Genomic DNA, 71016 nt, shown 5'->3' with positions numbered 1-71016 from the left:
ATTATACACAACCACTGCTCAAAGTTATAGCAAGATAAGCTTGGGTTTATCCTTTGTCGCACAAGATGATAACTTAGTATGGCGGGCATCACGTTCGGGTGATTTTGCTGTCGGTTTTCGAAAAATCGGAATGGATGGCTTATTACTATCAATATGGTTCGACAAAATACCTGAAAAAACTGTTGTGTGGTCGGCCAATAGAAACGATCCAGTGGAAAAAGGGTCGATAGTTGAACTGACAACCGATGGTAACTTGGTCGTTAAGGATCAAAAAGGCAGGCAGATTTGGAGTCCTATTTCGGCTGATACTGGCATTTCATATGCAGCCTTGCTTGACACAGGGAACTTGGTGCTAGCGAGTCAAGATAATACGATTTTGTGGCAGAGTTTCGAGAATCCTACCGATACGTTGTTACCAACACAGACTATGAAACTTGACACTCAAGTCATTGCTCACTACACGGAAACGAATTACTCAAGTGGACGGTACAAGTTTATGCTGCAACGTGATGGGAACCTTCTGCTATATACCACGAACTTTCCGTTTAATGATGCTGTGGCACCTTACTGGTTGACCCAAGATTCAATAGGTACCGGCTTTCAAGTGATCTTCAACCAATCTGGCGCTATATACCTTGCAGCAGGGAATGGCACCTTACTTAATACGGTGTTTCCAGCATTAGAATCAACGCCAACACAAGACTTTTACACGAGAGCCACGGTTGATTACGATGGTGTGTTGAGACAATATGCGTATCCGAAGAGTACTGTCGCTACAAGCGGTGGGAGATGGCCGAAGGCATGGACTGCTTTATCCTTCCAACCATCAAATATCTGCAAGAGGATCTGTTGAGTGTATGGCGGCGGAGCTTGTGGATACAACAGTTATTGCAGGTTGAGTGATGCTGAACAAAGACCTATATGCCAATGCATACCAGGTTACACTTTCATAGACCCTAATGATATTAGAAAGGGATGTAGACTGAACTTCAGTTTTTGTGACGACGAGGGCTCGCAGCAAACGAATCTATTCAAAATCGTATGAACAGTTCGAAGGAGTGACAGAGGATTGGTGCAGACAAGCTTGTTTAAGAAAAAGAGAGTTCCATTATCAAATGGGATAATTGATCCTGATGTTGGTGGGAAAGCTCTATTAAAATTACAGAATGACAACTCTGCAGGATCTGAAAAATCCGTAAATGGCAACAAGGATCAATCAACATTAATCCGTGTCGGATCAGTTCTAGTCGGTGGCTCAATGTTACTAAACTTGCTTTTACTGTTATCATCTTTAATGTTGTTTTACCGATCAAAGAAGAAACAAGCAATGGTTCAATCCCAAAAGGTCATGCCATCATTGTATCTTGAAACTTTCACTTATAGCGAGCTAGAGAAAGCTACGGATGGATTCAAGGACGAACTCGGTCATGGAGCATTCGGAACGGTTTATAAAGGAGATTTAGCCACTGAACCGGCTGCGGTGAAGAAATTAGACAAGATGGAGAGACATGGTGAGCAAGAATTCAAAGCCGAAGTAACAGCAATTGGACGAACAAACCATAAAAACTTAGTACATCTACTCGGTTACTGCAACGAAGGACAGAACCGTCTCTTGGTGTATGAATACATGAGAAATTAATGGTTCATTAGCAAAGTTCTTGTTCGAAAATTCAAGGCCAAACTGGTACGAAAGAACAAGAATTGCTGTAGGAATTGCAGAAGGGCTATGTTACTTGCATGAACAATGCAGCTCTCGTATCCTACATTGTGATATCAAGCCGGAAAATATCCTTTTAGATGACACATTCTCAGCACGAATTTCAGATTTCGGGTTATCGAAGCTTTTGAAAAACGATCAAAGTAGAACCACAACTGCAATACGAGGAACTAAAGGATATGTTGCCCCAGAATGGTTCAAAAACATGGCTATTACAATCAAAGTCGATGTTTATAGCTTTGGTATTTTGTTGCTGGAGGTTATTTGTTGTCGAAAAAATTTCGAACAAGATGTAGAGGAAGAAGAAGAGATGATATTGGCTGATTGGGTTTATGATTGTTATAAGAGTAGAACATTGCATTGTTTAGTGGAGAAGGATGAAGAAGCCATGAAAGATATGAAAAAGGTTAAGAAATTTGTGATGATTGCTATATGGTGTATTCAAGAAGATCCATCTTTGAGACCTATGATGAAAAAAGTAATACAAATGATCATCCTTCCTATTTTATATATTAGGATGGAAAATTATCCGTCCTATTTTATTTTATCTCATTTTTTTTTCCAACCAAGCACACTTAAAATTCATCTTAATGCATAAAAATATATCCTTCCAAACGAGAAAGATGTGAATGTTAAAATGATATACACAAACATATCAAAATTGAATATACAATAATATATATTTTAAAAAGAGAAAATAACTATATAACCAATATCCAATATAAACATTACATTTTAATGAGTTACCTTTTCATAAAAATACAAAATTATTTTTAGAAAAATTAAAGTATAATCGATAGAAAATAAATATGTAATAAATATATTTATTAACAATTAATATAAAATTTAAAAATCAATTCATCCACATAATATTTCAAATTTAAGTTTAATTACGACAAAATTTTATTAAATTTTTATATAAAAAATAAAAATACTTTTATAAAAATAAAACTTAATTTACGTATAAAAAATATTTTAATAAATCCTAAAACACTTCAGTATGACGTCAGCATGACGTGCGTAACCCGCTAGCTTTTTTAGCAACTCGCTAGATTTACAAGAATGGGATTTTTTTTAGGTAATAGGTAAATTAGATTATTATTTATTAAATTATGAGTAAACTTTTATTTTAGTCATTTAATTAAAAAATTATAATTGATCACAAAATTATTCAAAAAATTTTATTTAAATCATTGTACTATTGAAATTGATGTTATATGATTTTATCTGTTTACACATTGCCTGCACTAATTAAATTTCAAAGAACTTATATCTCTAATCTTCGACACTAATCATTAAATTAATTTAGATCTAATGTATGTTTTTTTACTCATTAATTGAAATTGATTCAGTATATCAATTATCAAATTGTCGCTTGAAACTCACTGACTAAACTTTAAAAAAACAAAAACTGAATAACAACTTAAATGAAATTTTTTGAATAACACAAAAAAAATTTGAGATGAAAACTGATTCATAATTTCAAAATTACCTCAAAAAGAAAAAAAAAGAGTAGTGACATTCATGGCGGATTGTGATTGCTTTGACGCCAATTTTGTCGGATCCATTAACGGATTTCTCTGTTTTTTCCTGGTATAAAGATGTCATTAAAGAACCTTGCTTCCCCAAAAAAGAGTAAAACAACGAAGGTTTCATACCAGACAATAATATACAAAGAATGAAAGAATTAACAAGTTCTGGGACTAAATTTCAATTGTTCTTTGATTAAGAGCTTTATATCTCCATTTCTCTTTGTCTAAAAAATCAGCATCCAAGAACCTTGAAACAAATACCCAAAGCCTATAAATGTCTTCAAAATTAGTAAGGTACCCAATTGCAGCTGTAACAACATCTATCCCAGGCTGAAACTTATCTTTTTCCTTCATTTCTTCATGTTTATCACTGAACCAGATGTGTTGTAAACACCCAATGCTCAATGAAATATTGTTTCTATCAGCCAGTTTTTGCACTAATGCAGGATGAATCCTTTCCCCTTTCCAATCAAATACATTGAAAGCCACTGCTGGACCTCGGTCAAACATTACTTTTGGACCATAGATTTTGACAGCAGGGATTCCAGTTTCTGAATGTGGATGTTGGAGACTCATCAATGCATTCACCAGCCAGTTAATCAAGCTCCTTGTTCTGCTACTTATTAGTACAAGACCTAATGAATCTGCATGGTCCAAGGCCTTGCATTGTAGGGTGTTGCTGGTTCTTGAATCTATTATTTCCTCAATTTCATGCAATGGTGCCTTTCCTTTGGGTGCTTCTAGCTTCAATGGTGGGACAAGGCTCACGATCCCAACATTAGTGGTTGAACCTTTCAAAACAGATGAACCAATGGATTTCTTGATAAACAAGCAGCAAAACCCGGATGGGTTTTCACCAAAAACTTTGAAAAATGAACAAATAAGGAAATCAGGGTCAAACAATGAAAGCCCTAAAGTCTCCATTTCTTTAGCACCTAATGCAGTTGCATCAAGCAATACATGCCATCCATTTTCTTGAGCTAAACTCAACCATGTATATGAATATCTAGACCCAGTAACCTTTGATTGAAGTGGAATGACAAATAACCCTCTTTTTTTTATTATCTTCTTCCTTAACTTCTCTGTTTGAATTTTCAGATTAGGCCATGAAAAACAAGCTGACATGCAATTTGCTCCTCTCTTTTTTGCTCTCTCAATCATTACATCAATAGCTTCACTTTGATAATCATAAACAGTGAGAAGATTTTGATTAGACCCAAAAGGATAAGATTCAACCAAAAGCTTAAAAGCTGAAGCTTGATTAGCAGTGAAAACCATGGTGTAATCAGTTTCTGAAACATTCATAAAACTCATAATCCTTTTCTTAATCCCAGACTGAAACTCAGTTTCTTCACCATATAAAAGCTGAGAATTCAAGTTTATTGACTTACAACAAATATCAAAAAACGGTGACCCTTGAAGCTGAGAATAAGAGAAAAGACCATGGCCAATGTAATCAAAACAAGCAACACTCGAATCCAAATGAGGGTATTCACTAGCTCGGATCTTATCAGCTTCATCTGTCTGGGAATAGTGAGGGTAAACTTTGTTGAAACAAGCAAAGGATTCATGATATGAAGGGAGAGATTCATGGTTGGTGAAATGGAAATGAGGGTAGAGAGAAGAAGTGGTGCTAACCTCGAATTGGTAACGTGATGCAGCAGCACTTTGGGGTTTTGAAGAAGAAGAAGAAGCTTCAACATAATGGGGAAAACCAAGGAAGGGATTTGGACAACAGCCAGAAGATGAACAACAGGCTTTAGAGGCCTCTCTTATCCAAGGTGATTGCATTTCTTGGTCTATAAATTCATATTTTTTGTTGGTTTATTTAGAACATAAATGCTAAATAAAGTCTTCAATTATTAGCATTGGGACAGGTTTTTCTTTTTTTTTGAAAAACCCCATCATCAACCATTACTCCATTGAATTGACCTCGTCTTCCATGGATTACAATGCTATTTGTCCTCTTGTAAATTTAATATTCTTCATTTACTCGTTGACCCAAAATCCCCAACATGGGTTTTTGTTTACTATTTATAATTGATACAAGGGGTTTTGTACAACTTTTTACATATATAATATGAAATGATTAAAGGCAATCTGTTAAAAGAAATTAAAATTAAAATGATAAAATAAGTTTATCATTATATCTGAAAATTAATCCAGATATATATTCTATTATATAAAATATAAATCTTAAAATTATAGCGATATATACAAAGTCAAGCATTTCCATCATGCTTTCTAAATCAACATGAATGTGATTAACTTTTCTTACTTTGCTTTTTACTTTAATTTCAATAAAATGATCAAAAGTTGCTTTAAAATTCTCATGAAGATTCTTAAGACGAAGAAGCCAACAAGCAGAAAAAGGCAAGGGAAAATTTTGGAAATGGACGGCTTTGTCATGGAGGCCCAAAAAACCTTCATTTTCTTTGTTTTTTTATAAATTTAGAATTTAGTTTTTTTACTTTTTTTAGATTTTAAAATTTAAATTCAACTATTAACACTATAAAAATTATTTTGTTAAATACAGGTTTGTTACATAGCTGCTAAGTGAGTATTCTTTGTTTTTTATTACCAACAAAGTAGAGGGGCTAGAATTTTAAAATATGAAAAATAGAAGGACTAAATTCTTAAAAATAGAATTAAATTTCAAAATTTTGAAAAGTAAGAATGACTTATTGCATATTTTTTCTATTAACATTGGTGGTCTCTTGTTTCCTTTTTACTTTTGGATTATTGTGCAAGTCAAGCTCAATTATGGCCCCTTTGCCCCCACCACTCGATTATAGGCAATTTTTCATTCACTTATATTAAACAAAGACTTCTTCACCCAAGTCTGTCTTAGTAGTTTTTACATTGTTTAAGTTATGGGTTTTTGTTAAATTATTATAGTTAATTTAATAATTTGGTATAATATATTTAGTCATTAATCTTTCAAAATGAGTTAAACTGATTTTTTTAATGAAAATGTTAACTAAACATTAAAATCTTAAAAATGTTGGCATGGTAACCTACATGGAAATTTATGTATATTTTATGCTGACATGCATTATTTGTCTTATATGTCACGTCAATAAATAATTTTAAAATTATAAAAATATTCAAAAATAAAAAATAAAAATATTCATAGAAATTAAAATAAAGTACACGTGAATCGTCGAACAGGCTATCATGTTTAAGGTTTTAACATTTTAGTCAGTATTTTTGCTAAAAAAATAATTCAAGTCTTTCTGAAAAGTTGATAGCTAAATTTGACTTTTCTTAAAAATCATTAAGGGCCAAATTTAGCTAAAAAAATAAAAGTCAAATTATCAGATGTTCAAGACTTAATTTATTTAAAAATATTTTTAGTTTAGTATAATTTGACTCAAATTATGAAGTTGACTTCGGTTTTTTAAACCACAAAGTAGTCAAAATAACTAATTTTTTATGGTTATATCAATAATAATATAAGTATTAAATAAGTACAAAGAATATTCTCTAAATGAAGTCTATAGGAAACTGTGGACGAGGTTTCCTCTACAATCGTACATGATTTTGCTTTAGAAATTTCCAACTTCCTTTTTGGATCCAAGAGGTTTTTACCGACGTAGCTACATTATTGTACTTACCATCTAGGGGCAAATTCATGAAAAATTGTTGGGTTAAACATCAAATTATATATTTTTATGAAATTAAAATATAATTTTATCTTATATTTAATGATTTTCAAAATGGTTAAATCGAAATTTTAATATTTTTGGGTTCAAACTATAATTTTACCACATTAATTTAAGGTTTTATGAATTTGGAGTTTAAAGCAACAAATTTTCATTTTAAGGGGTTAGGGCTCTTATCAGCCCCCTTCTTCATCCATTCAAGTCTTGTGTAATAGGGTACTCGTATTCATAGAAGTTTTTATTTTCATTTTCGTACTTATCCTAATTGTTGGCTCAGTTTATGCATGACAAAAAGGAACATTCGAATGGTTTTAGTTCCTAAATATTCAGATAATAAAAAGAAAGGAAAAAGTAAAAATAATAATAGCATTGAGTATAAATTCCATCGAATTTTCCTTACTTAATCGAACAATCTAAAATCCAGTCATTTCAACTACATTAAATGATCTTTCAAGTTGGTCAAGACTCTCTAATTTACGGCCGCTTGTTTATGGTACCAGTTGTTGCTTTATTGAATTTGCTTTATTAATAGGTTCATGATTCAACTTTAATCGTTATGGGCTGGTACCAAGATCGAGTCCTAGAGAAACAAATCTAATTTTAACGACCGGAACAGTAACAATGAAAATGGTGCATAAAATGCATTTTGAACTTAAGGAGCAGCTAGCGGTTTTGGTCCTCCCAAAATGAATATTTTTTTATTTACTTTGAAGTCCCTTAAAGATTTATAAAATAGAAAAAAAAAATTCTTTTTTAACTTTAAAAAATATATATTTCAATTTAGACCCAGATATTTAAAAAGATTATCAAGAAAATCTTTAAAAAGGTTGTCGAAGTTGAACTCAAAAACTACCCAGACCACAAATTCCACCAAACTACGTACGAAGTCATGTGATTTATGGTGAAGTTTCAAAATTGATCAATTATTACGTGTTTGAAACTTATATTTTATGTATTAATGCCAAAGTTTTTGGTCTTCTCCAATTTGTACAATCTCGAAAAGTTTGGAAAGTAAAAACAACGCAATAAAGATTGAAAAGGACCAAAGCATATACACCATAGACTAATATAAAGTTTTTGTATTTATAAATTTATGTGTGTTTGAGTTGTGTTGCGTATTGGTTCGGGTGATTGCTTTTGCGTAGTTAATTCCTCTAAGGTCCAAGAAAAAGACTTGTGTTGGTCCATGGTTGTATTTCCTCCATTCAACCTTGAATCAAGAATAGTTTCGCACACCTCGTATCGTTGGAATATTTTCAAAATATATAGTGTTTATTATTAAAAGATGTGACTATTCATTTAGATAGTCGTGTTCCTATCAAGAGAGATGAGAATTTTTATAAATAGGAGTCAAATATGTTCTTTCATTATTTTTTATATTTTTAGATTGTTCTATATGCTCCACTCAATGCTTAGTGGATTGTTTTCGTCAGTGCAAAACATCGGGTTCATTGTATCTTCGAGGTTTATTTGTCAATAACTCTTTTACACACCATAATATAAGTGGGGGCGAATAAAACATTAAAAAAGATATAACATTAATTTCTCGTAAATTTATTTTTATCCCCACACACTAATAATCAACATAAAAAAAATATTTATGGGGTTCGAAAATTTCTGTGAAGCTTTTACCTAATGAGTTAATCCTCTAAAACAGTAAAACTAATATTGCTCTCTCCATTCGGCCATATAACCTAAACAAGTAGTCAATGTATACGAGTAAAAAGGCTTGTTGAATCACAATCGATTATGATCACATATTTATTTAAAATAGTCTTCAATATTCAATATAATGGCAAAGATTGTCTGACTGACAAACTCCTTTAACTTGGATTGAATCGGAAGTGTTTATAGATGAGGCAAGGTATAATGTGTTGCCAGCTTTTTCTTAGTGTTTCTTCAAGTTGCAACTGCCATTGAAGCTGGCAGTTATGAAGGGCACTAACAGTTTCGATAGTTAAATTAGTAACGGAAGTAACTAATAAACATAAAGGCAATTCTTAGAGTTATCGTTTTGCATCATCTCAATCAACAAACCCACAATCTGGTTAAAGTTACGTTTATGTGCCAAACACCAGACCAGGCAAGTTAAGAATTGTTGTCTTTGGGTGTAGTTCGTGTATAGTCCAATTATGCCACCTGGTGTTCAATTAGTTTGCTAAGCAATGGTCATTGTGCTAGTTAAGTCATGTAGCTAAACTCTCAACAACTATATAAATATGCATGTAAGTCAGTTTTAGGATTAATCAAGATTCCCACTTCTCTCCTTTCGTTTTCTCTCTTTTTCCTTCCATCCAAACACTCCACATTCATGGATTCAACCTGGTTTTTGAGTCGTGTTTCATTAGTTAGAACACTGTTCTTGAATGTTTAACATTAGGGGCGAAGCTAGAAATTTGTTTCGAGAGCTGGAATTAAGTAGTATATCTTTATAATATTAAAAATGTAATTTCACAATTTTAATTGTTGAAATGGTAAATCTCACGTTTAAAAAATATAAGGTTGTGGAGTGTTTGTACTACTATAAATAAATGTGATTTTTTCATCTTTAAATTATCCCAAAATTTGTCATTTTCTTCTTAACGCAAATTTTCTCTCTTCTTATTTATAAATTTTCACTTGCTATCTTTTGTAGTGAAATATATTTGGTAGTGTTTGAGAACGTAGACGTAATTTGTTGAACATCGTTAAATTTTTGGTGTCTTTTATTGTTTTATGTATATTAAATTACATCATAGGGAGGATTTTCTAGTATAATAATTTACTCTTTTTTACTCTATTTGCACAACATTAATAGCTTATATCTTTATAATGTTTAAATGATTAAATCAAAATTTTATCATTTTGGGAAGATTAAAATACAATTTTATCATTACTACTTTAAAATTTTATAAATTATAAAGAGATTAATTTTTTTTTTTAATTTTAGAGTCCGAGCCCCTACTAGCCTCCTTGGTTAACATGGTTGATTTTGACAGTGGAAATTCATAGTTATTGATTGTTTCATCTAATGCTACCAAGAGCTTCACTAACAAAGAAAGTAAATATTCATCTTGATGAAAGCAACTTCTCATTGTGGAAACAACAACTCTTATTGTGGAAAACTATGGTCTCGAATCCTTCCTTGAAGGAGTTGGTTGTTGATGAAAATGGTTAAAAGATCAAGAATCCCATGTAGCTTTGTTGTGAGCACATACATTTGCCTATTGGGTCTATCAGAATATATAATTTACAATTGAAAATCACAAATGAATATAACAATGACAATCATCCATAGGCATGCATGCATGATCTTTCACTTTTGTTATATATTACTTTCTTTACTTGAAAAAAATCCTTGGATCCTTGGCACAATGAACCCTAGCTAATATGCTAAGAACAAAATCACATTAAAAAAAATCAAATATCATACCTTTTGAAAGATTGTATATAAAGGTAAAATTGTTTAGAGATTTGTTAAGATGAATCAGTTAAAGGGCAACTCTCCTTTGGGGAGTTTCTTTGTGAATATTGTCTTCAAGCTTAAAACCCGCCAGAGGAAAGAAGCCCTGCAACTACTTCACTTAGTGTACACTACACCAAAACAGACCTTTAGCGGCACCTTTTGTGGCGTTTGGATTAAAAACGCCCTAAAAATCGAGAATTAGCGGCGCAAATCATAAAACGCCGCTGAAGATGTATCAATAGCGACGATTCTAATAAAACGCCGGTAAAAGTCAGACATACAGTGTCGTTTTCTGAATAAACGCCGTAAAAGAACATCTTTAGCGACGTTTACTACCAAGCGCCGCAAAAGCTCTTATCCAAAACGCAATGCTTTGGTCTTGATGAATAGTAGCCTTAGTGGCGCTTATATTCAAACGCCGCTAAAGTATAGTATTAGCGGCGAGTACTGAAAAGCGTCGCAATATTTCTTAACCAAAACGCAGAGTTTGGTCTTGAGGTACATTAGGATTAGTGGCGCTTATTTAAAAACGCCGCTAACGCATAGTAGTAGCGGCGCTTATTGTAAAGCGTCGCAAAATATTAACCAAAACGCAGCGCTTTGGTCTTGATGTATACTACCAGTAGTGGCGCTTATATTAAAACGCTACTAAAGAATAGTATTAGCAGCGAGTAGTGAAAAGCGCCACAAGATTTCTTAACCAAAACGCAGAGTTTGGTCTTGCGGTATATTAGGATTAGTGGCGCTTATTGGAAAACGCCGTAAAATATTAACCAAAACGCAGCGCTTTGGTCTTGATGTATACTAGCAGTAGTGGCGCTTATATTAAAACGCTGCTAAAGAATAGTATTAGCGGCGAGTAGTGAAAAGCGCCGCAATATTTCTTAACCAAAACGCAGAGTTTGGTCTTGAGGTACATTACGATTAGTGGCACTTATTTGAAAACGCCGCCAAAGCATAGTATTAGCGGCGCTTATTGTAAAGCGCCGCAAAACATTAACCAAAACGCAGCGCTTTGGTCTTGATGTATACTACCAGTTGTGGCGCTTATGGTAAAACGCCGGTAAAACATATTATTAGCGGCGCGTTGTGGGAAGCGCCGCTAGATTATTATATATGTAGTTTATTATATAATGTAGGTTATTATATAATGTAGGAAATAGGATATTATATAATGTTTATTATTTTTGAATTATAGTTTAGGGTTTAGAGTTTAGGGTTTAGGGTTTACGATGTAGGTTTAGTGTTTTTGGTTTAGGGTTTGAGAGTTTGGTGATTAAGGTTCAGTGATTATTATAAGTTAAAAAGTTTAATATTGTATATAGTTTAGGGTTTTAGGTTTAATCATTATATAATGTTTATTATTTTGTGAATATTAGAGTTTTGAGTTTAGGATTTATGATGTAGGTTTTGGTGTTTAGGGTTTAGGGTTTAGAAGTTTAGAGTTTACGGTTTGGGGTTTAGACTGCTTTAGTCATGTTAAGAGGTTAATTAGTGTTTTAGGGCTTGATGCTTGTGGTTAACGGTTTGCAGTTTATAATTTAAGGTTAAAATATATGTTTTGTACTACACACTAACATTAGCAACACGAATTCTTGAAAATATGGTTTAGGATTAATTATGGTTAATTTAGGGTTTAGGGTTTAATTTAAGTTTTTTATATTTTCTGAATCTAAAAAAATATATATATAAATTATCAATTTAAAAAATATAAATATATACCAAAATGGGTTAAATCCCAAAAGCGTACATGAATAATGATTAAATGTTCAATTGTTTACATGAAGTTTAATTTGATACAGAGGTTTGTAAAATGTTAACACATGTTATTGATACAATTAACATCAATTTTTTTATTTAATATGACATATATACATAAATATTTATGTTTATTAAAAATAAAATAATAAAAATATAAAAAATATTGATATAATTAACTTATTTTTAAAAAAATTTCCATGCTCTTAGTGGCGTTTTACGAAAAAACACCGCAAAATTATCCTAATTACCAGGGAAACGACTGCGTTTCGTTTTTTTTTCGTTGCAAACGACGTCGTTTTGGTGGTTACTTAGTGGCGAAAGGTTATAAACGCCGCAAATAGGTTCATTTAGTCATGAATACGTCGTCGTTTTTCGATGTTCTTAGTGGCGTTTTTGTGGCAAAACGCCAGAAACTTGTCCTACTTTTTTTAAAAATGACATCGTTTGGACGGTTAATTTAGTGGTGCTTTTGTGTAAACGCCGCAACGTTAGTCGTTTAGTCACTGTTAATTGAGTGGCGCTTATGCCTAAACGCCACAAATTTGACTAACTGGCTGAGGAACGACATCGTTTGTAATTTTATTTTGTGGCGCTTTGTAATAAATGCCGCAAATGGGTTAATTTTGTCATAACTGTTTGGGAAACGTCATCGTTTTTGGGTTTGTTTAGTGGCGCTTATTTAGAAACGCCGCAAATTTGTTAGTTTAGTCATTGAAAACGTCGTCGTTTTTTAATGTTGTGAGTGGCGTTTTATGCCAAAACGCCAGAAATTTGACTGTCTGTTCTTGAAACGACTTCGTTTATGTGGACATTTTGTGGCGCTTATTTACAAACGCCGCTATCAGTGGGTTCATTTATCTACCGAAACGACGTCGTTTTCTTTCCAGCCCTTTTAACCAGGCAAAACCCGATTCTTCTTCATCAATTTCCCCCAATTGTTTAGCCGAAATCCCTAGCTTCCTCAGCCCCTAATCTCCCCAAACCCGACCAGCTTCGCCGTGACCGTGACCGTCGCATGCTTCATCACCATCGCCGTCTCATCTACAGCATCACCGTCACCGTCACCGTCGCTCTCTGCTTCCGCAACCACCGATAAGTTATATTTTTAGTGTGGGAAAAAATTATAATTTTTTTCTTTCTGCCTCGTCTGCTTGGTTGTAATACAAAACATTGATGTTGTCTTCTTTTGCGACCGTCCCCAAACAATGCAGAAGTAATTGGGTGTTGTTAGTTTGCAGCATCAGTAACCCTTTCAAACCGGTACATTGCTATTTTCTGGTTTGCTATTCTTTCTATTTTCTTTATTTAGTACACTGCTCTTTTCTATTTTCTTAATTTACTTGAGAATCATTTAGCCAACTAATCCATTATCATATTAGTTTCTCCAAAATAGGGAAATCCTACAAATGCATTATCATCTCATATATTAGTTAATTCTATATTCAGATTTTGATGGTGAGGTATTTTGCCAAATTAGATTGCATTTGTAAAATATGATGAGTTGGATATGTGTAGAATAATTTCCTTACTTTTATCAAGGTATTTTAGCTTCTTTTAGAATCTGATTTGTAATTGTGAAGGCAATGGTTCAGATGTTATTTTATTTCAAGTGGTTTTGGGGTTTTCTCTCTTTCAATTTCCATGATTGGAGATGAGGGGGGATTCCAACTATATTGTCTTTTATCAAGGTAGTTAATTCTATTTTGGTATCATTCCTATTGATCGAAATATTTCCTATTGATAGTAAATTGAAATAATTGTAGATCTCGATCGGTATTAGTTCTACCATTGCGTACTGGCAATATTGATATAATAAGGAAATCAGACATGAATTTACCATTATATAAAGATGCTTCAATAATGTCTTTCAAAAGAAAAATAATAATAACAACAACAATAACAATTTGGTCTCGATAGAAAAAAGTAATGCAATAATAATTGAGCTCGGTCCTCACTCATTATCTTAAAAGAAATATTAATATTTAAAATAAACTTGAATGATTTGATATTATTCTCAATAATAATTTAAATTATTTTTTATTATATATTTTTAAAAATTGGTTGGTAGGGTTAAGTTTGGACAAAAAAATCTTGTCGAATGCCCGTCCCATATAGAAAACGAGCCTTAAATTTTATTAAACTCATTTTTCGGGCATTGAATTTTTTCCAAACCCTTTTATTTTTCAGAAATAGGTATGTTTCGAGATGCAGAAAAAATTTGGAGGGTGATGAAGATAATGTTGTGGATGTTTTGGTCGAGATTGTGACTTGACAAATTCTTATATGACCATTTGCTCTTTTCTATTTTCTTAATTTACTTGAGACTCATTTAGTACACTGCTCTATTTTGGACAAAAAAATATGACAATGAATCATAAGGTAGATATGATTAATGAAGTAATTATATTGTCCATTTGAGCAAATGGTAATCTTTTTAAAGTGTTTCTTTCTTTTCATTAATCATATGTAAAATTTTTTTTCTAAACATTAAATCGACATAACATTACGTGAAAAAATTATATAAAACAAATATAAATTAAAATAAATAAATAAATAACTAAAACATATGATTAATAAAAATAAAGTGAATACTATACTCACATAAGTAAAACCGTTAACATCATCATAAGGTAGATATGATTAATGAAAATAAAGTAAATACTATACTCACATAATAAATTACATAACACATAATAACATAATACATAACTTATATTATAATCTTAAATTTTAACTTACATAGCTTACATAACTCGTTACTTACATAATACATAAAATACAACTTGCATAAAACAACTTATATAATACAGCACTTACAGAAATTAAATAACTTGCATAAAACATAGCCTACATAACTTATATAACTTTCATAAAATACAACTTACATATTTGACTTAAAACTTACATAATAAATAACTTACTTACATAATAAATAACTTATTTACATAATACAACACTTACACTACTTAAATAACTTGCATAATACTTAGCCTACATAACTTACATAAATAACTTACATGACTTACATTATACATAACCTTCTTAACTTACATTATACATTACTTACATAACTTACATTACTTACAGTAGTTACATAATACATAACTTACATAACTTACATAATACATAAAAATATATCATATCACAAATTTCTGTAATTCATTTATGGTTATAACTGGCGTTTTAACTTACCCGTGCAAATTATTGTCAACGTCAGACTTTAAGAATTAAGAAATGGACCGGTCTTGGATGAATTTGTCAAGGGTTAGCAACGGTTATCAAAATGGAATACAATATTTTCTAAATTTTGCATTTCAATATGCAAGCCAGGAGAACATGATTCTTTGCCCGTGTAAGAAGTGTGTCAACATAAACTGGCATTGTCGTGAGGTTGTATACGAGCATCTAATTGTTGATAGGTTTGTTCGGGGTTATAAACAATGGTTATTTCATGGAGAATGCCCGCCTAGTACTTCCTCTTCAACGATGGATGTATCTTACTCTGGTCCTGCTTACTATCAGTCTGATAGAGGGGATGACATGGAAGGTATGTTGCGGGATGCATTTAATATGCACAATCATGGTGTCCAGTCATTCTCAGCGGACTTTGTGGCTTCTGATGATTGTAATATTGGGAGAAATGCTTTTACCGAACCGGGAAGTAGTGTACCTCATGAAGAGCCGAACGAAGAAGCGGTGAAGTTCTACGCGCTACTTAATGACATGAACGAAGAACTGTATGAGGGATCAAAATTTTCAAAAATGTCTTTCTTTGTTCGTCTTTTTCAGTTAAAATGTTTGGGAGGGTGGACCGGAAACTCGTTGACAATGCTGTTAGAGTTTTTAAGAGAAATGTTTTCGTTTGCAAAAATCCCTCAGTCATGCAAAGATATGAAGAAAATGATAAAAGATTTAGGCCTTGGGTACAACAAAATCCATAGTTGCCCAAATGACTGTATGTTGTATTGGGGCGATCGAAATGGCCAACAATGCTATCATGTATGTGGCCAATCCCGTTGGATTAGTAGAAACACAGAAGATGGGAAGGACGATGACAATGGTGCACAGTCGAGAAAGAAGTCAGTCAAGATTTTGCGGTATTTTCCCCAGATACCAAGGCTTCAAAGGCTATTCATGTCGTCCAAGACAGCGGAGTCAATGACGTGACACCATGATGGACGAACCGATGATGGATTACTAAGGCATCCGGCAGATTCTTACTGACATAATTGAGTTAGATTACTATGGCTCGGGGAAAGTTGTGTTATTTCGAGGTGATTGGGCCGATGTTAATACAGCTCGTGGAATTAAGCAAGATCAATTTGGTTTTACAATGGTGAACTTTGACCGATTGATTCACACAGGACAACAACTGATAGATGAGCCTTATGTATTCTCATCTCAAGTCAAACAAGTTTTTTACTCAAAAGATCCAGTCGATGAGGGTTGGTACGTTGTACTCCGTAACATCCCCAAAGACTTGTTTGACATGGGCAGTGGAAGTAGAGATAACATCGACGACAGATATTGTCGAATATGTATAACTTTCTATTAAATAATATTTATACTACTATATTGTAGGAACTGTCGTCCGGTCAAAAAGTTGGACGCCTTCAACTTTTTGAAATTACACATAGGAAGAAAGATGGATCTCTCATGACTCCTGAAGCTGGTGAAATAATGGTACGTTTACTTAATAAGATTTGACTTATTTTAATTATTTATAGTGTTTATTTTCTAATGGTTTAATTCATTGCTTGTAATGCGACTATTGTTATGTTGCATATGTTTTTCAATATATAATATTGCGTTCCTAACTATGTGATATATTTATTAGGAAAAACTAAAGGATAAAAAGGTGGAGTACGAAGCGATTGCTTCTAGTGATAGTTCTGTTCATCTTGAAGACATTGATAGCCGGATTATTACTGAAGTTTTGGGTCCTAAAAGGTATGGTCGGGTTCGATTTCAAGGATTTTTTGTTAGCCCAACCCAATATTTTGGATCCAGCTCCCACCAATACATGGCTTCGGGGAGTTAGGCTCAAGCTGAAGTTCAAAGGTTAAAAGACCAGATGGCTCAGATGCAAGCGACCACAGTTGAGGTTCAAAGGAAATATGAAGAACTCCAGCTACAACTTAAAGCAGAGGCGGAAGCGAGGGAAGCAGCGGCTGCAGTGAGGGAAGCGGAGGCTGCAGCGAGAGAAGCAGAGCAGAGCAAAAAGTACGACGAACTCCAGCAGCAACTTCAGATTATGATGAAGATGTTTAAGTCGCAACTTCCGCCTTCATAGTGTATGACATAAATATTTTTATCATTTAACATTTAACATTTTTTGCAAAAATAATATGAATTCACTTTTATTTATTAATATTAATATTATTTTATTTGTTTAATTTGAAATATTAAATAAATTTATTGCTATTGGCTGGTTTAGTTCTGGTTGCTTTTGATTTGTTGCTACAGGAGGGCCGAAAAAATGAAAATTTTAATATAAAAAAATCCCAAAAATAGTGGCGCTTTTGTATAAAAGCGCCGCTAAAGACTAAAGACCATGTTCTTTAGCGGCGCTTAGAAAAAAGACGCCGCTAAATACCATGTTCTTTAGAGGCGCTTATGAAAAAACGCCGCTAAAGAACATGGTCTTTAGCGGCGTTTTTGTTTATAAGCGCTGCAAACGTTTGCAACGTTTTCGTTAGTGGCCTTTTTTGCGGCGCTTGTGTAAGCGCCGCAAATACCTTTAGTGGCGTCAAAAAGCGCCGCTAAAGGCCGCAAAAAAGCCGCTAAAAACCTATTTTGGTGTAGTGGTAATCAATATTTTTCATGTTGTGCTTAAGCCTAGCTAGCTCTCAATGGTTTTAGCTCAAGCATGATCCAATGGAAATTTATAGGGTCTTGTTTAACACTATATATATATATATAGCAGCATATGCTGAGGATATCCATTAGTGCCTGCTTTAAGTCTTATTCAGCTATATCCATATTCATTTATGGAGAAAAGGAGTCAATGAGAGATGCTTGCTTTTCACTTAATGGTTAAGTGGCACCAAAACTTGGGTCTTTTGAGGGTATATCTTTTGTAATATTCTTTCATTTTTATATTTTTTTTACTTTGCTTTTAAGATTTTTATGGCTTTTAGGTGAATTTGGAAATTGAATCGAATCAAGTTGAATTAAATAAAAATATTTTGAATTTGTTGAGTTGAGAGTCTTACTTTATTATATTTAACTTTATTTGAAATTCTTTTCTAACCGAGTATAGAGAAATAGAATTTGAATCAAATAAATTTATTCGAGTTAAATTAAAAAAAATTAATCAGACATATTGAGATTTTTTTGACAATATACCTAAATTCCAAGTTAAAGAACATATGTACGTATGTACGATAAACTTGATTTGATAATTTAGTATTTATATATGTATTTAAGATTTTAAATCAAATTTAATTCTTTGAATCTATATATATATAAAATTTTGGAAATTTTATTTTATAAATATTTTGAATTTTAGAAGATTATTTTGAATTTTTTTACAGAAGCCATTTGCATATTTTCAAAACTATTAGAGTCTCAAAAGATACGTACATCAAATTGAATTATTTACTTAAATTAATTTTAAATTAAAAAAATTAACTTTTTTTTTCAAATCGAAACGATGTTTTCTAATCCTATCTATAGGTGACCATTTTAATCTTTGTATCTTCGAGAATAAATTTCCCAAGAGAAATGTAAAGTTATTTTGCACTTTCCCTTTGTCTTTCCACATTTGCATCAGAGATCCTACGACGAACCAAATTACAAATTTTCATAATATGCAAAAGATTTCTCAATGTCAACCATTTTCATAAATGCAAAGTATTGACATATGGTTTCAAACCTCACATTTGGACCCACTGGGTCAATATCTTCATACCCATGCAGCTGTATCACTTTTAAGTTAAAGTGTCAATTTGAACTACCAGCAAATTTGATCATTTTGGCTTGCCATTCGATAATTAGTAATGGAATTCAAACTATTTTAATGACACAAAGAAGGCTTTTCTAAAGAAGAGATGCACTAAGATGACAGGTAGGTGTCACCATCCACGAGTGAGTAAGGCCTCATCAAACTCAAAACTGGGCAAACACGAGACAACTGAGTTTTTAAAGTGCCCCAGAAGACTAGAAATCCAAAAAATAAACTGGATCCTTGTAGGACCATGTAGAATATTTCGGAAGCTCTAGAACTATCCATCTATGTATAGCATTTAATAAAGTTAAGTGGGAAGGCTCTAAATGCGCTGTTGATTGTAATCGTTTGTAATTGTTAAATCAAATAGAATTTGCTTATATAAAGAGAGGCACCCCTCTCTCATTTGGTCCTACCTATCCCGATAGGACCTTATACAAAAGGGGGCTGTCAAGAGGTTCCATAGGCAGCACTTTTGTATATGGTCATAATATAACACGTCATCTCGTCTCCACTGCATTGAAGAGTACCTATGCACCATGGCCTGGTTCATTAGTAAGGAAGATAGAGTTGAGGTGGGGGCCTACCATGTGATAATCAAGTATAACACATCCAAGCTAGCTTTTGAGTAATAACACTACCACATTCTCCCAACTCTCTTGCATTCTCTTCCTTGTTTACTTGTCTAAGCAAAGTTTGTCAAGCCTCTCATGAGCAAGGATCTAAAGCTAACTTAAGCTCATTGTCGTGGGAATCGAATTTAAGACCACACATGATCAATGTTAAAATCTCGAGCCTTGACATAAAGCTTTAGTCTTTTAATTACCTTTTAGACCTTTAAAATTTATAAAGTTGTAACGAATAAAATAATAGAATTTGTGTTTTGCCCTCAAAACACTTCAATTTGGGGCCACAACCTACCATGTAAGGAAAGCGCATTGGTAAATATCTAATGAGACTTATGTTAAAAGATGAATGCCAATACCACCTTGAATTGGGAGGGAGAAGACCAAAAGACTTGGCGCAATAGCAAGGGATGACGACAGCATGGTGCTGCTGGGTGGCGGGCCGAGATTTTAACTCCGTCGGTCAATATGCACTGCAGCCTTAAGCTCATAAAAAATGCTAGATTTTGAGCTTAAAACTAGCCCAGCATGAGACTTAGGAATTTAATAATTTGGGGTTGGGGGTAACCCGTTACCTGAGACTTAAGAATTTAGTAATTGAAATGGTAATTTATTGAATGATATTCTTAATGAGATTATCTTTATTGAGTCATCTCTTAATAAGATTACTGAGATATAGCCTGAACTTAGATTTCTCATCCAATATCCATGGAAACAACACAACTGAATACTATAGCCTAGTTTTTTTCCTTTTTTTAAGTAAAAATTTGAATGGATATTAACATGTTTAGAATAAAATATATAACTAAATCAGATACTATCCGAAAAGAAAAAAAAAACTTATTTAAAATCAGATATATAACATTTGAGCAGCTTCAACTTTTATGAAATCTGAAACTTTTGCCAGTAAGCTAGTAATTGATATCCTCAGCTATTAATTTAACCCAAAGAAAAACACCTTAAATTGCATTACATTTACATCCATATTTTGAGACCTCAAACAGGTTTCCAAGACTAGGAGAAAACCAACAGTTTATTACAATCCAATCATATAGGATAATCAATGCCAAAGTTTTTTCATTAATAAACAAATAATTGAACAGGGAAACAAAATGTCACTGAATTGTGAACGGAATAATGATTTTTTTTCCTTTTTTTCATTTGGCTTTGAATTTGATCAATACAAGGAGTTGTAGGTAAAGCATGTAGCAACAATAGAGGCAACGCATATGAGAAATGAAGGAAGAAGAGTGATATTCAAAAGCCGACTCTCACCTAAGTATCCTGCCAACGTTATCGTGGCGTCGGCAATCACTCGAGCGATCGTCCCGGCTTCTGTTGATAATAGTCCGCCATTGTAAGTTCCGCGAGATAGCCTTGATGACATTACTCGAGAAAGCAGTGACAAGTTGACACCTGATGAACAATAACAAAAATGAATTCTATAGGTCCATAGTATAAAACCGGAAAAAGAAATGGAGGGTTGGGTTCTGTAATTCTTTGTAAAACCAAATTAAAATATGTCTACCTTCAAGCACTTCGGCCGAAACAAACATTATGAGCCCGGAACAAACATATTGGGGTATAGTGTATGGTATTATCATATGGAAGCTAAGCAATATGCCTATGCAAACCATAATTTCAGATGCCAATAAAATTTGCCTGCGAGGAACAGATAGAAACAGATGCATTAGACAAACAATTCCAGAGCTCATGGTTGACAAAGATTCGAATAGGAGGTACCTGTCTTCAAACATATTGCTAATGTAGCTGCCAACAACAATATTTACGGGAAGGACTGTTAAGCCAAGACATGCAAGAAAGATAGAAACTGTGCTTGTAGACCAGCTGAAGTAGTAAGTCGTGATGACACTAGATTCTGAGAGTAAAATTTCCATTGCGTATTTGAGCATGAAATATATCAACAACTGAACCTGATGATATTATAAGATTCCAGGTCAGAGAATGTTCAAGTATTAAAGGATCTAGTCTTAAAATTTCTAAACAAATCGATACACAAGTAACACAACAGCCTTTGCTTGTATACCTTTACTGAGGGTGTAAGTAGTCTATAAGCTGACACGATTGATGTAGCAGGCTTACGAGATTCCTCAGGAGCTTCTTCACTTCCGTCACCTTCTGGATCTTCATCATCTTCTTGTTTCTCTTCTGAAGTAATCAGCAACGGTTGTTTACCTTCCTCGAGTGCACCGTTTTCTACTGTTTCTGTATTTACGAACATGCAAATAAATCATTTTAACGGATTGCTTAACATGTCAAGCACAAAAAGATGATTGATAGAAGAACACATACCAGAACTAGATGCAGGAGGTTCTTCTATATCACGGGACGGTTCTTTAAATGAGATCCACAACCAAACCAGATATACAAGCCAAGCTACAGCCATAACCCATCCCGGCAAAGTGTTTGCATTAAATGTCAACTTGTAAATTTTGAAATTTGTTTGAAGTATGCCGGCAAGAGCAGGACCACAAGCCATCCCCAAAGCGCTGGCACTAACAAAACCAGCCGATGCCTGCATCCGGATTTTTAATGGTACGCAATCGCTGATATAACGACGGTTAACAGCTCTAGCCGAACCCAATCTACAATGACAAGATTAAATTCATCAAGCTAAAAGGAAAAAAAGGAAAAAAATAAATATATGAGACGAACACATACCCACAACAAAGCCGACCAAGTATTAGAACTGTTAATGAGCTCATATCATAAGCCAATGCGTACATGGTATTCCCCACGAAAAGGACAATACTGCTAAATACAAGAGGTCTGAAGTATGACCGATTAGACCATGCACTAAAATACACAGAAGAAAACACTTGTGCAACAGCCATTGCCCCGATAACAATACCACAAACCGTTGCAGCAGCTCCAAGGCTCATTGAGTAGTCATCTGCTGTGGGGACGATAATATATGTATTGACCATATAGAGGAATGTGTTTGCTAAGTTCAATAGGAGTGACATAAAATGGTATCTCTCGTCATCAATGCGTTCATCGGTAGGAGCAGGTAGCTCTTCTTGCATAATGAGGGCATGTTGTGCCAGAAAGTTAAGGAAGTTTGTCGAGTGACTTAACCTATCCACAGCTGCATTTATCGAATCAACCACTGGATCCTGGATATGTCCCGAGTAAGTAAAATAGCATAGCCATAGTTCTATTACCAATTAATACAACTAAATATAGGAAAAACCTGGAGAGGAAGGGCTGGAGGATCGTAAATTGATAAGTAGCTTCCTTGACGATCCTGAAGTTCATGAAGATTACGAGATATTGCTCCAACAACAGCCCCTAAACCCTGCAAATTATACAACAGCCCCACTATTAAATGTTCACAATCTCATCCAAAAACCAAGCAAGAGCTGGACGGGAAAACCCTATCAACTAGAAATACAAATGCCTAAAACAAAAGGCAAAGCCTGTCAGAATTTGACACGTTACCACATGCTTGAACACTTGTTGTAGCTGAGAATAAGGATGATTAGCACGAGTTTTGACATAGTAATCGGTGAATCTATAGCGAAAGCGTTTGTCAAATTTTTTCAATATCTTTCGCAAACCAATAGCGTTCATTTCAACAAAACAGAGAAGCTTCAACAGATCTTGTCCGACTGCTCTATAAGCCTCTCTAAGTTCTGTTATTTGGGATATTTCCGGCATCTCCTCGAGTGCATCATGTTGTTCTCTAAGATTTGTTAACCTGCTTGCAAGTTGGCCTTGTTGCTCCAATATAAAAAGGACAGTCTTCTCAATCTAAAAAAAAAGGGAAAGTATGAGAAATACATCGTATTGAAACTCAGGAAAATCTTTTTTCATGCTCTTTTATCGTAATGAGCATGCAAGAAGCTACACTATACCTGATTATCCAACATTCTCGAGAAATCCTTGAGAACATGTCGGCGATCTTGTGTCCCAACTTCCATTTGTTGAGCATACTGTTTGACTCGCTTCTTCATTAATTTGTAGTTTAGGTAAAATCTGCAAAGAATTAAAACTCAACCACAATATAAAATATAATCTCCCTGCTAATAACATGATAAAAAAGCATAGTTTTAACATAGACGAAAACTAAGAACACGTAATACGTAGGAAGCAGTTTAGCAACAACATACACAAGAATAAGAAAAGACCAAACATACCCTTGCCATTCTTGAATTTGTCTTTCCTTCAACTTCTTCCCAAAGGCAACCATCTTTTAACTACACATTAATGAAGTAAAATCAGAATATACCGTAGTATCGTAAGAACTGATAGTGCATGTGGATCCAACGAAGTCGCCAAGAGAGCATACTCGAACTAAATTATAAATTTTCCACCAAATGCCCCCATACATGTAAACATAAGCTAAATACAAAGATGCTGCCACAATTTTATTTGTCCAAAAACAGGTGAAAAACCAGAACAGTATATGTACCATGGACCATAGCTTTTCCAGACAATTCCAAAATCATGTGCAACATAAATACGCCATTGCCTCATTAGAGAAAAAAAGATTGGGACCAATAGCTTAAGCAACAGAATCACGAAACTATCATTTTAATATGAATTAATTTTCTTAAACTTAATGTCTGACTTCTAATATTAGTAATTGATAAATAGAAGGAGCTCGATACCCTTTTAAGTAAAGTCTCGAGTTTAAGTCGGCTCTCGTAGAGTTTGCTTCCTAAATGAAATCCGACCCGACCCGATTCTGGATCTAGTCAGCTAAAGTTGATAAACAGAAGTAACTATATATCATCTAATCAAACTATCACCGTGTCAAAAGCAAATATGGCAAGCCATCCTAATTGACTTAGTCAGCTAAATTACGTGTTGTGATTGTGGTTATTACTCATTAGTGACTAAAAAACGAAAAGCTGAGTGCATCATGTAAATGTAACTTTATCATCACTGAGTTCAAACAGTGAGTTTTCAAAAATTTTAACAGCTGGCAAATCATTCACTGGAAAAGTTACAAAAACTGGCAAATATTACAGAGACTTTTGAATGATGCTCTGTTTGGTTACCGAGAAAATTCGAGAAAAAAACTGAAACTCAGAAAAGTTGAGAACTTTAAAGTAATAAAATGATGGCTAACAGATCGAAATAGAAGAAAAAAAATGGGTATGGATTGTTTTCTCAGCAACTAAAAACAGATCCAACAGCAAAACAAATAAATAAATAATACAAGGAAATGAACTTACCTGATGAAACAAGTACAAGTTACTCTCGTCTTATATAGTTCGAAATGAATTTAGATGACCATCAACGAACAAAAATTATTAAATAAAATACGAAGAAGAAGAAGAAGAAGAAGAAGAAGAACCAATGAAAAGCAAGAGAAGTACAAAAAAAAGGAACTTTTTTTATTTATGGAACTCTTTGAATTGGAATCTGAGTTTGGGTAATTGAAGGAAAATAGATTTGTAGAGAAAGATATGCTTTTTAAAAGAAAAAAATGGGTTTTTCAGTGATTTACTTTTCCTTTGAGATAATTGACGAAAGGTGGAACGAAAAATTGGAAATTCTCAGCCAGCAATTATTATTTATCCAATTATTAGGAGAGCGAGAGAGAGAGAGAGAGAGAGAGAGAGAGACATGGGAAGTTGTGTTCTAGTTTTATTTGCATTCCTATTACCGCTTGATTTTTAAAGGGTAAATTACCCTCAAGGTTACAAAATTATTAGTATATTTATGTTTTGGTCATTCTAACTTAAAAAAGTTACAAAATGATCATTAAACTATTTGAATTTTTTTATTTAAGTCACTAGACTATTAAAATTGTTGTTGTATAGCCTTTGTTGTTTGCAATGCCTTTACTATTCGAAAGCTCTTCTTCCCCTTTTCTTCTACAATTTTTTTTTGAATGAAACATTTTTTAACATCATAAATTTGCAAACCAAAATCCAAACAACTTTATTATTTGATCTTCGACACTAACCATCGGATCGACTTAGATTTAAGGTATGTTCTACTCCTCGATGGGTATCAATCTACTGCAATGATCGTTGAACCGTCACTTAGATCTCACTAGTCTAGTTCTTTTAGAAAAGAAAAAAAGCTTAACAGCTCAATAACTCAAATGAATTTTTTTTGTATAGCTCAATGACTTAAATGAAAACTTTCAATAGTTTAATGACAATTTTGTTACTTTTTGAAGTTAAATAGTCAAAATATAAACTTTTTAATAGTTTAGAGACGTTGGGTGTAATTTACCCATTTTAAAAGAGTCTAATTTTAGATTAACATTTAGTTTTTATAATTTAATTTATATTTTATGATATTATTAGTTGGTTGAAATTTTTAATGATTATCGAGTAGATTGAGTTTTAGTTCAATTCTCATAATTGTTATTGCAATAATTAGCAAAACATACATTCAAAGGCACTTAAGCATGTTTTTCTTCCGATTTAAGGGCTAAAAGTTAAGGGTAGATGTATGCATCATATAAAAATTGATGATTTGAAAATTTTTTAGTCTTCTTCAATCACACAACTAGGGTTGAATGAAAACTCGAGTTAATTATGTTTAAGCAATAATAAATTGGTTAAAATATGTTATAGGTCATGTACTCTTTATAAACTTAGAAATTAGTCTATATATTTTTATTTTCAAGAATTTAGTCCCTCTATTTTATAGATTTCAAAATTCACGTCTAATTGTTAAAACTGATAAATTTTTTTGTTAAACATTTTAGCCTGACATTTTTAAATAAAAAAATGCTTACTCGATAGCAATATAAGTAAAAAAATAACATTGTAATAAACTTGAATTTAACAATATAATTTTAACAGTGTTAATAGTTGAACCTATATTTTGAAATCAGAAAAGTTGAGGGACTAAATTCCTAGAAATAAAAGTACAATGACAATATTCCAAATTTACAAAGAGCACAAGGACTTATGACACATTTTAACCTAATAAATTTACATGTTATCCAAGTAAATAAGTTTTTTTTAGGGGAAAAATCAATGTCGCTACTTTGTAATAGAGAATTAAATTATATTGAATTACAATGGAATAATTGAATTTCAAATATTAACATAATAGAAGGACTAAAACCAAAATTATGCCTTTTAAAATGAATTTACATCGGTCTAATTATGCTCTCACTCCTAATATTCCTTAGAATTTTGGAATTTAATCTCTTCACTTTTTTTATTTTTTAAATATACCTCTTAAAAGTCCCCTTAATTAGCAAATAGCAGCAATGTCGTACAGAAGCGGATTGACCCTACTAACTCCTTTAATTTTAATTCTACTAATTTAGTCCCTATTAATATATTAATTGACTTCTATTAATTTTAAATGTGTTATTAATAAAAATTAAAATTTTAAACTAAATCTTTGAATATCAATATTTTAGATATTCAAATTTATTTTAACTTATAAACCAAACAAGTAGAGAAATTAAATTATTGAAATTAAAACTAGAGTGACTAAATTTAAAAAGTCCAAAAATATAAGATACCAGAAACGTAATTGTATCAGAGATTGAACACCCAAATGACTTTGCTTAGGGTACACAATAGAATGAAAGTGACGCAAATGATTTTCTAATTACATCTTTTAATTTAATATCTTAATTAATACAATAAATATTTTGTTTAGAAGTTAATCAATGCGTTATGTGTTATGTCATATTAAAAGGAACTGATATTAAGAAACAAATTTATTTTAACGATACAATCGTTAAATTGATCGATTTAATAGTACTTATTATAAATGTAAATTTTTAAACAAACTTGAGATATCTATCATATCAATATAAAATAGTACATATGTCAATTTTTATTGAACAGTTACGTCAAATTGACTTACAATACATAATTTATATAAAAAATATGACGGCTGAATTATTAAAATATTAATAATATAAATATATTTCACCTCAAATATATATTTTGTGCTCTAGATTTTTTGTTTACGTCCATTTCCTCTCTTTTTTTTATGGCTTAAATAAAAAGTATAATTTTAAAATAAATAATTATTAAAGCACACATCAAAGAGTAGAATAAAATTATAAATACAAAATAGAATTTCTTATTTTTATTTTTATTTTTATTTTTATTTTATAATATCTTAGTGGGCTATAATCATACATGATTTGAGCCATACATTTAGGAGCACATGCTTTATCTATTTCCTTTGACTCTTTGAGCACCTTATAATATAAAGTTGACTTCTTATTAAAGACTTAAAAGAAGAAAAATACTATATTCAATAAATTTTATTTTATTTTAGTGCTGTTAAAATTATTTTATTAAATCTAAGTTTATTACAACGGAATCTTTTAATTATATTATTTTGGGTTATTTACGATGAACTCCATCTGGTGTGGGATAATAATTGGGCTAATATTATGGTTGAAATAGATTGTGCACAAGCTATGAAAGTCATTTTACACAGGTCTTATGGACAATTGTACATAGACATAATTTCGAGAATTCAGGAGCTTTATAGAAGGCACTCGAGGATAATCATTAAGAAGATTTCAATTGATGTCAATGTAACCGCACACTTGTTGGTTGGGAAGATGAAAGCGTTTCCTTATGCTCTGATAGTTTTCCAGGAACCTCTGGAAGTGATTGCTGATCAATTACGATTTGATAGTAGGTTTATGCATGATGATATTGAAATAATACTATAATTATTTTGAGACTTTATTTACCAAAAAAAAATGTCACACAAACCAATTTAATTGTGCTACCAATTGAACTTGATTCTCAAATATGATAGTACACAGACTAAATTTCAAATTTAAGAAGAATAAGGGATTTATAACATATTTAAGAAAAATAGCTTAAAAATATTTATAACAAAAGAAATACTGAAAACTACTAGCATTAACATTAGCTATTGACACGATCCCATATTATAGATAAAAAAATTTCATGATTGGCTTAGTGGTTAAAGGTTGTTCATCCTATAACCTACTTGGATTCGAATCTTGGGATAAGCCTTTATTCGGACAACTCCCTTTGAACATAATATATGCGTGTGTGATATGAATATGTTCTTACCATTAATATGTGTATACTAACCCTTTAATTCTACATCATAAAACGTTGAAATTCTATAATAACAAGTAACTATATTCTATTATTTATACATGTTGTGAATTTATACTCACTTTTTATAATTTTATTTTTGCTTATGGAGTAACTTTTTACAATTTTTTTATTTCTTCTATAATTCTGAACTTTAGAATTTTTTTGGAACTTATTATTATTTTTAGAAGTTTTTATTTACTTGTTATTGTCATATCATTACTTTTAACATAAATCTAGTAATGAGTGGATTAAGATTTACAAACCTATAAAAATGAAGTGATTAAATTCACTAAGGATTGGATTAAGATATACAAAGCTATAAAAATACATTGACTAAATTTACTAAAGAAAAAGTAATGAATAATTACAAAGAATATTACAAATTTTGAAAAGAAAAAAGGGGCAACATGTGAAAGTGGGGCTGTCTTGTTTGGATTTGGAAAGAAATTAGTGCAACTTTACATGGGTTGATTGAAACTTGAAGTGACACAAGTGGTGTTCATTTAGTGCCCACTTGATCTTTTTGGCACTTTGTGTCCCATTTTTTTCTTTTAATAACATCCTATATGTCTCCTATATTAGTTTTTTTATAAAAATATAAAAATGTGTCATAAGAAAAAGAAATCATATGTTTATATTTCATTGTTTTTAAAAAATTAAAGATTTTAATAAAAATTAAATTTAAATGGAGAGAAGTGGGGGCAAAGATGGATGCATTTAGCATCTATAGAGGTGATAATAATTTTTAAAATTATTTATCTATGCTGGAACGGAATAAGTGGTAGAATAAAATGTGCTAATTTTACAATAATGGTGGATTTAACAACAATTGTCTCATCTCACATCCTCGCTATTTCTAGTTTTGACATTGTTGACAAAAGCTAAGGTCTTAGATTTTATAATGCCGAGTTTGAGATCCACTATCTATAATTATAATATGTAAGTTTCCTTTTGACCATTTACATATATCTTATGCGAGTTTTGTCCGATTCTTTATTATGCATTATCTTAATTGATAGTTATATCGGCAAAACTTTTTAAAATAAATCATAATGTAATTAAAAATTCATTTTTATTTATATTAATAAAATTTAGATTCTCGAATTCCTTACGGCTCAAACTGATTGATTGTGTCCAAATAAAACAAGAAACATAGACAAGCATGGAGTTGGAAACCAAAAGAAAAGTGAAATATGGGCGCACATGATTAGCAAATGCAATCTTTCAAACCAACAATATATTTTAAAGCTGAAAGTTATGGGTTTTCTATTTACCCACTTTCTCTTTTTTGACATAAATCTACTATAATATTCTGAGGCATAGACCTACTTGTTATTAATAGATCGGTAAGAGTACTATTTCGATGGATAACTCTTCTATAGAGTTTATTAATATTAGCATTCATTAGTTTTCTCCGATCGGTCTCAACTCGGAAAGAAGAATCGTTAATGTACATAAAACCATCCATTCTAGTTCTATATTTGTTCGAATAAAATGATTAGCCAATTTCATGTGTCTCAACTCGTGAGGCCTTCTTCTTCTAATCGATAAGAATTCACAAATCTAGATCAATGTATTTTTAGATTTCTTAAAACGAAAATTGAAATGATACTGTATCATAATTTCATCATCATATATTAATAAAATTCAAGTTCAAGAATCAAATTGAAAAAAAAGTTGTCAAATTTTAAGATTGAAATGGACAAAAAAATTTAGAGACCAATATGGTAAAGTTGTCAATTTTAAGGACTAAATGTTATTTTAGCTCTTTTGATATTGGTATGTATCCGTTTTTATTTTTAATAAAATATTATATTATTTGTACATGTAAATATAACTCAATAAGACACGTAAAAATATATTTATATAATAATTAAAAAATTGTTCAAAATATCTAAATTATTTACAAAGCATAAACTATTTGATAATTGATACCTAAACGGTATTTAATGACACACCGTGAATCTCGGCCAAGTTGTTTTGTGTTGCGTAGCTCGGCCAAGATTGTTGACCAAGTTACGAAGGTTGTCGCCGTTTGGCAGTTCTAGGCTTTAACCGCCTTAACCTATGAAGTTAAATTCAACAAACCAAATGACTTGATGTAGGCCTCTCTCCATGCACATCTAAAGGGAACAAGTTAAATCATGGTTGACCTCCTGTACCTGTAATTACACAACTTGCTATCTTATTATGGAGTCCATATGCGGGTTTGATGTGATTTTGAGTATTATCCAAGTGGGATTAATATGATTTAAAGTATAACCCACACGTTTAACATACATGAGACAAGTGTTGAAAGATGGAACCTGGGTATGATGATCATACAATGTCAAGTGAAACAATTCCTTTGAGCAAAGGATCCCTTTTATTACAAATAGGACGAGTTCCACGTTCTGTTTTCTGGACAAGGTGGTTAAGTGAGCTGGTCACATATAATAACAGGTATACACAAACATATTGTGTGCGTATATATACGTGTATATATAAGCTATAGAACATATTGGGTGTATATAGCTATAGAACTTCCTTTCCATCTATGCATCCACCCTTTACATTGTAATTAGAGTAAACTATCTAAACAATAATCAAACAAAATTCTTTTAAGTAGAATGCCTTCAACTTCTAGCTTTGCAATGGCACCCAACAGATCTAAATAGAAACACAGAAAAAAAAATAATAAGAAGAAGAAGAAGAAGAAGAAAACAGTTCTTTGGGATTTTGCAGATAAATGAACACTATAATCTTTGTTTATGGTGCAACTGCTGTGAGAATATATGATAATCTCTTTTAGTCCCGACTATGAAATAGGCCCCATTGCTTTTTTTGGGGCTACTAGAACACAGCTGGTCTAGTCCCTAAGAAGCCGACCCTGGCAAAATGTAAAGGAGTAATATTCCAGGAAAATTACACTCATTCAAGTTTACATTATATTTTCTGGGGTTCAAAATAATGGATTTCACATACAGTTACGACGCCGGTGCATACTCTTGGATTGCTGTTACCAGTTTGTTTCGGTCATCCTCTGTTTTTGTTCTAATTAAGAAGGTACGGGCCACTACTTCTTGGTTATCGCCACCTTCATCCTACAAAATACAAGACATGCCACTCAAATACTCGAAATAAGGTCTACTCAAATACTCGAAACAAGGTCAAATTCTGCAAGGAAGGTTAAACCATATTACTGAGGTATGAAATATTGCAACAAGGGAATTCTTTTGTGCGCTTGTTTTGATCCCAGGATATAGCAATGCATTTAGTAACAACTTTCCCACCTGCAACCAATAGTTTGTTATAGTCTTATAGAATTGAACTTGTCTTTTTGTAACTGATAAATGTGTATAAAGGAACATACCTCATTTCGAACAACGATTGTTGGCTTGGAATCTTTCGAACCCTTGCTGATACCCTCTTTGCATTTTATGGAAAGTTGCCCAGTGCCTTTATCTTTCCATGAATCTTTATCTTCAGGATCAGTTGACTGGCATGACACAAGAGGGAAGGTCAGAACCAAAAACACCATGTCACAAGTCAAGAGTAGACAGAAAAATCACTACTGAGCACAAGCTTGTTCAGAAGATACACCTTGACATAAAGCTTGCATTTGACTTCGTGAACAACAACAATACCCTTCTCTTCCGACTTCTTCACTGATGGACTGCTTGGCCGTGGCAACTCATTTTCTGACAATCCAACGTGACACTTATTAATATGCACATATTGAGACAGTAACGAAATTAAAAGTTGAGGTGGAGACACAAAGGGTTAACCTATTGAGTTAAAACTAATAAAACGAAGTAACCTAGAAAAGAAAAAATTACATGACAAGGCTTAATTTAATGAAGGAATGCACTTAAGCAATATCCAGTAAATAAGGACAAGAAGATTAAGTTTGATTGTCCCACCATCATCTGCATCATCTGCTGCATTGTTGTCCACAGAAACTGAGCTCTGAGTTCCTGAAATAACAAAATAGGATGTAAAATACGTAGTTGTCTTAAAATCTTCAAGCTACTAATGTTGAGTTTTAATCCTAGTATAATCCTTGTAGCAAAAAGCAATGAAACACCTACCAAACAAGAAAGGGCTCTGACTATTAGAGAATGCTCCAGTGCTCCAAGGAGATGCAAAGCTTGAAGTCATGTTAGATGAAGTAAAGCTATTTGTTGTACTGGAGGAAGTAAAATTTGCGGTTGAAAGGCCAAATGAAAAGCTTGAGTTTGAACCAGCTGCCATTGAGCTTGTTGTCAGACCAACTGGAGTGAAGCTTGTAGTTGAACTAGCCGAGGTAAAGCTAGTAGTTGTACCCAATGGAGGAAATTTTTTAGTCATATCAGCTGGAGTCGAGCGTGTAGTTGTAGTGTTCAGAGAAAACATCCCAGCTGTGGTGCCTGGAGAAAAGCTCATGGTTGTAGTGCCTGGAGAAAAACTCAGAGTTGTAGAGCCTGGAATAAGGCTTGTAGTTGTGCTGGTTGGAGTGAATCCAATTTTCCCTTGAAAAAACTTATTCTCAGTATTCTTGGTTTCAGGAACATTTTTGCTTTCATTTTTATGGGATTCGGCAGCAGACAAACTGTCACCATTAGCCGCATTCGCTTTGAGCCAATTGACAACATCACTGAACTTGTCCTGCAAACAAGGAAATGGAGTACCTCTCAAGTTAGCAAACAAAAGCAATAATGCCTTAAATATATGAGGTCTATTCTTGCATACTAATTTAAACATTAGTGGAAGTCACAGATGCTCAGATGAGGGTTATCTGTGATATAAGCCAAAGAGAACTTCAAAATAGATGCACAGTCTACCTAAAGTTGTCAACAAAACTGCTAGTGGAAAGATATAAATCTTTCCGATTTTTTTCCTCTAAAGGTGCATGGCATGAGCAAGTAACACCCAATTGCAAACACAACTAAATACTGATATATAAAATGATAAGTGCGTAATTTCTAAATTATTTGTGATATTTCTCGCCTTGAATTATGCTACTTATGTTCTTAATTATATTTATATGTTGTTTGTTTGATTAGGGAATAACTACAGAAAAAAGAGCTTAAAGTTCATTTTTGACAAGTTTTTGAGGTTTGGACTTTTAACCCAGTGCAGTTTCAGTATTTTGGCCTTCAGCTAACTTCAGCTACAAATCTCCGTTTTGGGCCCATAACATAGTGATTCGGAGGGAATTGAAAGATCTATCTGAAGTGATTTCACGGCTAAAGCCCAAAAACGTCAGAAAGATGTCCAAAAATGGCCAGAAAGTTTGACGCGAAAATTGTCAAGAAACCTAAAAAGTTTCTGTTCAATTTAATTAAGGGCACTTTTTGATTTTCTCCATTAAGTTATTTTTGCCTTATAAATAGACATCATTAGGTTAAGACTTGGGGAGACTTAGACCTTGGTGATCTTAGTTTTATTTTGTTTTCTTTAAACCAAAAAAACTTGTCAAAAATAAACTTCAAGCTCCTTTTTCTCCAATTATTTCCTGAATCAATAATAAACAAAATATAAATATAAATAATATAATTAAGAACATAAATACAATAATTAGAGGCAAGAAATATCACAAATAATTTAGAAATTACGCGCTTATCATAAAACAAGCACAGCAGCTAGCTTTAGTTTTATTCATATAAAGAAATAATGTGAAGAAACAAAAGTAACAAGAAGAGACAAAACAAAATCCTTTTAAAGTCAGAGCTCAAAGAATCTAACAGTACAGCCATAGAATTAGCAATCAAATGTATTCACTTAAGACTGTAAAAACATGACCATATTTCTCAAGTGGATGACAAACCATCAGAAATTACCATAATATGTGAGGCATGACTTAGGTAATCACTAACACCATCTTGCCAAAGCTCATCAGGGTGATTCTTCAGTTGTGATTGCACCCAACTGCTAACATAAAATGTTGTTATGGACAATAAATAAAATCTTTAAGTTCACTAAGGTCCAGAGACAAAGAAGCAAGAAGCTTGGCTATACTAGGGACTGACAAGAACATTAAATACATCAAACATGTTTTATAAGTAGCAAAAGATCAAATCATTTAGTCTTAAACAAGCATATATAGCATAAGCAAGTTGTAGAAACATCACAGACAGGACCTTGCAAATTGGATGTTGAGAGCTTTCACATGCCGCCGAGACAACTCAGCTCGCTGTGGGTCTAATGCTGGTGTTGCATTCGGCTGCTGTTGAGATGGTTCTGCCCTTTGAGGATCAAAAGGATATCCTGCCATTATTCTTTTGTTGCGGAACTGCAGACCACGATTGATGAATTCAACAACATGATTGATACATCGAAACATCAAACGATAAAAATTGACTATTAGGTAGTTATACAAAATAGTCATAATTACCCCTCCCCCTTCCTTTCAACAATGCAAGCACACTCTAATCTTTTGAAATTAGTTTGCTCTAGTCATTAACAAGTTTGTTCTCTCGGTTTTTCAAAACATTAACAATGATAGCCATGATCAAACACTTTTATCTTCCATCAATTCCAAGTCCATTCTTCAAAACCCAATAAACCCACATCAGATATTCAAAAAAGAAAACCTTCGATCTTCCTAAGACACTTGTCAGCTAACAGAAACTAAAAAAACACGCAAAAGATTCGAATTTTAACAGTCTTTTCCATTAATTCAAAGCTCATTAACTTCCTTATTTACAAGTCAATTAAACCCACAAAAACTTACTAACAAATCACTAAAGAAATGTCCTCTTTCTTTACTTTAGCATTTAGAAACAAAAAATAAATAAATTAGGTTTATGCTATCAATTTGAGGGAATGAAACTATGAAGCAACACCATTTAAAAAAAATTAACTAAAAATATGTAAAATTTCAGAAAACTCACAGCAGAATCATTGGCATCGGCAGCCGAGCTCGATAAGGCAAATCTTTTCGTACCGTTCATGGTGAGATTGAGCGGTTCAATTGAGGTTTAAGGGAAAAAAAGGGATTTTTAGGGTTCAAAACGGAAATTAATTTTTTTGGGGGGATGGCTTTTGTTTCAGGCTAAAAGGAAGTGGAGAGGGACTTTCAATAATTTTTTTGGGTTTAATTATGGAAAACTTCTGAAATTGAGAAAGGGTTGATTATAACCGTCCGATCAAGTGGGGAAAATAGACTTTTAATTGACACCGTTAGATTGGTTTTCCAAAGCTGTCGTCCGCCACGTGTTTGTTTTACTTCCATGATTGGGCCCACCATCATACGCTTAGGCCTGAATTATGTCAGAATATGCATGTGGTCCACTTTCGTACATAAATTTAATGCAAAAAGAACGTCGTCGTTTCTCTTGGAGAACAACTGCCGCTAAATAAGGGCCCGGCCGGGTCGAATTTAGGTACTATCTATGCATAATACTAATATCATACATAATTGTTTAAATCTAATTCGACTCGCCTGTTTTTATTTTTAAAAATATAATTTTTTTTAAATTTTAAACATAAACAATAAGTTTTTAATATTTATATTATAATATAGTTAATTTAATTTAATTTAATATTATATAAATTAGATAATATATAAAAGAAAATTTATTAAATTATAAACTTGAAAAGAGTTGGGCTTGGACTTTAAATTATATTTTAAGTGGGTCTAGTTTTTTGTCGAAGCCCATTTTCTAAGTTTAATATCTGTTTGTTCAAACTTTCTTAAATTTTGAACTGACTTTTAAACTTAAACAGATAGCTCGACTCTTAAATCGACTTGGACGGGCTTAATATATTTTCACTGGTTTAATGCACCTCATTTTGTGTACTTTTAAGTGATTTAATGTGATTGTCTTTCATTATCTAAGATACGCAATCAAAATACTTCATCTCATTCTATAGTAGAGAATGCAATTTATTTATTGTTGAGACAGAGTAATAAAGCATTAAAGGCCTTTTAAATGTGAATGTGGTGTGTTTAACTTTTATTTTATCTATAGTACCTAATTTTATTATCACAGCATGTTTGGTTGGGGGAATAGGGATGCATTCCCCCTATTCCCTGGGCCCACCACTAAACCGACGTTTGGTTGGGTGTAATCGTATTACGCCCCTATTCCCTTCCCTCTCTATTACTGATACTGGCCGTAATAGCCACTTTGAGTTTGAAGCGGGTAATAGGGAATCCCCATCAATTCCCAATTTTATTTTCCATTTTCTGCCCTCATCCTCTCCCAACGTTTCCCAATTTTTTCTCTTCCAGATTTCTACTTCTTCTTCTGGTACGGTACGCTTCTTTTCTTCTCACATTTCTTTTCTTTTCTCCATTTTCTTTTCTCCAGATTTCTGCTTCTTCTTCTAAATTTTTTCCCTATTTTTCTTTTCTTTTCTTTTCTGTAAAATCGATTTTGATTTTGATTTTGTTTTGCTTTTCTCTTCTCTGCCAAGAGCTGAGCCAAAACAAAATAAAGCACCTTTTGCATGAGTTAAAACAAAGAATAAATACCCCATTTTTCCTCCCCTGTCCTGTCCATTAATTAGAAATTTGGGGGGTCTTTTTATTAGAACTTAGAAATATAAGATCTTGGGGTATAGTTGGAATCAGGATCATGGATTTGGAATTCTTGCAATCTATGGATATTCAGATTCTTGTTGGTGTAGTTGTAGCTGCTTTAGCCATTGTTGTTGGTGCTGTTTATCTGTTTGCCTTTTCGTCCTGAATTTCTCTTTCAAAAACTTCTTTTAAATGGTTTTTTTAATTAATAAAAAAAAACTATTCTGTTATTCTATTTTGCTTACTCTACTTTGCATGCCTGTTTCTCTTTCTTGGGTTATAAGTTCAATTTTGAATGCAGGGTTCTAATAGGATTTGGGGTTGGTGAAACTGGGTTTTTTTATCCGATCATATGTATATTTGATTGATATTTAATCCTCTTGTCCTGAATTGGGGAATCTTGCAACTTATTTTTTAATTTGAGTTTAAATTTCATTATTATTATCAGTTTTGCAGTTTAAGGGTCTTTAATTGTGTTTTTTTATTTGGTGATTTTGTTATATTCTTTTAACTATGGATTTGAAAATTGGTGAGGAAGATAATGATATCAAGGCACCAAAGAAACAATATGGATTAGAAGGAGGTGGAAATTCAAAGATGAAGGGCAATGGAAGCATTAGTGGCAAAGACGTGATCTTTAGAGTTGATCAAATTGATTTAAAAAGCTTAGACATGCAGCTGGAGAAGCACCTGAGCCGAGTTTGGTCTAGGAACATTGAGAAACAAAGGCCAGCTGAGGAATGGGAGATTGATTTGGCTAAGTTGGATTTAAGGAATGTTATAGCTCATGGCACCTATGGGACTGTTTATCGTGCCACTTATGATAATCAAAATGTTGCAGGTAAATTTTTAGATTCCATATAAATATATATATATATACTTGTATTATCTATGTTAGTTCTTAAGCTTTGTAACTTGTTTGCTTGATGCAGCTTTAAAAATTATGCTTTGAGTTACAGTTAAAAATTATGACTCTCTTCTATGGCTTGGCTGCTAGGAACCTGAGCCAGATGAGGAAGTAGAAAATGAAGCAGATGAAAGGTTTAGCTTCTTTTACCTTTTTTGTATTGTATTTACATCTCCATTTCATTGCCCTTATTTTTATATTTAATCGCCCTTATCTTGAATATTGTCTTTTTATATATATATTTGATGGTTTGAAATTATTTATATCAAATGATGTTAAGAAGTTTTTAATTACTTGGAAATTTGATGGGCATGATCTGCTTGAATAATTTTTCTTGAAGTACCCATGTCCAGCACTTGTGTCCGACATGTGGATATGGAGTTATTACCTCTAAAGATCCTCCGACTACATGGGAAACCTTAGAAAGGCTTAACCAAATCGGATACATACCTGTATCCAACACTCACACCCAAGTCCGAGTAACATAGGTATGAAACATGACAGTTGGATTAAGCGGATATATATATTCGTGTATGTGCTACATCAGCACCATACTGACTTTATAGCTCAATTCACATGTTTTCTGTTGCCTTAGACCTTGTCATGCTGCTTCTAGCAACAAAGTGCAACTTTATTATCTATGTTTAGATAATTATACATAGAATGTATAAGTTTAGATTATTATACATAGAATGTCCTAATAAAGATATCAAGAATTTCACACTACACTTTATGCACAAATATGAGTGTTGGTTATCTAATTGAGCATTGAAATGCATAGCTATTTATGGTCACTTGCACTTGTTTTCCCCTCCATTTGAGGTTTGCATTTTCTTTGAGACCATAATGTAATTAGAAGCAATAAAAAAAAATCACTGTCTTTTACTGCAACTTCTGTAATCCTTTGGTTGAAACTCATGAACTATTCAGAGATGTGAAACTGTCAAGTTGTATACGGTTAGAATTTGATGCATGTCTGTGTGTGTATGTATTGTTTGATTGTATAATTTGGAAAGAGTGAAAATGTAGCTATGCCATGTTCTATATTCTTCTTATTTCAGGGGCTATAGATTTAAGCAATTAATTGAACTTAATTTTAAAGCACAAGTTACAAACATAACTGGTAGGCATGTCGTGCAATCTTGGTAGCCAAAGCCTGGTGGGTTGTGTCTCAATTGATTTGTCTTTATTGAGAAAACAAATGAAAATTTATTTCATGAGAATATTAATATATGATTTGAGAGATGTACTGCTAGGTTTGATATATTAATCTGAAACTACAAATTTCGGGATAAGAAAATCCATAAATTTGAATGTGTTCTGTTTTGATGTTGTCAATATTTCTATCAGAAGCAAATGTTCTGTCATCCAGCTTTAATTCTAGTTTATTCTTGTGCTTTTCCTTTGCTACATAGAACTTAAGTAGGTTACAATAATTTTTAATAGGTACATTGTGAAGTAATAGCCACAAATTTAACTTGCTGGGACCTTTCCTATTTGATTTCTTATGAGCTACTAACTCATTCAACTTCTTTCTACATTAGGCTGTTGTTGAGTTCATGGCTGATCTCGTTGCCAAGAGGGATACCAAGGCAACACCACCAAAGAAGGAGAAAGGTTTTTGGTTCAGGATTTGCTCGATTTGTTAGCCGTTCCGGACCGCAAATACGGACGACAAGATGTGTGTGTGTGTGTTTTTTTATGCCAGTCCCATTACTTTGTAAATTATTTGTGAGATTGGTGAGCTTTTCTGCAAAGTTCAAAATCTTGATTGCTTGCAAGTGTTTTCAAATTCAAGAGAAGTGAAAAACCTACAATTGTAAATCTTTTGGCATCTATTCTATAGCTTCCAAATTCTACTTTTAGTATAAATTTTGCTTCTAAATGCATCTGTTCTATGTATTGCTGTTGTACAAAAGAACTGACTGAGACATGAAAAAACATGTGAACAGTTGGAATAGAATTTAGCCACCAAGAACAAATATACATAAAAAAGGGAATTAAAAAGAATTTATATTTAATAATAATTATTTTAAATTATATAAGTTAAATTATTTATATGTTAATTTATCTTGTAGGACTCAATTTATGCCCTGGCACAAAATTAAATGACCCATGTACAACAGGCCTAAAACGGCCCAAATTCTAAAAAACCTAGACGGCCCATTGGAGCCCAAAAATCAAGCAAGCACCAGGGAACCCTAGGGTTCCCTCCTCTCTCGCGCCGTTCCCCCCTTTTTCGGGCCACCCGAGGTGCTTCGTCCCGAGGTCTGCCTCCCCTTTGCACCAAAATGGCAAGGTCACCTCCGTTGACCTTGCCTAACCCTGCAAACAAAGCAAAAAGGAGAACAACAGCAGCAACAGTAGCAATATTAGACAGAAATGATAAAAATAAAATAGGGAATAGAATAGATTTTTTTGAATTATCTGTTTATTTGGCTATAAAAGCCACCAAAATCTGTATTCAAAAGGGGACCGAATAAAAAAAACGAGATCAAAAAAAGAAAGATTGAAAAGGTTGATTCCAGTTCATTTTCTGTTCTTGTGTCCCTTCTTTAGTTGTTCTTTGTTTTATTGTTTATATTTTATTTTATTTTCATTATCTGTTATATTGTTCCTTTTAAACACAAAAAAAACAACAAAAAGGGGTACATGTTCGCTTCGAAGGCCGGCGTCGGTGTCCATCTTCGCCGTCGTCGGAGTCGAACGCGCGGGGAGGGACTTCTTTTCCTTTTTTCCCCTCTTGAATGCGTGGTGGAGAAGGCCAAGCCTTTAGGGAAGCCGAAAGGAGAGGGTTGAAAAGCCCACTTCGCGCATCTCCGATCACCGGCCGTGGAGGCGGCGCGATGGACGCCTGGAACCCCAAAAGGTCGGGTGCTTGAGAGAAAAAGGGAGGACTTTTTCAATTCTTTTTCTTTCGGTGGCTGAAATGAATTTTTGAAAAAAATTGGGTTTAAATAACCCCATAGAACGACGCCGTTTGGGCTTAGGGTTCAGAGACCAAAAACGGAGTCGTTTTGGTCTCTGACCCGCGCGGTGACCCGACCCGAGGGGAAGATCCGCGTGTTTTTGCCTCTTGGATTATTTGCGCAATTGGCCCCCTTGATTTTATAGTGTTTTCAATGCAGTTTTTCGCATATTTTCAATTTTGGCCTAAATTTTTCTGTTGTTTTGATTTGGTCCTTAGACCGTGCGCTTGGATTCCGCTGGAACGGTACCATTTGAGTGACGTGGAATATTGCACGTTTGGTCCTCATCCTTTTGTAGCGTGTTTTAATTACCCTTTTTTTATTTTATGATTTGGGCTTTAACTTTATCCCTAATTTCGATTTAATCCCCTCCGTTTTTTATTTTATTTTTCTTTATTTATTAATTTCTGTTTTGTTTATATTTTCATTTACCTTATGTATGTGTGTATACATAACTTTAATATGTGCTTTTTTATTATATATTATTGTTAAAACTATTGTACATATTTATTATTATTATTTTACAGTCTCAAGTATATATGTGTGAACAAGTTTTTATGATATATGTATATACATATTTTTTTAAATTTGTATAAGTATGCACATTATTATATCTTAGTTTGTTTTATATATTTATGTACATACACGTGTTTTCATAATGTACATACTTATATTTTTTACATTTTAACATTTTATAATCTATGTGCATATACATGTAGATACTTATATTTTATAACATATATACTTTTCATATTTTTATAATTTTATGTATATACATACATATATAGTCCCTTTTTATGTACACACTTTTCGTTTTATAATTTTCACCTATTTTCCTTTTATGTCTGTTTATGTATTTATTTATATGCTCATTTTTATGCTTTAGTTTATTTATTTATTTGTTATGGTATGTGCATGATTGATTTATCTTATTATTCGTTTTTGTTCATTTTTTATTATTCATATTATCATGTTTATTATTCCATCATGCATATAAATATCATATTTCAAAAAAGGGGAAAATATTTCTAATTGATGCAATATTTAGCGTTTGGAAACTCGAGAAACATGCCCTAAGGTGCTGGGTGTCTGTCTTTCTCGTTCAACCAAACGGCTAAATATCCTTTCAAAATTTACAAAATAAGGCAATGTTTTGCGTTTGGAAATTCGAGGAACGTGCCCTAAGGTGCTGGGTGTCGATTTTTCTCGTTCAACCAAATAGCTAAATATCCTTTCAAAATTTACAAAATAAGGCAATGTTTTGCGTTTGGAAATTCGAGGAACGTGCCCTAAGGTGCTGAGTGTCGATTTTTCTCGTTCAACCAAATAGCTAAATATCCTTTCAAAAATTACAAAATAAGGCAATGTTTTGCGTTTGGAAATTTGAGGAACGTGCCCTAAGGTGCTGGGTTTCGATTTCTCGTTTAACCAAATTGCCAAATATCCTCTTGAATTTTAATCTATGCTATTCGAGTTTTTTTAAGGATCGTATTTTAAATTTCTTTAAAGCTTTTAGTTTTTCGACACTAAGACATTAAGTAATCAACTAGCTACCAATTTTTGGGTGTATCGAGGGTGCTAATCCTTCCTCGTGCGTAACCGACTCCCGAACCCGTTTTTCTGAATTTCGTAGACCAAAAATCGTTGTTTTAATAAAATTAAATTATTTATTAAAAAGACCATTTTTCAAGGTGATCCAATCACATCTTATCAAAAAGGATTGGTGGCGACTCCCGTTTTTGCTTTCATTTTTCAAAACCCAAGTCGACCCCATTTTTCATCAAAAAAATTGTGTCAACAGCTTGGCGACTCCACTGGGGACCTTTTTTTAAAAAAAATAAGTGAGTCGAGCCATGAGTTGATTATTTCTTGTCTTTTTGTCGAAAGTTAAAAATGTGATTTAAATACACGATCCTCTCATTGCATTTCATTTGTTTTGAGTTATAGTTTTCATCATGTTTTGTATTCTAAATTTTTATATCTTTTTGCACATTGCATTGCATGACCGTTGGTCACTCCTTTTAAGTGGGAGTGAGAAGCTATTTCCTTCGTGAAATTTTCACCTCCGTGCAGGATAGTGGATCGCTTTCGGGATACATCTGTACCTATGTCTTCGTGAGATTTTCATCTCCGTGCAGCCATAGGGAAATGTATTCCCCTAAACCGAACTCGGTCTATATGAGCCTATAATGGGTGAAGATCGAGGAATCTGCTGGTTTGGGTACCTTATCTTTAGAACCAAACCACATGTAGTGAACCCTAGGAACCCAGCCTAGATAGAACAACTTCAAACCCATAGTAGATATCCAAATAGGTGCTTTATTATTTCTTGCTTGTATCGGATTTTAATTTTGATACTAACTTATTTTGTTTTGATTGCATGGCATTTTGTCTGCATGGCATTTCATTATAAAAGGCGTTGATTCACATTCGATTACTAGATAGAAAAGCCAATCATGGAAAGTGAATTTCTTAGTAAGGTGGAAGATAATGCGGTTATTCGAATGTGGTCAGAAAAGTCGCAACTCGAGAAAGGTGATAGTCTGACAATGGGGTATGCATCAGAGTTATGGGATTACATCAGCATCAATGTGACTCAAAACAATCTTCAGGAGTTGAAAGAAATTTGAGCTCAATGGAATGATGAAGTCAAACAATTGTTTTACTATAATTATGGTGATTTGCCCTACTTGCTTGACATCAATGTAGATGAACATTTATTTCGAGCTCTGGCCCAATTTTGGAATTCCGCTTATAGCTGCTTCACATTTGGGAAGGTAGACATGGTGCCTACTGTGGAGGAGTATACAACTTTACTTCGTTGTCCAAGAATCCAAGTGGATAAAGTTTATTCTAGAACTGCTAATGTTTCGACTTTTACAAAGAAGTTAACGAGAATGACCGGGATGAGTGAGCAATGGGTCACCGCACGAATCAAACAAAAGGGAGAAAATAGATGTATCCCTTGGAGAAGTTTGCGAGATTAGATTTTGGCACCCCCGGATACAAAGAAAAAGGTTGATGTTTTTGCTTTGAGTATGTATGGGCTGGTTATTTTTCCTAAAGCGTTGGGGCATATAGACGAAGCTGTTACAGATTTGTTTGATCAACTTGATAGGAGGGTCACACCCGTTCCAGCAATTTTGGCTGAAACATTTAGGTCTTTGAGTGTATGTCGAAGAACGAGGGAGGGAAGATTCGTTGGTTGTGCACAACTCTTGTTGGTTTGGTTTTACAGCCACTTCTGGAAGGTGGATAAGATTTCTTATCAAGTTTTCTCAGAAAATTACTCGCCTTTGAAGGAATTAGCAGCGACACCAAGACGTAATGACATCACGGAGGAAAAGTGGATGACGATCCTTCATAATCTACGAGATGAAGATGTTGAATGAAGAGCTTCTTGGATGGTGCCCGACGAGATTTTGTACCGATGTGGGGACTTTGACTGGGTCCCTTTGCTTGGAGTTTGGGGAGCTGTCGGATATGCCCCTTTGCTCGTGTTAAGACAATATAGGTCAAGGCAGTTCGTACCGGCAACGCAAGGGCTAGTTGAGTGTGAGTTTTCTTATAAAGGTAATAACTACAGGGGAAAGATTCGAGAGATGTCTAACGCTTGGAAACGAATTCACCGGATGAAAAGAATTACCGTAGGAGCAACGACAACTCCCGAATATCACGGGTGGCGGAGTAAGAGGATCGATGATAACATCCCAAAGCCAAGAGAAGAATGTGGTCGTTCTATAGAAGAGCATTTACGAATAGTCTCTTCAGAACTAGAGATCATCAAGCAAGACTTCGAAAAAAGAAGTTCAGAGTTTGGAAAGAGGATAGAATAGCTGGAAGAGGAAAAGATGCGTTTAGGACTAGATGCTGATATCCACAAGTTAGAAGCTGAAAAGTTAAGAAAAGGGAAGAATAAGGTTGAAGAGGATTTAGATAGTTTAAAAACGGATTATAAGAGGCTGCGATTGTCAATGCGAACTGCGGGTTTGGGAAAAACATCGGAATAATGGAAACAAGAGATCGAGGAAGAAAATACCAAAGTTGACCAGTGGGAGAAGAAATTTCAAGGTGCCCGAGCTAAAGAAAGCGCCTTGGAGAAAAGTTTATTAGAATGCCAAAATGAAGAAGCAAGATTGAAAGATCGGGTAGCGGAGTTAGAAAGGTCGCTTCACTTGTGCCGTAGTCACAACTCTGTGATCGAGCTAAAAGCAAGTTTGAATAAGATTGAAGAATTGAAGAAAAAAATAGGAGAACTTGAAGATGCACTGCAAAGCTCTGAATCGCGAGAGGAACTTCTTGAAAGGCGTAACGAACAATGCCAAGAGCAGCTCCTCCATTCTCAAAATCAGATTAGAGATAGAGATTACGTGATGGGTGAAGCTATATCTCAAATTCGGGAAGTAGCTGATCATTTGCAAGCTTTAGCAGTTCAGGCCGATGTATTGAGTTTGAAATATGAATCGGAATCAAGTCGGGGTCGAGAGTTAGCTTGGCTCCTTAGGAGAGTTAAGGCTTTGAGCATAAAGGCAAAGCCGTATATGTAATCCACTTTATGTAAAAGAAATTTGTTTTCTAGTTGAGTTTTTTCTAATGAAATTGAATTAGAATCAATGCCTCTTTCTGCATCCATTCATCCTCATTACATTTTATTATGCATTGAAGTTTCAAAAAGGGCCCTAATTAATTAAAATTATGACAGTTATCCTGGAAACCAACGAAAACTTGCCAACTGAACATTGTTACAATACCCGTGCTAAGTCAAAAATTATAGATCAAAGGCTGGAAAAACTAGAACGACTTCAAAAGGAAATGCAAGACCAGTTGCAGACGCAAATGAAAGAACAAATAGAAAAGATTCAGCATGACATGGCATAAAAGATGCAGGAGTCTCAAAATGATCTGATAACTAAGATGACGCAATTATTAAAGGGAGTAGATAAGGGGAAAGGTCCCGTGATTATTAATGAAGAAGAAAACAATGGTGAACCACTTTATCCTCCAAGTTTCACGCCTCTACATGCGCAAGTTCAGACTGAGTCGCATCCGCGAAGACCCTCTGTGTCGATTAGGCCTTAGCAGTTCCAAGGCGATACCTCAATACCAATGAATTTTCAACCCGGAGCGGGCTCTAATCCCGGTGACAGCCCGAATAATATTGCTATCCCAGATCTTGATGAGATGGCTGAAAAGGACAAGGCGAAAGAGGAACTTCCAAAACAATTTGAGGACAAATAGAAATGGATAGAAGAGAAGTTTAGGGCAATAGAAAGCATCGAAAGCTATCATGGAATAGATGCAAAAGATCTGAGCTTGGTTCCGGACTTGGTGTGACCTTACAAATTTAGAATGCCGGAATTCGAGAAATATAACGGGACCAGTTGCCCAGAAGCCCACATTACTATGTTTTGCAGAAGAATGACGGGGTATATTAATAATGATCAATTATTAATACATTGCTTTCAAGAAAGTCTTACAAGAGCGGCGTCAAAGTGGTACAATTAGCTGAGCCGAACCAAAATTGCTACTTGAAGGGATTTAGCACAGGCTTTCATGAGACAGTACAATCATGTCTCGGAAAAGATGTCTGACAGGATAACTCTGCAGAATTTAGAGAAGAAATCGAACGAAAGCTTCAGACAGTATGCACAGAGGTGGAGAGAGGTGGCAGTTCAGGTGCAACCACCGCTTTTGGAAAAAGAGATGACGACGCTTTTTATTAACACATTGAAAGCCCCGTTGATCACTCACATGTTAGGAAGTGCTTCAAAGAATTTCTCGGATATAATCATGAATGGTGAGATGATCGAGCATGCCATCAAAAGTGGAAGAATAGATGAGGAGAGAATAATAGGAGGGCAGCCCCGAAGAAAAGAGAAAATGAAGTGAATAATGTGAATGCCTACGGTAGGTCAATTACCGTGAATCAACCAAAGAAAGTGGTTGCTAATCAACCGGGATCATCAAGACAAGAGTCGGGAGCTAGGCAAACCACTGAAAAGCCCCAGCTCACGGCAATCCCAATGTCGTACAAGGAGTTGTATAAGACTTTATTCAATGCACATGTTAATGCCCCTCGTTATTTGAGTCCTCTACAGCCCCCGTATCCAAAATGGTATGACACGAACGCGCAATGTGATTATCATGCAGGAATTTCTGGGCACTCAATAGAAAATTGTACTGCTTTCAAGAAGGTAGTGGAATGACTTATCAAGTTCGATGTTGTCAAACTTGACGACTCACCTAACGCAGAAAATTCGTTACCTAATCACGCTGATAATGGGGTGAATATGGTGAGCAAAGCTACGGGAGAAGAAGTCAAGATGACATTGCCGAAGTAAAAACTCCATTGAGGCGGGTCGGGAAAGAAATGGCAAAAAGAGGGCTAATTATCTCAAATTCTGAGGAGGGGCATGAGAGGAGAAAATATTGTGAATTCCACCATAAGACAGGGCACGAGATCCAAGAATGTGAAGGATTCAGGGCTTTGGTTCAAAGCATGATGGATAACAAGGAGATGAGGTTCTATGAAGATGTGGAAGAAATGAGGAACATATGCACGACAGAGTCGGGAACAGATACTCCAAAAATAAATCATCCTGTGGTTATTATCTCACGCCCTAAGAGTAATGAGGTTAGGGCTCAAGTAACACCAAAAGTTGTAATTCAAAAAACATCAAATTTCTCATATAAGGATAGCAAGATGGTGCCGTGGAATTATGGATGCAATGTGACTATCTCGGGAAAAGAAGCGGAAAGAAATCAAGAAATAGGCTCTTACACGCGCAATGGGAAATGATATGACACTCAAACAGAGTCGTCCAGGGAAGAGAATTGGAAGAAAGAACAGAAGAAAGGGAAGGCAGCAGAAGTTGAGCCATTGGTTAATGAACCAATAAAAGAAGAGGAGGCGAAGAAGTTTTTGAAGTTTCTGAAACATAGTGAGTACAGTGTTGTGGAGCAACTGCACAAACAGCCAGCCCGCATTTCTGTCTTAGCTTTACTCTTGAGCTCAGTAGTACATCGGGATGCACTCTTGAAGGTATTAAATGAAACATATGTGGCTGACGATATTTCGGTAAACAAGTTGGATCGATTGGTCAATAATATGGGCGCTGACAATTTTATCGTGTTCAATGATGACGAAATACCATCCGGAGGAAGGGGTTCTACTAAAGCCTTGCATGTTACTGTCCGATGCAAAGGGTACACACTCCCGGGGGCCCTGGTTGATAATGGATCTGCACTAAATGTATTGCCTCTATCCACTCTTAGTCGATTACCGGTGGACAGTTCGCATATGAAAGCATACCAGAGTATAGTAAGGGCATTTGATGGGACGGAAAAGAAGGTTATGGGGAGAATTGAGGTACCGTTAAGGATTGGCCCAAGCACTTATGAGGTGGACTTCTTGGTAATGGATATTAAGCCATCCTACAACTGTCTATTGGGAAGACCGTGGATACACTCAGCAGGGGCAGTACCTTCATCATTACATCAGAAGGTGAAGTTGGTATCGGAGGATCGGTTGGTAACAATAGATGCAGAGGAGGATATTATTGCGATGATGACTAGTGAGGCACCTTATGTGGACATCAATAATGAGGCACTGGAATGTTCTTTTCGGTCGTTAGAATTTGTGAACACGATGTTTATTGCGGAGGGAAGTAGAATTTCGATACCGAAAATATCCAGGACCACCGAAATGGGGTTGCGATTGATGGTAAGAAGAGGAGCCTCACCAGGGAAAGGACTGGGAAAATATCTTCAGGGAATGATTGAAGCTCCAATGCTGAAGGAAAGTTCGATAGTTTTGGCTTAGGATACAAGCCAAACATGAAACAGAAGAAGAAAGAAATAGAGAAAAGACAAGAGAAAAGAAAGGCGCGTTTGAGCGGATGTGAAGCTAAGTGGGAGCCTTTAACCTTTCCCCACATATCTACATCTTTTGTGCCGGGAGGATTTATTCATTCTGAGGGTGGAATGTCCAGTAACAAAGGCATTGAATGAATGTTGGAAAATATCCACATCAACGCTATAGAAACAACGGAAAAAAGGGCCTTGTTAGAGATCTGCCCATACGAACCTGGGAGCGAGCTAAACAATTGGACTGCCGAAGAAATCCCTGTAGTCTTTAGGGCTTATTCAGAGTAATGCTCAGAACATTCCTATTGTTTTCGGCCTCGAAACTATATGAAAACTTTTGTGAAATAGGCTTGGGCCTAAAAATTATTATTTTAATGAAATACATATTTATATTCATCTCGATTAATTACTCTTTTTTCCTTTCTATGCAAATACATATTTTCCATTTGGTTGATTGTCTTACAAACAATTCTTTCATTTGTAACTCTTTTGCACAAATATTTATTCATAAATTTATATATTCTTGGTATATTTTTTGATATGCCCTCATAGGTCCTCAGATATCAATGACATGAATGACGCTGCTTCAAACACGAGGCCTATTTTTGAGCAAGAAATGTGTTTGGAGGGATCTCACGACTTTGAAAATGACGAAGATTATGGTGCATCTCCGGACTTGTTAAGAATGGTGGAACAAGAGGATAAGCAGATCTTACCTCATAAGGAGTCATTAGAAATTGTGAGCCTAGAAGATGGAAAAGAGTTGAAAATTGGAACCGAAATCACCGCAGAGACAAAACAGGACCTCATTGAATTGCTCTAAGAGTTCAAAGATGTTTTCGCTTGGTCCTACCAAGATATGCCCGGGCTAAATACTAGCATTGTGAAACATCGTCTGCCCATAAAAGAAGATTGTAAACCAGTTCAACAGAAGCTTAGAAGGATGAGACCTGATATTGTGTTGAAAATAAAAGAAGAAGTCAAAAAGTAATTTGACGCTGGATTCTTACAAGAAATCAAATATTCAGAGTGGGTAGCAAACATCGTCTCTATTCCCAAGAAGGATGGAAAAGTCGAATGTGCGTGGATTACAGAGACCTGAACAAGGCTAGTCTAAACGATAATTTTCCATTGCCTCACATTGATACTTTGGTAGATAATACGACAGGCTACTCACTATTCTCTTTCATGGATGGCTTTTCTGGTTACAATCAAATAAAGATGCACCCTGAAGATATGGGGAAAACAACATTCATTACTCTATGGGAAACATTTTTTTACAAAGTAATGCCCTTCGGATTGAAGAATGCGGGAGCAACATGTCAAAGAGCTATGGTGATTTTGTTTCATGACGATGCATAAGGAGATCGAAGTTTATGTTGATGATATGATCGCGAAGTCTAGAACTGAAAAAGAGCATATTCAAGTCTTGAAAAAGTTATTTTTGAGATTGAAAAAATTTCAGCTTAAGCTTAACCCGGCAAAATGCACGTTTGGAGCCAGATCAGGGAAGTTATTAGGCTTCATAGTTAGCAAAAAGGGGATTGAGGTTGACCCAGACAAAGTAAAGGCAATACGAGATCTACCTCCCCCGCGCACTCAGAAGGAAGTTCGAGGTTTCCTAGGGAGATTGAATTACATTGCTCGATTCATTTTACAATTAACGGAGAAATGTGATCTAGTGTTCCGTCTCTTAAAGAAACATAATCCGGGTGAATGGGATGAGGAATGTCAGAGGGCTTTCGATAAGATAAAGCAATACTCGGCTAATACTTCAGTACTATTGACGCCAAGTCCAGATAGGCCATTAATACTGTATCTAACAGTGTTCGAGAATTCTATGGGATGCGTATTGGGCCAACATGATGAGACAGGAAAGAAAGAGAGGGCAATATACTATCTCAGTAAGAAATTTACTGATTGCGAAATGAGATACTCATCAATTGAGAAGTTGTGTTGTGCTTTAATCTGGGCAACCCGAAGACTAAGGTAGTATATGTTGTATCATACGACTTGGCTGATTTCTAAGTTGGATCCTTTGAAGTATATGATGGAATCAATTGCTTTAAACGGGAGAATGGCTAGATGGCAGATTCTGCTATCTGAGTTTGACATAGTTTATGTAAGTCAGAAGGTCGTAAAGGAAAGTACGATAGCCGGCTTCTTGGCCAGTAAAGCTGTGGAAGACTATGAGTCTTTGGACTTCGATTTTCCAAATGAGGACCTGATGTATGTGGCGAGTACCGAAGAAAATCTTCAAATAGATAACGTATGGAGGTTAAATTTTGATGGAGCTTCGAATGCTACGGGTAATAGAATTGGGGCAGTCTTGGTATCCCCAAAGGGAGATCATTATCCTGTTGCTAGCAAGTTGGACTTCGATTGCACAAATAATATGGCAGAATATGAAGCATGTATTATGGGCATCCGTGCAGCCATTGAATGAAACATCAAAGTGCTAAGAGTATATGGGGATTCTGCATTGGTGATATACCAACTTAAAGGGGAATGGGAGACTAGGGACCCTAAGTTAATTGATTATAGAAAACTGGTCCTTGAATTGGCTGATGAATTTGACGATATCACCTTCTATTATCTTCCACGAGAGGAAAACCAGATGGCTGACGTATTAGCTACTCTAGTTTTGATGATTCAGGTGAATAGACTCGAGGCAATGAGGCCTATTCAGATGAGTATCTATGAGACCCCAGCTCATTGCTGCAACATTGGAGAGGAGGGGAAAGATGATTGTCCTTGGTATCAGAATATCCTACAGTACGTGAAGAATCAGGAGTACCCTAATCAAGCGATAGAGAATGACAAAAGAACTCTTAGAAGAACAGCCATCGAATATGTCCTAGATGGGGAAGTGTTATACAGAAGAAAGAAGGATCAGGTACTGTTAAGATGTGTGGATGCCGTGGAAGCCAAGAAAATTTTGGAGGAAGTACATGAGGGTATTTGTGGGACGCACGCCAATGGTTTTACGATGGCCAGATAGATAATGAGATTTGGGTACTATTGGTCCACCATGGAAGGAGATTGCATTGATTATGCCAAGAAATGCCACAAATGCCAAATTTACGGAGACAAAATACATGCACCTCCTTCACCTCTTCACGTCATGACCTCTCATTGGCTGTTTTCCATGTGGGGTATGGATGTTATTGGGCCAATATCACTAAAGGCTTCTAATGGGCATCGCTTCATCTTCGTGGTCATTGATTACTTTACCAAGTGGGTGGAAGCTGTTTTATATGCAAACGTCACGAAGTCGGCAGTCAGCAAATTCTTGAAGAAAGAGATTATTTGTCGATATGGAATACCTGAGAAAATCATATCCGACAATGCGTTAAATTTGAATAATAGCACAATAGCTGAGGTTTGCAGCCAATTTAAAATCAAACATCATAACTCGTCGCCGTATCGTCCAAAAATGAATGGTGCAGTGGAGACGACAAATAATAATATTAAAAGGATTGTGGGGAAAATGACTGAAACTTACAAGGATTGGCATGAGAAGTTATCATTTGCTCTCCTTGCCTATCGAACATCTGTTAGAACTTCTACTGGGGCAACACCTTTTTCTCTGGTATATGGAATGGAGGCGGTATTACCTATTGAAGTTGAAATCCCTTCTCTACGGGTGTTATCTGAACTACAGTTGGACGAAGCCGATTGAGTCCAATCTCGGTACGATCAGTTGAACCTAATAGAAGAAAAGAGGCTAAGAGCTATTCGCCACGGGCAAATGTACCAGAAACGAATGATGCGAGCCTATAATAAAAAGGTCCGCCCAGAGAGTTTCGTGAAGGAGACTTGGTGCTAAAAAAGATTCTCCCCATGTAAAAGGATTCAAGAGGAAAATGGATGCCAAATTGGGAAGGTCCTTATGTTGTAGAGAAGGCCTTTTCCGGTGGGGCTTTGATCTTATGTGAGATGGATGGCAAAAGTTTGCCAAATCCTGTAAATGCAAACTCCGTCAAGAAATACTTCACTTGAGAAAAAAGGGAACCAAAGTGAAAACCCGCAAAGGGCGCTTTGCTTCCTAAAAAAAAACTTTGGAGAGGCTAGGGTGAAAACCCGCGAAGGGCACCTTGAGGCCAAATGGGCTTAAGTAGAAAACCCGAAAAGGGTGGCTCAAGTATTGATCGAATTGGGGCATAAGGTGATTTGAGCAGATCAAATTCTGATTAGGGGCACGTGAAGATCTTGCTTTACCCGAACCAACAAGAAAGGATATGCGACGTCTTGGAGCATTGACAGAGAGTTGCAGATCTCCTAAACACATGTCAAACTCCGAATGGTCTTCAGAAAGTTTGTACAGAGAAATTCAAGCTGCGATAACTAGGGCACCTAGTTCTTATTCTATTTATATGTATATTCTTGAAAATACGTTTTTTCTTTTTGCTAAGATACACATTCTCAATCCACTTCTTTGTTATCTTTCTTTCACTATCTTCGATGTTTTATTTCTTTTTGAGTTATGATCAGAACCAGCTTTATTCTTATCCATTGTTATGAACTTTTTGCAAATATGTTGTATGGACTAATAAAACTTTCACAAAGGAAGTTTTGCATATTACTCTGAAAAGTTTCTAAATAATAAAGGAGCCTGAAGCAGGACTATTGTTTAGAACACACCAAATTTAAAGGTTGGAAATTTGGGAAAGAATAGTCTAAATTTAGACTTTCTCTTTGGATTTTTGTTGTCAAATGCGTTGATTGGCAAAACGCCATGTTGGTGACAAAGCTTACACAAACAAGCAAGCAATGACCATCAGGCAATAGGAAGAGATTACCTTAGAGAAGAGAGCCTTCATTTGCACATGAATACGACACCTTGAGAATGGTGTAAGAAACCAGAACGATTTAGATCCTATATCCTTGATTTGTGATAAGATAGGATTGAGATGAAAGCCACATATTTTTACTATTGGATTGCAGTGGGATAATGACGGCACAAATTGTGCGCCCTAATAGATTAAACTTTGAGGTTTACAATGGGGGCAACTTGGCTAAATGTTTCTTCAGAATAGCCAGTCAAGCAAAAAGGGTGCTGTAGCACGTCAGTCACAAAGCCTTAATAAACTTCGAGTAATGACAACCTAAGCGAGATCATACTCGGAAATATAAAATTCTACATTCATGCAAACACCATTCACACATGTCTAGTTAGGAGCATTTGATTCATTTTTTATCGTGCCATCCTAATCATTAGGCATAATTAGGTTTATTATACAGGTCATGTTCCCTAGAGAACAGATCGGTGAATATTAGAGATCTTATCTCCTTGAGATTACGGCGGAGCAGATCGAAGACACTATCCTATCTCCCTGAAGTTACAGTGGAGCGGATTAAAATAAAAGATCTTATCTCTCTGAAGTTACAGTAGAGTAGATCGCATCAGGTCATATCTCTCTGAGGTTACAGTGGAGTAGACCGAAGAATTTCAGATCTTATCTCCCTGAGGTTATAGTGGAGCAGATTGAAGCCAGAGATCTTATCTCCCTGAGATTACAGTGGAGCAGATTGAAGCTAGTGATCTTATCTTCTTGAGATTACAGTGGAGTAGATCGCATCAAGTCTTATCTCCCTGAGGTTACAGTGGAGCAGATTGAAGCCAGAGATCTTATCTCATTGAGATTACAGTGGAGCAGATCGAATCAAGTCCTATCTTCCTAAGCAGTAGTTGAGTAGGTTGAACCTTGCAGATTTTATCTCCCTAAGTAGTAGTGGAGCAGACAGAACCAATCTTATCTCCTTGAAGTTGCAAAAGAGTGGATTAAAATCACAAACTTCATCCCCTGAAGTCCTTGCGAAGAAGATCGAAGCAACAAGGCACAGTGGACTGGAATAAAGTTATTCGAAGAAGAGAAGCATCAGAAAAAGTTAAGACTTGGCGTGACCGGGCAAAATTGGTCAGTTTGAAGTCTTTGCTCTGTTCTCGTTACACGACAACGAACAAAGAGGGGCAGCTGTAGGACTCAATTTATGCTCGGGCCCAAAATTAAATGACCCATGTACAACAGGCCTAAAACGGCCCAAATTCTAAAAAACCTAGACGGCCCATTGGAGCCCAAAAATCAAGCAAGCACCAGGGAACCCTAGGGTTCCCTGCCCTCTCGTGCCGTTCCCCCCTTTTTCGGGCCACTTGAGGTGCTTCGTCCCGAGGTCTGCCTCCCTTTTGCACCGAAATGGCAAGGTCACCTCCGTTGACCTTGCCTAACCCTGCAAACAAAGCAAAAAGGAGAACAACAGCAGCAACAATAGCAATATTGGACAGAAATGATAAAAATAAAATAGGGAATAGAATAGATTTTTTTGGATTATCTGTTTATTTGGCTATAAAAGCCACCAAAATCTGTATTCAAAAGGGGACCGAATAAAAAAAACGAGATCAAAAAAAGAAAGATTGAAAAGGTTGATTCCAGTTCATTTTTTGTTCTTGTGTCCCTTCTTTAGTTGTTCTTTGTTTTATTGTTTATATTTTATTTTATTTTCATTATCTGTTATATTGTTCCTTTTAAACACAAAAAAAACAACAAAAAGGGGTACCTGTTCGCTTCGAAGGTCGGCGTCGGTGTCCATCTTCGTCGTCGTCGGAGTCGAACGCGCGGGGAGGGACTTCTTTTCCTTTTTTCCCCTCTTGAATGCGTGGTGGAGAAGGCCAAGCCTTCAGGGAAGCGAAAGGAGAGGGCTGAAAAGCCCACTTCGCGCATCTCCGATCACCGGCCGTGGAGGCGGCGCGGCGGAGGCCTGGAACCCAAAAAGGTCGGGTGCTTGAGAGGAAAAGGGAGGAATTTTTCAATTTTTTTTCTTTCGGTGGCTGAAATGAATTTTTGAAAAAAATTGGGTTTAAATAACCCCATAGAACGACGCCGTTTGGGCTTAGGGTTTAGAGATCAAAAACGGCATTGTTTTGGTCTCTGACCCGCGCGGTGACCCGACCCGAGGGGAGGATCCGCGTGTTTTTGCCTCTTGGATTATTTGCGGGATTGGCCCCCTGATTTTATAGTGTTTTTAATGCAGTTTTTCGCATATTTTCAATTTTGGCCTTAAATTTTTCTGTTGTTTCGATTTGGTCCTTAGACCGTGCGCTTGGATTCCGCTGGAACGGCACCGTTTGAGTGACGTGGAATATTGCACGTTTGGTCCTCATCCTTTTGTAGCGTGTTTTAATTACCTTTTTTTATTTTATGATTTGGGCTTTAACTTTATCCCTAATTTCGATTTAATCCCCTCCGTTTTTTATTTTATTTTTCTTTATTTATTAATTTCTGTTTTGTTTATATTTTCATTTACCTTATGTATGTGTGTATACATTACTTTAATATGTGCTTTTTTATTATATATTATTGTTAAAACTATTGTACATATTTATTATTATTATTTTACAGTCTCAAGTATATATGTGTGAACAAGTTTTTATGATATATGTATATACATATTTTTTTAAATTTGTATAAGTATGCACATTATTATATCTTAGTTTGTTTTATATATTTATGTACATACACGTGTTTTCATAATGTACATACTTATATTTTTTACATTTTAACATTTTATAATCTATATACATATACATGTAGATACTTATATTTTATAACATATATATTTTTCATATTTTTATAATTTTATGTATATACATACATATATAGTCCATTTTTATGTACACACTTTTCATTTTATAATTTTCACCTATTTTCCTTTTATGTCTGTTTACGTATTTATTTATATGCCCATTTTTATGCTTTAGTTTATTTATTTATTTGCTATGGTATATGCATGATTGATTTATCTTATTATTCGTTTTTGTTCATTTTTTATTATTCATATTATCATGTTTATTATTCCATCATGCATATAAATATCATATTTCAAAATAGGGGAAAATATTTCTAATTGATGCAATATTTAGCGTTTGGAAACTCGAGAAACATGCCCTAAGGTGCTGGGTGTCTGTCTTTCTCGTTCAACCAAACGGCTAAATATCCTTTCAAAATTTACAAAATAAGGCAATGTTTTGCGTTTAGAAATTCGAGGAACGTGCCCTAAGGTGTTGGGTGTCGATTTTTCTCGTTCAACCAAATAGCTAAATATCCTTTCAGAATTTACAAAATAAGGCAATGTTTTGCGTTTGGAAATTCGAGGAACGTGCCCTAAGGTGCTGGGTGTCGATTTTTCTCGTTCAACCAAATAGCTAAATATCCTTTCAAAAATTACAAAATAAGGCAATGTTTTGCGTTTGGAAATTTGAGGAACATGCCCTAAGGTGCTGGGTTTCGATTTCTCGTTTAACCAAATTGCCAAATATCCTCTTGAATTTTAATCTATGCTATTCGGGTTTTTTTAAGGATCGTATTTTAAATTTCTTTAAAGCTTTTAGTTTTTCGACACTAAGACATTAAGTAATCAACTAGGTACCAATTTTTGGGCGTATCGAGGGTGGTAATCCTTCCTCGTGCGTAACCGACTCCCGAACCCGTTTTTCTGAATTTCGTAGACCAAAAATCGTTGTTTTAATAAAATTAAATTGTTTATTAAAAACAACCACTTTTCAAGGTGATCCAATCACATCTTATCAAAAAGGATTGGTGGCGACTCCCGTTTTTGCTTTCATTTTTCAAAACCCAAGTCGACCCCGTTTTTCATCAAAAAAATAACACAAGTATCACACTAGGAAAAATTTTGTAAAACAATTTTGAAACGTGGAGTGTAATTAGTCTATTAATTAAGTCGGTTCAAGAGATTTAATAACATTAATTTTTTCTGTAACCATAATAACATTAAATTTAACGTCATCTTCACTTCCAATTTACTCCCTTCTTGCATTATAAATTAGTAAGTTTGAATTATTCCATTATCATCAACATACCTTTTCACCATCATCACCATGAATAAAATTCCATAAACTCCATTTCCGTGCTTATTTTATTACTGTACGGGAACACCATGTGTGAATCAAAATGCAAGAAACCCGAAGAGCCACCATTGCATGAAATTACGTAACCAATTACATGTCCCATGAAGAAACGACTCGATGCTTTCGTTACGACCTAACCAACAATTACCTAGGAACCAGGTTGTTAAAACCTCGTCAAGAAACCAGGTTTTGTTTCAGGTGCAGTTTAACCCCCGACACTATATACTACTGTAGCACGACCAATGGTTCATTTGTTGCCTACAAAAACAGCTATGATTGTGTACAAAACAAGGTTAGTCTTTGTGAATGGAGGATTTATGAATCGTATGCCGAGGTTTATTCATTGAATCAACAGAGATGGATTCGGTTCGATTATGAACAAGTTAAGGATCCAGGATGTTATAAGAATGTGTGTTAAGGTTTCCGCGTGAATATTCTTAACATAAAGCTTCATGTGATAATGAAAGTTCTCAACCCAGTGCGTTTCATTAGTTTAATGTTGTCTTTGTATGATCTTTGTTCGAATTTTGAAAGAATGGGTTGATTTTATAAGTATTCAATGTCTATATTTTTTTTATAAATTTATATTTTGGTTATTCAACTTCAAAAAGTTATAAATAGTCATTGAATACTATTCGGAAGTTTCCATTTAAGTTACTGGCTGGTTTAAATTGATGTTGTACACGGCCTTCTTTGTTTGCACCTTTTGCACCAATTGAAAGTTTTCCTTCTCTTCTACAATTCAATTTTTTTTCTAAAACAACTTTTAGCATCATGAATTTACGAACCAAAACTCAAACAAATTTCTTCATTGATCTCCAATATTGATAGTTAGATCGACTTGGATCTAAGGTATGTTCTTTTACTCATTGATGGGTACTAGTCGTCAAATGTCACTTGGAGCTTGTTAACCAAACTTAAAAAAAAAACAAACTTAAGAGCCTAAACTTTTAAATAATTCAATGACTTAAATGAAAAACTTTAAATAGTTCATTGACCAATTTTTATCTTTTTGAACTTGAGTGACCAAAACAAATATGTAAAATTAGTTCTTCTAATTTATAAATGAGCAATTTAATCCTTATTCATTTAATTTTAAAACAAATATGTAAAATTATAAATAAGGCTCAATGCACACTTTAGTCCCTAAAGTATATCATTTTTCTCACTTTAGTCCTTAAAGATTTTTGGCCCACTCTAATCCCTAATGTTATCAAATGTTTGCACTGTTTAACGTCAAAGCTTACCACTATTTAAAGTTTTATTCCTTTCAATTTTTTTTCCCTTAAATTGGAAGGAAAATACACTTAAGCGTACTCGAACTCATGCCCTTCTTGTTGCTGCCATAGCAATAGTACCAACTAAGTTGAAGTTCAATCAACCCCTTTACTTCAAAATTAAATGTATAGGAATTTGTATAAAAAAAATTGTATATGAGTTAAACTGCATACTTCTATAATAAAGAGACTAATTTATGCTTCAAATTATTTTATAAGGACCCATCCGACAATTTAACCATTAATAATTGAATACCAACAAAAGAATGACTAGTGGAAAAAAGAAGGATTTTTTTTTAAATGTGTGGTTATCATTGAAAAACAGAGAGCCTAAAACTTCTCGAAGTACATGCCCGTAACTAGTTGACTTAAACTTCAACATCCTATTACTAGTTGAAAATACCCATAAAAATATAAGAATACACCATAAAAAGAAATAAAAAGAATTTTATGGGTGCTAAGGGTCTGCGAGGCATGCCACTTTAATCTTTTAAAAAATTACTAGTTAAAGCCAGCACTCAGGTGAAAATTTTAATACAATGTCCATAAATTAATCCTTTTCTGTATCCCCTATAAAAATGAGATAAGAAAAGAAAAGAATCAAAGAGATAGAGAGATAAAACAAGGAATCAAAGGAACCATGGATGCTTTCTATCATCATTCAATGCTTTACCAAACTTACCACCTTCCTTTCTTCTTCAAATTTCCTCCTCTAGCTTCTACCACCCCTTTGCTATTATCCTCTTCCCTTAAGGTATTCAGTTTTTGTAAAGATATTGGCTTGTGGTGGGTTGTTTTTAGATTCTGAGTTTTTATTTTTTTACGTGCTTGTTTTAGGAAATGGAATGCGTTGATGTAGCTTTGAAGACCAGTTTTAGGAAGGAGATATGCCTTTGAAATCAGATTACAATGACTTTAACCAGAAGAACCCAGCTGAGAGCTGGTTTTAACCAGTAATATTTTTTTAAATTAATAATTGTTAGAAACGATTATGTTCGTAAATAATTTTTTAATTATTTTTTAATATTAATTTTGTAAAAGATTACATTACTGAATAAAAAATCAGTAACTCCACAAGGAAACATCGATATCACTATCATCATCATCATCATCCCGATTAGTACTCCTAGGTGGAGAAAGTAAAAGCCCTTCAGCCATGCTAGCAAGCAAGTTCGGCATGTCGAACATTGCTTCTTCATCCACAAAGTTAACCTCGACGCCACTCGAACAAGCCTCCACACTTCCCTGCCTTGTGCCACCGCCCCCCAAAGGTTCCTCCGATTCTTTAGGCCTAAACGCTTCGGCCGCCTCCACAGCTGCTCGTCTAATGTCGATAGCATCCATTGAAGCCGGCAAAGGCAACTTCCAAGCTGAATCAGCAAAATTAAGGCAAGCACTTTTACCTCTAAACGCTAATGCAGCAACATCATGTGCTCGTGCAGCCATTTCAGGTGTAGGATAAGTACCGAGCCAAATGCGAGTTTTTTTATTAGGCTCACGTAACTCACATACCCATTTGTTCACTTTCCTTTGTCGTACACCTCTAAAAATAGGATGACGAGTCTCTTTGAATATTCTCCTCCCTGCACGTTTCTTTGGCTTACTCGTTGCTAATGAATAAACTTCTTCGGATGACGATGACGGTGTCTCCGCCGTTTCTGCCGCCATAAAGTAAAAGACTTTTGTGTTGGGCTTTTTAAGCTGCAAAAAAAAACCTATGAGAGTTGGATTTGGAACTTAAAGAGGGAAGGATAGTGAAACTTTATTGTGTGGGTTTTTAAGGAATGGCTGACGCCTGGCGGCCTTGCGATTTTCACACGGACGCCCATACGAAGAAAGAGGGAACAATTAATGTATGTTCCACGGTTTCCACATAGGGAGGATTAAGCCAAGAAATAGGTTGACAAAGAAAACTAGGAAAGTCCAAGCGCAACCCAAATCACTTTCAAATTACCCAAGTCCAGGTTCTTTAACGAGTTTTTGACTTTCAGCATATTTTTCTAAGGGTAAACTATTAAAATAGTCATTTTTATTTGTCTTATATTACATCTTAGTCATTTATGTTTGAAATATTACATTTTAGCCACTTATGTTATTATATTGTAACATTTTAGTCATTGAGCCGTTAATTTTAGTTAACAATGTAATGGCAAGGTGATGTGACACGATAAAATCATCATATTAAATAAAAATTTTAGGTTAAATTCTACAATTGGCCCCTATACTTTTTCGTTTTGAGCAATTTAATTTTTTCTTTTATATTCTTTAACTTTCTTTTTCTTTTTCCTTTCTTTTTCATTTTCTTTTGCTTCTCTCTCTATTTTTCTCTCTTCTCTATTTCTTTTAGCATAGTTTTTCTATGTTTTCCATTTGTTAAAACTAATCTCTATACTTTTATTTTGGTATTGGGTATTTTTTATACGTTCTGTTTAATCTTCTTTTTGATTAGTTTTTAATATTTTTTCAGCTTAGAGTAACAATTTTGTATTGATCTTCAATGAAAACCCAGAATAAATATTCTTTTATTTAATTTTTTTTGCTTCTTATAGACAATTTTGAAATGGGGTTTATGATATATTATAGTTATCGCTGACTATACAAAGGGTCCAAAAATAGATTATTGTGGTGATTTTATAGAATTTATTGGACATGATATTTCAATGAAGATAATTCTCATGAATTTGGTTAACCCTTCTAATCTCATTATGGTTAGCTTGGTTTCTAGTTCTTAACATTAATTTGGTAAGCAAATTAATATTTTTGGTAGAATATTTTAGCTTGGTGTTCTACTATATACCAAAGAAGAACCGATATTGATTAATTCAATAGGATCAATTTTATTAACGGTCTCTGGGTTTACACATAGAGTATGTAACCAAATATATTTGGCTTTAACAAATAAAGAAATAAAAAGAAAAAAAATTAAATTGTTCAAAAAAAAGTATAAGAACTAGTTTTAACAAATGGAAAACATAGAAAAACTACATTAAAAGAAATGAAGAATGGAGGAAAACAGAGGGAGAAGCAGAAAAGAATGGAAAAAAAGTTAAAAGAATATAAAAAATAAGAATTAAATTGCTCAAAAAAATATATAGGGATCAATTGTATAATTTAATCTAAAATTTTCGTTTGAAATGATGATTTTACGTGTCACGTCAGCTTACCGTTACATTGTTAATGACAATTAATGGCTCAGTAACTAAAATGTTATAACAGAATAACGTAAGTGACTAAAATGTAACATTTCAAATATAAATAATTAAAATATAATTTCAGTCGAAAAAAAGGACTATTTTAATAGTTTATCATTTTTTTTAATTTTTGATCTCGGTAATGACTAAAGGTGTTTACAACAACGCGCTTGATTGGCGAAGGAAATTTATGTGGCCTAAGGAAACCACCTGTAAATTGTACGTACCATGCAAATTCTAGAATGGATTAATTTGGTTTTATTTTAAAATTTTATTTATTTATTTTGAATTTAGGTTTAGGGATATTTGGAGTAAAATTATTGCAGGGATTTTGTATTATGAGTTAAATTATTTTTGTTTTTTATTGAAAAATGGGATAAATTAGTTCTTATATGTTAGATTAAGGAATAAATTTATCTCTTTTGTTAAAATATTCATTCTTTTATACGATTAAAAATTAGCATGGTGGATAAAATAATCAGATAGTTATAGGTGACATATCACGTATACCTCAATTTTAAGGTAAATGGACTAGATTTTAACAACAAAAATTTACAAAAAATTTAACTAATTGATTGGTTTGCTTTTTTATCTAACATATAGGAATTGATTTGCCTATTTTTTAAGTAGAGGAGACAAAATGTAATCTGACTCCTAATACATCGACCTTCATAGTGCTTTTACTAGTTTAAGTCATTTTCAGTTTAGATTAATTTTGGGTTTAGATTCAAGTCATTTGGGTTTGTCTATCCAGTCTTGCGAATTAGTTCTTCTTGAATCATTTGATTGAATCATTTTAAGTTCCGATCAATTTAAATTTAAGTCATTTTGGGTTTAATGTGCATATCTAACTGATACTAAGGGTGAGTTTGGATGGGTGATTGGGTGCGGTGCTTTTAACTTACTTTTTGTCTTACGCTACACTATCGGTACAGTATCTAATCTCACCGCCACTGCTATTTCTACACTAAACACATCGCCGATCCAAACCCACTCTAAATCACACTTTGAAACTTGGTCTTTTAAAAAACTAGTTTCTTATATCACTTTCGTATATTTACATGATTAATTATTTTTAATTAATAGATTATATTCTTATTTTATTTAATTAATGGAAATAGTTATTATTAAAAAAACACTTGATCATTTTTTAGTCTCATGTAAAGTAAAACAACTGAAGTATTTTATAATAAAATATCACGTACTTATATATAGATTAACGAATTATACTTAAGTTTAATTTAGTTCCTTTAGTTTATTCAAATATTTTATTTAATTTGAGTATAATAGTAAGACGCATTACACTCTCAAATAAAAACTACTACAAATTTGAAATATTATAAATATTTAAAAATGTTCTAACAATTATTGAGAGAATAGCGTAAACTTAAATATAAATCATAATATAAATGTTGGTTTTTAGATACAATATTGAAATGTGTTGTATAGTATAAACAAAAAATTCCTTTTTCACCGTATTACGCAACCTTATGGTCTTAATCATAATTGTGGTCTTTTATCTTTTCTTCGTAATCCTCGTGTATCAGGTGAGGTCTCATGATAGGCTTCAACTTACATTATCATGCATGCAATGTACGTAGCTTCTCTTTTGTCTTTTCAAGACAAATCCTAAAACTGTACAGAAACCAACTCAAAAACACATGAGATTCCATATATATTTCATACTTTGATTATATAGTTTGATGGGTATCAATTTTATGATCAGTGTAAGAGGATTTGGGTTTGAGTATACTGAAATACACTATCTTTCTATTTAAAGATTAATGAGAGACTATGAATAATTCTAAATATTATATAAAAAAACCAAATATGTTAAGAATTTATAATGAAATTTTATATTTTAGTTTATTATTCGTCCACCACGTTTTCCTAATTTTTTTTTGAAAAAAAAATTAATTTTCTATTTTGAGTGAGGAAAAATGAAAGTTCACAATAAATTGTTATTGACTTGATAAGGAAAAAATTTGATGTCATTTCTATTTATATGATTACAGGCTGGAGTTTATATTATACTGTCAAATATTTTGACTTTACAAACCTCCTGAATCTCAAGCTGGGAATATCATTTTGTGTAAATATATACAGAAGAGGATCAATTACATAATGTAAAAATCAAAATAGTTTTCTATACTTATGAAATTATTTATATGATTAATATTTTAATGATTTAATTGTTGAATTTATCAATATAATTATACATGTCTTGCATGTAAAATTTCGAATCGATCCAATATCTCTATCATATCGATTTAAAATACTTTATTTATTAATATATATTCAACGATTAATTTTTTTACATAAAACAAATAGTTAGAAATTTTAAATTTACATCAAATTTCATGTGCATGATCTATATAAATAGACCATAAAATATAATGGCCTGATCATTAAAATATTAATCATATAAATGATTATGGAAGCATGTAAAACTACTTTAATTTTTATACTGTGTAAGTGGATATATATATACACATATATATATGTAAAAGCTTTCGGTCTATATTATCTTTTTGTCTAAGTTTAATTATATGTGAGTTTTTTTTCTTCTTAAAAGTGGTTTAAATCAAGTGATTGGGATGTCAAAATTTAAACCGTCCGATAGATTTCAAACCGATATGTTTCAAATGGAGTGATTTTTTTTCTTTTGAAAAGTGGATTTGGGGTAGGGTGGGGTAGATTTTTTTTTTGAACTGTGGGTATAGAGGGATTATGATAATTGCTTATCTCATCCCATCTCGCTTTATCATATGATATTATCATTTTATCCTTATATATACATATATATTGAGAGGGAAATGATGTAATAATGTGTTATAGAAAAATCCGTACGTTTTAATGTTTAAGTATTTTTATTAAAGAAATAAGTTTAAATATTTACTTGTATTTAAAAAATTCAAAATTTTAAAAATAAAGGCAGAATTGTAAAAATTACCCTCAACGTTTCGAGGTTTTTTCACATCAACCCTTAACGTAGTTTTTATGCAATGCCACCTCCAACATTGCAAAAAATTTCAAATAATGCCAAAATTTATGGAGACTAGACCTGTCCATGGGCCGGGCCGGGCCCGAAAAATTTTTTTGGCCCGACTCTTAGGCCCGGGCCCGGGCCCGGCCTGGCCCGAAATATGGGCCTAAAATTTTGCCCAGGCCCGGCCCGGCCTGGCCCGGTTTTTAATAAAACACAAAAAAAAATTTAAAAATAAAAAATAAAAAAAATAAAAATATTTTTAAAGTATTTTAAAAATAAAAAATAAAAATAAAAATATATATTTATTATATTCGGGCCGGGCCGAGTCGGGCCCGGGCAAAAAAAGTTGAGCCCGAGCCCGGCCCATTTTTTAAACGGGCCTCGTTTTTTTGCCCAAGCCCATATTTCGGGCCTATATTTTTACCCGAACCCTCCCATATTTCGGGTGGGCCGTCGGGCCGGGCCGCCCGGCCCATGGACAAGTCTAATGGAGACGACCATTAGTCAATTGACGATCAACATTTTCTCTGGCGTGGCATGACACCTCAATTGTTGATTTATCCTGACATGGCATGGCACTGTTAAAAAAACACTGAGAAATAAAAAAATTAAAATGATGTGAAATATTAAATGGTCCAACGAGTCTAATCCTAAAATAAAAGTATAAGAAGTAAATTTTAAAATTACGAATAGTACAAAAAAGTATAATATATTTTAACCATTATATTATAATAAATAGTGGTTGAGTTGAAATTTTCAACTTTCATGATTTATTTCATTCATACTTAAAGAATATTTCTAACTAAATTAATATTACAAGTCAATTAAACATCTATTCGATCAAAGAAATTCTTAAAAATATTTTTTATAAAATAATGAATATTAATGTATTAACATTTTCTTCTTTTATTATTTTTATATGAAATTTTTAAATAAAACAACTAAAAATAAAAGTTTAAAAGGATTAAACTCAATCTAGAAAGGGTTTATTTATAATAATTTACATATAATTGGAGTGGTTTTTTATACATATATTTGAAGTGCTGAATAATTTTTTATACAAATAATTTTCATATTAATTTTTATCTATATTATTGATGTGATAAAATCTAGAATATATAAAGTGGTGAGAAAATAACAAAAAAGGCCCAGATACTAATGTCATCGCCAACGTCAGGGGCAGCTCCAAGGGGCAGGCAGGGGCCTCCATCTTCACACTAAATGCCAAATTATCATTTTAGTCCCTTTATATTTTTAAAATTATAAATTAATTTAATCTCTTTAAAATTGTAAGTATATATAAAGAAAAATTTATATTTTAACCCCTTAGAAAGTTTTAAATTTTAATTTTAACACAAAAATAAATTTATGGTTTCATCCTCGACCAGCCTAGTGACGCAGTGAACGAGACCATCAATAGTAGAATCACGAATAATTCTAGATATGATTAAAAAGGGCTAATTGCAGGCCGGCTAAGAGGTGTCAATATCGGGCAATTTACCAGAAAAAGCCCTTTTTTTTTCAAAATTTATCGAAATGGGCCGATTTTTTTATTATTTACCGGAATGGTCCATTTTCTGGGAAATCGCGCCCACGTCAGCGCGATGTCAGGGTACATGGCAGGACATCGCGTCCATGTCAGCAGGTCGCGCTGACATGGACACGATGTCCTGCCACGTAACGCGTTCCTGGGGACGCGATTTTGACGTATTTTTCACGTTTGGTTTTTTTGACTTTTAGGGTTTAGGGTTCAAGCTTTTTAGGGTATTTAGGTCTCGGAATAAATTATTTCGAGTTGACGTTTCTGGTCAAATAGTATAAAATCGCTTCTACCAGGATGCTATTTGAGAAGAAATTGTGAAATCGCGCCCTCGTGGACGCGATTTTGCTACAGTAGGTCATGTAAGAAATAATTTTTTTTCTGACGTTTTTGAGCAAATAGTATAAAATCGTTTCTACGAGGATGCTATTTGAGAAGAAATTGTGAAATCGCCCCCTCGTGGACGCGATTTTGCTACAGCAGGTCATGTAAGAAATAATTTTTTTATTGACGTTTCTGAGCAAATAGTATAAAATCGCTTCTACCAGGATGCTATTTGAGAAGAAATTGTGAAATCGCGCCTTCGTGGACGCGATTTTGCTACAGTAGCAAGTTTGGGCTGAAGCTATAAATTAGCAGAAAATGTGCTTAGAATGCATAAGTCATAGCATAAACAATTTAGAGAGGTTAAGAAAGTTAGAGTTTCAAAATGAGTGAACGTATTAGTGCTGTTATTTACTACGATGGTGAGGTTTGCCACACCGAGAATGGTGTTGTTTTTTTTTCGGAGAATACGGTGCGACTGTCATTTAATCAGAACATAGATTTGACAGAACTTCGTAAAAAAATTAGGCATAAAATCTTCGGAACGACGCCAATGAAAGTTCTATCAACACGTATCGATTTTGTTCTTGTGTTGATCCGGTGACATATGACTCGTTCGACATAAAAGGTGCTATAGCTTGGAGGCAATGGTACAGACTCATCTTGCTAGTGGAACAACTTATATTGAGTTATATGTACAATTTACGTCGCCAATCGATGTACTTCTGTCCGGTGTTCGAGATGTATACACGACCCCTGGCCGACACTCGGTTAGCGGGTTACAAATACGGAGCAGCCCATGTTCGGTAGCGGTGTCAAATGCACATCCCCCGCAAGACACTCTGTTGGTGGATGGGACATGTACGTCGGTGGCTCAACGTTTGATGCTGGAAATACGTACTGATGAACTGCGTCAAGTTCTAGTGGATGACAATCTACATCCAATTGGGGACGTTATCAAATGCCCAGAAGAAGGGATGACGTACTACCTACGACGTCAACCGGTGAGGGAACGTCGTACTCTGCATATGATTGTGGGTTAGAAGATGACTTCGATGTGGATCCACCTCGAGAGCTCGGCCTGGATGGTGCAGAAGTGGGATTATTTTCTGAACCGGAGCCTATTCCAACAGAAGGTGAATATGCTGAAAGGAGTTCAGATGATGAAGAAAATCCACGATTCAGAGCATACTCACCTCCAACCCACATGCATAATGTCGATCTATCAGCAGATGATGCGTTAGAGTTTTCAGATCTACCACACCGGTTGCGCGATCGTACAAGTTCGGGGGTAGATTTCGGTGAACTTGAAGTTGGTAATCAGTTTACCAACAAGGATAGTTTTATTGGTGCTTTGAAATAGCATAGCATCAAAAACGACGTTAATTACCACGTCGTTAAATCAAAATCTGATAAGTTTGAGGCGAAGTGTGCGGTGCAGGACGGCACATGTTCATGGAAAATCGTCACCTCGTTAAGGAAAAGGACAGGGTTGTGGGAGATAAAAAAGTACAAAGGTCCACATACATGTGCTGCAGGTACAGGATTGAATGTATCTGAATAATAATTTTATTTTGCAATGTTGCATTATTTAATGTACTCCCTCTGTAGGAGTTTCACAAGATCATCCCAAAATGGATTCAGCTATGTTAGCCAGCTTGATAATGCCCACGATAAAAGCAGATCCCAGGACTTCAGTGCCGATGATAATTGCCAATATCCGTAGCCAAATGGGGTACACGCCCTCTTACCGCAAGGCTTGGATAGCTAAGCAAAAGGCGTTGGAGAAGATGCATAGTGGGTGGGATGCCTCATATAATGAAATATGGCAGTGGTGTCAGGTGCTAGAGAGATACGTCCCAGGTGCCATCACATACCTTGAAAAGGAACATGCGTACTACAACGGTTGATTGCTACGTGGATGCCAAGTGTTCAAACGCCTATTTTGGACCTTTAAGCAATGCCGAGACGCATTTCCATACTGCAAGTCGTTGGTATAAATTGACGGTACCTTCATGTTCGGTAGGTATACTCATCGGCTATTGGTTGCAGTGGCACAGGACGGCGGTGGGAGAATTCTTCCAATTGCATTTGTAATAACACCGAGAGAGTTATCTGATGACTGAGATTTCTTTCTCTCTAGGTTAAGGAGACATGTCTGCCCCCAACCTGATATCTATGTTATTTCAAATCGGGGCGGCGGTATACTAGCTGCATTTGATCGAGAGGGAAGCTTGTGGCAGCGCACACACCATAGATATTGCCTAAGACACGTTGCTTCGAACTACTACAGGCAATATCCATCTAAGAGCGGACGACGACAAGTGACCAACATGGGTATTTAGTTTATAACTGTATTATTTTGTTTGTCAATTTGAATTAGTTTTATTGCTAGAAGTGGTATAAAATATTCGCTATTATCTTATATTGGCAGGGTATAAAATAAATAAAGATCGTTTTGCCGAGATGTTGGCAATTTTACGATCCCAAAACGGAGAAGAGGCTGACTACCTTTGTCACATACGTTTCGAACAGTGGACACAAGCATACGACGAAGGCCTAATATATGGCCATATGACGTCGAACCTGGATGAATGCATAAATTCTGTTTTTAAAGGAACGCGCCATCTATCGATAACATCAGTTGTGCGAGAGACATATTTTCGTTTGGCGGCGCTATTTCCAAATCGAGCAGCAACTTATGCTGGCCAGATGTAAGGTGGCCATGTATGGTGCAGTAAGGTAGTTCAAGAAATTAAAAAGGCGAAGGCGAGGGCAAACATCATGTACACAGTGTGTCACGATCGAGACAATTTATAGTTTCGCGTGACGGAGTTTGACAGACCGCACCAAGATGTTGTTGGCGGGCAGTATCGTGTACACTTGCGAAACAGGACTTGTGACTGTGGGAAGTTTGATGCACTTCGTTATCCATGTGCTCATGTTATTGCAGCTTGTCAGAAACTTTTTCTGGATCCGATGAGTTATGTGGACGAAGTGTACAAACTAGAAAACATGTACAACATATGGAGACACGTTTTCCCACCAGTCCCAGATGAACGTAAGTGGCCGCCCGTATCTCTTGCTCCTTTTAAGCTGTTACCGGATAGAGAATTGGGTCGCAAACCAAAGGGTCGACCTTGCTCCACTAGAATACGGAACAATATGGATATCCGAGAAACATCCAGTTAACAGAAGTTGTGCAGATGGTGTAGGAACCCAGGCCATACAAGTCGATCATGCCCTAATCGCAATAGTTGAATGTAATTTTAGAAAAATTATATTTTCTTCAATTATTAATTGATAATTGTATTAATTGTTAGTAAAATTATCAAATTAGTTTAATTTCTTAATTGTTAGTACCTGTCAAAACATTTTACCAAATCTAACAATATGTAAAATTATGCAAAATTATTAAGCCAAAAAAATTGTGTTAATGGTTAGTAAAATTATCAAAATATGTTAGGTTAGGGTTTTTAATTAAGTTAGGTTAGGGTTAGGGTTTTTAATTAAGTTAGGTTAGGGTTAAGGTTTTTATTTTATTAGGTTAGGGTTAGGGTTTTTAATTAAGTTAGGTTAGAGTTAGGGTTTTTAATTAAGTTAGGTTAGGGTTAGGGTTTTTAATTAAGTTAGGTTAGGGTTAGGGTTTTTATTTTATTATATCAAATAATATCAAAATTTTCTTCAAAAATTTCTATGCGTATTACATCAAATAAACTTCTATTTTATTACATCTAATAATAAATTTAAATAGGCAATCAATGTCTATGCCCAGGGGATTCGGTTCCACA

The 71016-nt window shown here is 34.3% G+C and overlaps 7 protein-coding genes and 1 pseudogene across 18 annotated transcripts; 4 read left to right on the top strand and 4 right to left on the bottom strand.

Annotated features, from left to right (window-relative positions):
* Nucleotides 1-130: 130 nt before the first annotated feature.
* On the top strand, nucleotides 131-853 carry LOC121215432 (G-type lectin S-receptor-like serine/threonine-protein kinase LECRK3). Its single transcript, XM_041089912.1, has one exon. It carries the CDS (start codon nucleotides 131-133, stop codon nucleotides 851-853), a length of 723 nt encoding a protein of 240 aa, XP_040945846.1.
* Nucleotides 854-857: 4 nt separating this feature from the next.
* Nucleotides 858-2315, top strand: LOC107929238 (G-type lectin S-receptor-like serine/threonine-protein kinase LECRK4; annotated as a pseudogene).
* A 1009-nt stretch (nucleotides 2316-3324) lies between these two features.
* LOC107929204 (molybdenum cofactor sulfurase) lies at nucleotides 3325-5269 on the bottom strand. Of its 2 annotated transcripts, XM_016860582.2 has the most exons (2): nucleotides 4888-5269; nucleotides 3325-4773 (listed from the first exon to the last, which is right to left on the bottom strand). In XM_016860582.2, the coding sequence occupies exons 1-2, from the start codon at nucleotides 5038-5040 to the stop codon at nucleotides 3421-3423; spliced, it is 1506 nt and encodes a 501-aa protein (XP_016716071.1). In that variant the 5' UTR covers nucleotides 5041-5269; the 3' UTR covers nucleotides 3325-3420. The 2 variants fall into 2 exon arrangements, with proteins under 2 accessions (XP_016716071.1, XP_016716070.1); XM_016860581.2 differs by having other exon boundaries at nucleotides 3325-5261.
* Nucleotides 5270-20747: 15478 nt separating this feature from the next.
* LOC107929278 (SPX domain-containing membrane protein At4g22990) lies at nucleotides 20748-25316 on the bottom strand. The gene is made up of 11 exons (XM_016860651.2): nucleotides 24900-25316; nucleotides 23856-23915; nucleotides 23574-23694; nucleotides 23158-23469; nucleotides 22910-23014; nucleotides 22378-22832; nucleotides 22009-22301; nucleotides 21743-21921; nucleotides 21439-21629; nucleotides 21224-21357; nucleotides 20748-21111 (listed from the first exon to the last, which is right to left on the bottom strand). Exons 2-11 carry the CDS (start codon nucleotides 23906-23908, stop codon nucleotides 20873-20875), a joined length of 2082 nt encoding a protein of 693 aa, XP_016716140.1. The 5' UTR covers nucleotides 23909-23915; nucleotides 24900-25316; the 3' UTR covers nucleotides 20748-20872.
* A 5278-nt stretch (nucleotides 25317-30594) lies between these two features.
* Nucleotides 30595-35801, bottom strand: LOC107929303 (serine-rich adhesin for platelets). Of its 5 annotated transcripts, none has more exons than XR_005911532.1 (11): nucleotides 35603-35787; nucleotides 34850-35001; nucleotides 34550-34637; nucleotides 32819-33374; nucleotides 32651-32704; nucleotides 32331-32428; nucleotides 32101-32226; nucleotides 31931-32020; nucleotides 31713-31831; nucleotides 31029-31397; nucleotides 30595-30910 (listed from the first exon to the last, which is right to left on the bottom strand). XR_005911532.1 is itself a non-coding variant. In XM_016860687.2 (9 exons), the coding sequence occupies exons 1-9, from the start codon at nucleotides 35660-35662 to the stop codon at nucleotides 31715-31717; spliced, it is 1341 nt and encodes a 446-aa protein (XP_016716176.1). In that variant the 5' UTR covers nucleotides 35663-35801; the 3' UTR covers nucleotides 31474-31714. The 5 variants fall into 5 exon arrangements, 1 of the variants encoding a protein (XP_016716176.1); XR_005911534.1 differs by having other exon boundaries at nucleotides 31029-31148; XR_005911533.1 differs by having other exon boundaries at nucleotides 31055-31148.
* A 910-nt stretch (nucleotides 35802-36711) lies between these two features.
* Nucleotides 36712-40008, top strand: LOC107929298 (uncharacterized). 7 transcript variants are annotated; one of them, XM_016860683.2, is made up of 5 exons: nucleotides 36712-36964; nucleotides 37775-38077; nucleotides 38234-38277; nucleotides 38484-38631; nucleotides 39688-40008. In XM_016860683.2, the coding sequence occupies exons 1-3, from the start codon at nucleotides 36727-36729 to the stop codon at nucleotides 38239-38241; spliced, it is 549 nt and encodes a 182-aa protein (XP_016716172.1). In that variant the 5' UTR covers nucleotides 36712-36726; the 3' UTR covers nucleotides 38242-38277; nucleotides 38484-38631; nucleotides 39688-40008. The 7 variants fall into 7 exon arrangements, 6 of the variants coding, with proteins under 6 accessions (XP_016716172.1, XP_040946438.1, XP_016716170.1 ...); XM_041090504.1 differs by having other exon boundaries at nucleotides 38196-38277; XM_016860681.2 differs by having other exon boundaries at nucleotides 38169-38277.
* A 4955-nt stretch (nucleotides 40009-44963) lies between these two features.
* LOC107929235 (coiled-coil domain-containing protein 102A-like) lies at nucleotides 44964-45659 on the top strand. The gene is made up of 2 exons (XM_016860611.2): nucleotides 44964-45099; nucleotides 45184-45659. Exons 1-2 carry the CDS (start codon nucleotides 44964-44966, stop codon nucleotides 45657-45659), a joined length of 612 nt encoding a protein of 203 aa, XP_016716100.2.
* A 14520-nt stretch (nucleotides 45660-60179) lies between these two features.
* On the bottom strand, nucleotides 60180-60992 carry LOC107929209 (dehydration-responsive element-binding protein 1D). The gene has a single exon (XM_016860585.2). It carries the CDS (start codon nucleotides 60847-60849, stop codon nucleotides 60244-60246), a length of 606 nt encoding a protein of 201 aa, XP_016716074.2. The 5' UTR covers nucleotides 60850-60992; the 3' UTR covers nucleotides 60180-60243.
* Between the last annotated feature and the right edge of the window lie 10024 nt (nucleotides 60993-71016).

This window comes from Gossypium hirsutum, chromosome D03 (genome assembly GCF_007990345.1).
Source record: "Gossypium hirsutum isolate 1008001.06 chromosome D03, Gossypium_hirsutum_v2.1, whole genome shotgun sequence".
NCBI classification, from domain to species: domain Eukaryota; kingdom Viridiplantae; phylum Streptophyta; class Magnoliopsida; order Malvales; family Malvaceae; genus Gossypium; species Gossypium hirsutum.
The sequence above is the reverse complement of the archived record's forward strand: the minus strand, read 5'-3'. Positions and strand labels throughout refer to the sequence as shown.

What these genes read in the sequence shown, in the direction of transcription:
- LOC107929298 (XM_041090503.1), top strand. Translation starts at nt 36,727, where the DNA reads ATGCATTCCCCCTATTCCCTGGGCCCACCACTAAACCGACGTTTGGTT. An exon ending in GATTTCTACTTCTTCTTCTG is followed by an intron (nt 36,965 to 37,774) that starts GTACGGTACGCT and finishes TTGGTGAGGAAG; the next exon opens with ATAATGATATCAAGGCACCA. An exon ending in TGATAATCAAAATGTTGCAG is followed by an intron (nt 38,078 to 38,195) that starts GTAAATTTTTAG and finishes TTTGAGTTACAG; the next exon opens with TTAAAAATTATGACTCTCTT.
- LOC107929278 (XM_016860651.2), bottom strand. Translation starts at nt 23,908, where the DNA reads ATGGTTGCCTTTGGGAAGAAGTTGAAGGAAAGACAAATTCAAGAATGG. An exon ending in TACTTACACCCTCAGTAAAG is followed by an intron (nt 21,630 to 21,742) that starts GTATACAAGCAA and finishes TAATATCATCAG; the next exon opens with GTTCAGTTGTTGATATATTT. An exon ending in TTCGGCCGAAGTGCTTGAAG is followed by an intron (nt 21,112 to 21,223) that starts GTAGACATATTT and finishes ATTGTTCATCAG; the next exon opens with GTGTCAACTTGTCACTGCTT.
- LOC121215432 (XM_041089912.1), top strand. Translation starts at nt 131, where the DNA reads ATGGATGGCTTATTACTATCAATATGGTTCGACAAAATACCTGAAAAA.
- LOC107929209 (XM_016860585.2), bottom strand. Translation starts at nt 60,849, where the DNA reads ATGGCGGCAGAAACGGCGGAGACACCGTCATCGTCATCCGAAGAAGTT.
- LOC107929303 (XM_016860687.2), bottom strand. Translation starts at nt 35,662, where the DNA reads ATGAACGGTACGAAAAGATTTGCCTTATCGAGCTCGGCTGCCGATGCC. An exon ending in GTCATGCCTCACATATTATG is followed by an intron (nt 33,375 to 34,549) that starts GTAATTTCTGAT and finishes CCTTGTTTGCAG; the next exon opens with GACAAGTTCAGTGATGTTGT. An exon ending in CAATCGTTGTTCGAAATGAG is followed by an intron (nt 32,021 to 32,100) that starts GTATGTTCCTTT and finishes TATTGGTTGCAG; the next exon opens with GTGGGAAAGTTGTTACTAAA.
- LOC107929204 (XM_016860581.2), bottom strand. Translation starts at nt 5,040, where the DNA reads ATGCAATCACCTTGGATAAGAGAGGCCTCTAAAGCCTGTTGTTCATCT.
- LOC107929235 (XM_016860611.2), top strand. Translation starts at nt 44,964, where the DNA reads ATGCGTTTAGGACTAGATGCTGATATCCACAAGTTAGAAGCTGAAAAG. An exon ending in ATTGTCAATGCGAACTGCGG is followed by an intron (nt 45,100 to 45,183) that starts GTTTGGGAAAAA and finishes AGAAATTTCAAG; the next exon opens with GTGCCCGAGCTAAAGAAAGC.